General features: G+C 39.7%; 1 non-coding gene across 1 annotated transcript; it reads left to right on the forward strand.

The window, feature by feature from the left end:
* Window positions 1-23,669: 23,669 nt before the first annotated feature.
* LOC111921149 (small nucleolar RNA R71) lies at window positions 23,670-23,776 on the forward strand. The gene has a single exon (XR_002860079.1). It is a non-coding gene; the product is annotated as a small nucleolar RNA R71 (small nucleolar RNA).
* The last annotated feature ends 48,313 nt before the right edge of the window (window positions 23,777-72,089 follow it).

The following is a 72,089-nucleotide window of genomic DNA, read 5'->3' on the forward strand; positions in this document are numbered from 1 at the left end:
CATCATGCATGCCTTTGTTAAGGTCCGATTTCTAGCACATGCATGGAGTGAATGAGCATCCAAGATGTACTAGAAATGGTTTAAATGCTTTTGATCATGTAAGAACACAAAAGAAATGGAGAAGAATATGTAATACTTGTTTTTGAAGTCACATGAACATATGTGCATCATTTTCACTCCTTGCATGGGTTTGATCCAGGATTTTCACCATTTCAAACACATGCATTGTGTTATGGTGAGAATCTACAAACTACAAGGGAAAAATAATTATTTCTAGCCATGGAAAGGCATAGAATCCGAAAAGAAGAGAAAACTAAGAAGAAGGAGTAAAAATTATGAAACTATGAGAGAAGATGTTGTTGTTTACCTTGGTTTTGACTTTGAGAGAAGTAAGAACACTTCAAGGTCTTCTAAATCTCGAAATTTGGAAGAGGAATGAGAGAAATTTCGTGAGTTAGAGAGAGAGAGAGAGGAAGAGAGTTTATGTGTTAGGAGTGTGGAGTGTGAGAGAGTGAAGAGAGAAGAGGTAGAGTGTAGGAAATGAGTTAATGATTGAAGTTTTTGGGAAGAGGGAGCATGGGGGAGGGGAGATGGCCGGTTTTTTAGTGGATTAGGAGCCCTCTCTCTCCAAAAATTCAAATTAATAATTTCCCTCTTCATTATGATTAATGCATGTTAATTTATATTTGTATTTCATTGGTATAATCCATAATGTGATTAATAAAATTTGATATTTGGAAGTTGATAGCCAAACATTATAAAGTTTTTAAGCTTTAAGATTTATAAATTTGGATTTTGGGCTCTTTGGGGTTTTTGGAATATTGTTTGATGTTCATCATCATAATGAAGTATAATTAGAATATTTTAATTTATTTTTAGGGTTTTATACCCTTTTTCAATTATAACAAAGCTTGAAAGTTTCATTCAAATTATCGCATTGGCATTTCCTATTGTAGTTAAGCAACTTACTAGAATCGTAAGTGTCAAGTATATTAGTCCTAGATCTTAGTTGGATCCTAGTTTATGCAAGATTTTGACCTAGTCTATACTACTAGGCCATGGCATGATGTGCATGAATGGTTTTTTTAAAGATGCATGAGTCCAAGAATGACCTGAATTTGACAGTTGTCACATATAGTATGTTCTAGTGTATTGCATGTTCTCTCTGTACTAGTGTAATGTATGCTATCTTTGTTTCTCATCATAGTATGTTCTCTTGTATAATGTAGTGTATTGCATTTTCTCTTAATTTCCTATCATAGTATGTTCTCTTGTATAGTGTAGTGTATTGTATGTTATCTTAGTTTCTCATCATAGTATGTTTGTATTGACTCATGAATGAACTGACTCTTTTTTTGTTTCACTGTACTAGAAATAGTAATTAGTGACTTTCTAAACTATACCTATTAAAGTTTAATAGGAAAGTTATTTGTATAAATGAACATGTTTGTACACCTTTGCTACCCAAAGGTATTGAACTGAATGTAGATCATTAAAATCCATATACATACACATAATATATAACTAAGATTCAAACAACCGTCGGACAAACAACCGAATACCCTACGTCCGCAACCAAACAAGGAACAGGAAATAAGGCGAGTTATCAATCCTAAGTCCTTTAAATCCTACTTATATAACTATATTTATATAGATATGACTTTGAAAATATAAGTTTGAAAGACTTTAATAAGGAGTTTTGCATATAAAAGAATTTGTAAAACGATTTGAAGTAGTTTGTTTGATAACACAGTTTGAAGTATAGTAAATTTGTTTGTTTGATAGTTATTAATCACAAGTGATTGACATAATAACTATAATGTTTCTACTTGTATTCCCCCATAAAAGCATTTAAAATCATTTAAAAGATAAGTTAAGTGGTATGAACTCACTTGTACTGACTGACACGATGAAAATATCGGTTTGTAGGATGGTAAGAGTCAAGTGAGGACTTAAGCACAATGGATCCTAATAAGCATATAATGACACATATATGTACATAATTAGTGTATAGACAACTAATTATGAAAGGAAATACACCCTAGGACATAGAAAACGCTTAGATTCAAGTGCTAGAAGTACCAAGGGTCGCATATAATGGGTGTATGGCCACACATAGGAGTGTAAGGCCAGAATGGTGTGTTTCAGGTGTGTGTACGGCTAGAGTGTATGTACCAAGTGGGTCTGTGGCCGCACACTCATGGTGAATCATGCCATTGAGTTACTAAAAGTTTTATTAAGCATCTAGGAAGTGTGTCTTGACCAATGCTTAGCCTTAATGGAAGTTTAATATCATTTTGGAACTTAAAAAGGGTGTGTACGGCCACACAAGGAGTGTACGGCCTTACCCCCATGTTGATCATGTAAATATTGTCAAAAGCATATTCTAAGTCTCTAACTTGCATCACCTAAGTGTTATTGATCAAGTGCTACCATAGAACATGATTTTGAAGCCAAATAACACTAAACTAGGGGGTGTACGGCCACATCGGGTTTCTACGGCTGTACACTCCCTAATGATCATGGTTTTGACGTTTTCTAAGGAGTAAAGCTAGTATGTAACAAATATAAGGAGTGGTACTTACAATAGAGAAGCCTTTAAGGGTGTTTGAGGTCCAAAAACTTAGTAGGTGTTCTTGGAGAAAAATTGAGGATCTAAGCAAAAGGAGTAATTTCAAGGATAAAATGATAGATCCTTACTAGATAGTTTAATGAATCATCAAATCAAAGAAAGAAACAGTTACAACTTGAAGATCTAGAAGAAAAATCGGATTATACTTGAGAGAGAAGTTGATTTCTTGGCTTAGGAGTGTTAAAAGAAGTAAATGAAGGCTATGAGTCTCATTTATACATGAGAGTGTACGGTTGGGATGGGTACACGGCCGTACACCCATGTGTGCGGCCGCACACACCTCATGAACGGGTGTTTGGCTCAATTGAAAGGTGTTAAACTCAAGTACACTCATCCCTAGCCTTATATCTTGGTTATACTAGGCTTAGAACTTTCAATTGGACTCTAAACAATGCTAGAAGATAGCACAAATGAGTCTCACTTTGATAGATTTTCATAAGTCTAAAAGATATAAATTTCGGATTGTCACACATCAAACAAGCACACTTATGATTTCCGCTGATTGTTTTCTGGGATCGTATTCTGATATTTTGTTATTTCAGATGATTTGGATTTTGTAGCAACCCGAAATTTCATATCACCTCTTGTAACTCAAATTCTAATCCAATTCGATCAACCAAACGCCTTTTCCAAATCCATTTCCAATTTCGCCATTTAATTAAGTCATTAACTTGTATTGATCTAAAATGACTTAATGGGTGTCTTAATGCCATTTGAAATCATTCTAACACCCCATAATAGTCATCGGAATAATTCTAGAATCGACCATATCGGGTTACGACAACTTGGTCGGGTGCGACCAAAAGCCCCGCCTAACGCCGGTATTGGGTAGAATTCCGCCGTGTCTAATTCCAAAACACTATTTAAAGGACTCAAAGCTTCCATTTGAAGCTTTTGGCCATCTTTCCTTAATCACTCTCCAACCTCTCTCCTCATCCATAATCAAAGGTCCAAAAACAAAGATTTAAGGCTCCAAATCAAAGAGGTAACATCCCTAACTTGTTATCTAACCTCTTTAGCCTTCAAATTGATGTTTAAATTGAGAATTAGGACCTAGAACATGTGTTTATGGCCAAGGATCAAGCTTGGGCCGTAAACACTTGAAAATGGGGTTTTAAGCCAATTAACCCTACCAAATCATTGTTGGGACTTAGATATGACCTTGAGATTTACAAATCGGGACTTGAAACATTTAAAATATGAATTTTGAGGGACAAAAGAGAGTTTACAGCCAAGGCATGTGCTTGGGCCGTAAACTCCTCAAACATGGGGAGTAAACACCTTTATACATGTTAGAATGCCTTGAAACTTAATCAATAGCCTTGGAATAAATCGTAGAACAATCTAAAATTAGTGTGGAGGCCTTAAACATAACAAAACACCACATTTAGGAGTTTACGGCCATAGCACATACTCTTAGGCCGTAAACTCATAAAAGTGTGTCATTTGATGCCTTTAAACCATCCCCAAAGCTTGGAAAATTAACTAGAATCACATGTGATTGCTCTAAGTGCCTCAAATTAATTTTCTCTTGACCATAGCAGAGTTTACGGACGTAAAATCCAAGTTCATAGCCGTGAACTCCCTTTTAAATGGTGTAAATCCAAACAAATTAATCCAAGGCATTTTAGAAGATCATTACAACATTCCCTTGTCCATTTAAGCCATTTTAGCACCCAAAACTACCCAAACATGAGTTCACGGCCGTGAACTCATGTGTGTGTGTGATATATGCCCGTAAACTCCCTAATATGTTTACTCTTGGGGAGTAAACTCAAATCCCAAGTCCATAGTGTCATTACACGTCCGAAGATGTCACCGGGTCACTCCAAATGCTCGTTGAGGTGTTTAACCTCGTTGGAGTGTAATGTTCCATATTATCAGTGATTGTAAATGTAATTAGTTATATATGGACATTATTACATTTTACATAGGGACATCGTGTGTAATCAAGCCCCGAACCAACGTCTAGTGTCCGAAACCATCGCATTTCCGAGTCTGGTGAGTTCATACCCCTACCCTTTTTCACTGTTTTTCACTATTTTCAGGTGGGGGGGGGGGGGGGAACACAAGCAAAGTACAAGGGTTTCTTGTACTCAAAAACTTCTTTCGTGTGTGTATTTCACATTTTATATGATTTTAATACTGATTTATACGACTGATAACCATTCGAACATGCAGATCACGTAAACGTTTATTTGTGAAATGAGTTTTATAAACTGTTATATTTTATATATTTCACAAAATGGTTTTCCATATTTTATCAGTTAAAAGCATGACATTAGAACATATGAACAATATAATTTGTACACTGTTTGTCCTCGGTAACACTCCACAGAGATACGCGAGTGGAGGACTATTATATTATTACTAGTAAATTTGTTATTCCTGTATGATTGGATACACGTCCTCGGCGAACACTCCACAGAGATACGCGAGTGGAGGACTACACCTATAACCAGAATCTCTGGGATTTAGAGAGCGTGACATGAGTGTATAGATATATATGGGGATCACTACCCCACACCTGGCTGCTAGCTACAACTGAACCGAAATGGTTCAAGGGTGCGAAAGTCATAAGGTTGTGGACTAATTATTGCCACAGTTTCAGTCTATAGTATGGTTATGGAACTCGCAATTAGGATAACATAGATTTACTTATAGTAATAATGAACAACTTTATAAACTTCACAAGATATTCAGGTCTCGGAATACATCTTTTACATTGATAACCAACATTCAGGAAAGTATGGGACTTTCCTGGGAAACCTTGTACATAACCAGGTCTAACCAGAATACATCTTTTACATCTTTTACAAACAGGTAACCAACATTCAGGAAAGCATGGGGATTTCCTGGGGAAAACAATTACATAACTAGATAAGTGTAACAAACTGGATAACCTTACATCTTTGAAAAATGGTAACATACAATCAGGAAGGTATGGGACTTTCCTGGGGATCCATTGGTACATAACCAGAACAGTATAACAAAACAGATAACTTAAATGTACATTTTCACAATGGTAAACATGTTTTCAGTGTACAACTTTACTTTACATAATGTGAAACAACAACCAACCTTTTTAAGAAAATGTGAGATTTTCTTGGCGTGTGTTACATTTTCAGAAACAGTAAGGAAACATGAACATTTTCACAAAATAAAAACCACTTATGAACTCACCAGCGTTATGCGGATTTTCAAACCACTTGTGTTCTCAGGTCAACGTTAGAACAGGTACCGAAGATCCTTTTGCCCGGAGTCGGAGTGCTCAGAAGACCCGTTTCATTTTGTTCATATATATATACTATGTATCACAACTGTACAACTTTACTTTTGAAACAATTGTAAAACTTTTTATATGTAATGTAATGGTTGTTCTACGTTACTTACTATGTACATTGGATTTGATACTCAACGTGGAGTCAACCCCGGAAATGTTTCCGCCTACGGTTTTCAGGGTGTGACAGATTGGTATCAGAGCCCTTGTTTATAGTGAATAAAGTATACCAAATCTTACATGGTATAAAACTATAAGCACTAAAGGGCCTAAGTGCTCTGAAATAAAAGTGTCTTCAAACTATAAGTATTTTCAAAAAGTATATAAGTATACCGAGCCGTCGAGATCCGTAGCTACAAGTAGAACAAAACATAAGTAAATGGGTGTTGTGTACTGCGGTTAAACCTGGGCAGTTATGTAGTCGTGTCTAGGATCAATATAGCCTGGCCAACTATATTCATTCGAGACACGGCCAACATGTGCTTGGGAGTGACTGTCGTATGCGGCATGCCTAAAACTTACCCTAATACCACAAACATCGCGCCAGCGTAGTAACGAATTATGAAATACTATGGGAGTATTTCTCGAGCCAATTCTTTGTAGAAATCCTCGTTCGCGTATAGATCCTTGATCAATCCATTAGCGATAATTTACCTGCTTAGATAACTCTTTTCTGCTTTATCGCTTATTTGAAATAAATATCTGTCATATCTCTCGATTCAATTCAGAGGACTTATCATCCTCTCTTTCATGATTTTATTAGATCAAGATGCCTCCCAGAAAGAGACCCAACTCAAAGACCAACAACCCTCCGCCACCACCTCCTCCTGAAATTGATCCCGTGTTATTCCAAACAGCTGTTACCGCCACGGTGGCAGCTGTTATGTCCCAATTAAACACCCGAGGTTCGGGAGGTGGTACTCAAGATCAAGAAAGTAATCAGGAACACCGAAAGGAGGGTTCCTACAAGGACTTCATGAATGGGAAGCCTTCATCCTTCGATGGCACTGGTGGTGTCATTTCATTGTCCTGATGGTTTGAGAAAATTAAATCCATCTTCGAAATTTGTGCCTGTGCTGAGTCCGATAAAGTCAAATTTGCAGCCTATACCTTCAGTGATAAAGCCTTGACTTGGTGGAATGGCCAAGTCAAATCCTTGACCCTACCCGTAGCCAATGCCATGGGCTGGGACGCCATGAAAGAACTCCTCCTTGCTGAATACTGTCCCCGTGGTGAAATGCAGAAGCTAGAGTACGAGCTCTGGAACCTGAAAATGAAAGGTTCCGACATTGCTGCATACATTTCCCGATTTGATGATCTGGCACTCCTTTGCCCTAGTTTGGTCACTCCTGAAAGCAAAAAGATCGAGAGGTTTATTTGGGGGCTAACTAATCCAACAAAAGGTCATGTCTTAGCTGCTCGCCCGGACACATATGATAGTGCTAAGACTTTAGCCCAAGCCATAATCGACCATAGTGATGATGTCGAGGAAACCACTACTGCTCCTGAGTCGACTAAAAGCAGTGGTGAGAAGAGAAAGTTCTGGAATAAGAAGAAGGGTCAATCTTCCCAAGGACCCTCCAAAAGACAGCAAACAGTAGCAGTCCATGCTGCTACTACCCCCGTTGCTGCTGCTTCTGTTGTGGGATCCACAGCTCCAACTCCTACGAGTCGGTATGCTGCTAATCTCCCTCTTTGTGACAAGTGCAAGTATCACCACAACCCTGGCCCCTGTCGAGAACTTTCCTGTACAAATTGTGGTATGAAGGGGCATATAGTCTGATTCTGCAAAGCTCCGGCCCAATCGGCCAGTCAATCTTCTAGAGCAGGCGTTGGTCAAGCCTGTTACAACTATGGTGAAGCTGGGCACTTTAAAAGGAACTGCCCTAAGATGTCTACTGCTGATAACACCGGAAGGGTCCTCGCCATGGGACGGGAGGAAGCGGTCACCGATCCCACTGTTGTCTCGGGTACGTTTCTTCTCGACAACTCATATGCTAATATTCTTTTCGACTCGGGTGCTGAGAGGAGCTTTATTAGTCATGCATTCAAACATAACCTAAAACATAATTCCCAACCTTTAACCGAAACGTTTACCATCGAGATGGCGAATGGTAAGAAAGAAAACACGAGCAAAGTGTTCGTAGGTTGTACCCTTACCCTGAACGACCATTCATTTCCTATCGATCTCATGCTGGTATCCATAAAGAGCTTTGATGTCATCATTGGCATGGATTGGTTGAGTCCCAATCATGCGGATATCCTTTGTTTCGAAAAATCCATCCGTCTCAACCTTCCTTCGGGTCAAACTCTCGTAATCTATGGCGATAAACTCGGTTCCAACCTTCGTATCACTTCCTGCATCAAAGCTCAGAAACTCCTGCGAAAGGAGTGTATTGCATTCTTGGCCCATGTAATCAACGAGAAATAGGAAGTTAAAGACCTTGCGAGCATCCCCGAAGTCTGTAACTTTCCTGATGTGTTTCCCGAAGAGCTTCCAGGAATCCCTCCCGAGCGTAAGGTCGAGTTCCGTATTGACCTAATTCCTGGAGCTACTCCCATATCGAAGTCTTCGTATCGCTTAGCTCCAGCAGAGATGCAGGAGTTATCCAGTCAACTCAATGAGTTGCTCACTAAAGGATTCATTAGACCGAGTTCCTCACCCTAAGGAGCTCTGGTTCTATTTGTCAAGAAGAAAGATGGGTCCTTTCGGATGTATCGATTATCGCGAGCTGAACAAGTTGACTGTCAAAAATCGATATCCTCTTCCGCGAATAGATGACCTCTTCGATCAACTCCGGGGAGCCAGTTACTTCTCCAAGATAGACCTTCGGTCAGGGTACCATCAGCTACGAGTTCATGCAAGTGATGTGTCCAAAACAGCTTTCAGGACTCGATATGGACACTACGAGTTCGTAGTGATGCCCTTTGGTCTAACCAACGCACCGACGGTGTTCATGGACCTGATGAACCGGGTGTGTCGTCCTTATCTGGACAAGTTTGTCATTGTGTTTATTGATGACATACTATTTTATTCCCAAAGCGAAGAAGACCACAAACAACACTTGAGGCTAGTGTTGGAAACCCTGCGATCCGAGAAGTTGTACGCGAAATTTTCCAAATGCGACTTCTAGATTCGGAAGGTAACTTTCTTCGGTCATGTAGTAAGCGAGGAGGGTATTCATGTAGACCTTTCTAAGATAAAGGAGATAGAGAATTGGTCAGCACTGAAGACACCCACAGAAATCCGACAATTTTTGGGTCTCGCTGGCTATTATCAAAGATTCGTCCAGAACTTTTCTAGAATTGCCAAACCCTTAACCACTCTAACACAGAAAGGTGTACCCTTTTGTTGGAGTGATAAGCAAGAAACCGCATTCCAGACGCTGAAGAAAGCCTTGTGCAGCGCGCCTGTTCTGTCCCTACCCGAAGGGACAGAGGACTTCGTTGTCTACTACGATGCGTCTAATCAAGGCTTAGGCTGTGTGCTTATGCAAAGGGAAAAGTAATTACCTATGCTTCTAGACAGTTGAAAGCACACGAGGTCAACTATACCACACACGACTTGGAGTTAGGAGCCGTAGTCTTCGCATTGAAGATTTGGAGACACTACCTCTACGGAACCAAGTGCACGATCTTCACCGACCACAAGAGCCTACAACACATCTTTGACCAGAAAGACTTAAACATGAGGCAAAGGCGATGGGTAGAACTACTCAGTGATTATGAGTGTGAAATCCGTTACCATCCCGGAAAGGCAAATGTGGTAGCAGATGCCCTTAGCCGAAAGGAGAGTGCAGGCCGTAAAGTGAAGAACCAGACGATGACCATCCATTCCAACCTACCCATGCAAATCCGAGAAGCCTAGTTAGAAACCCTCAAACCCGAGAATGTGTCGACCAAAGCCTTGAGAGGAATGGAAAAGAAACTTGAGATCAGAGGTGACGGAGTCCATTGTTTTATGGATCGGATCTGGATTCCCAAGTTCGGAGGATTTAGAGAGATAGTTATGGAGGAAGCGCACTGAACCAGATACTCTGTTCACCCGGGCTCTGACAAGATGTACTTAGATCTCAAGAAACAATACTAGTGGCCAAACATGAAGGCTGAGATAGCTACATTTGTGCGCATGTGTCTGACTTGCGCCAAAGTTAAAGTTGAGCACCAGAAGCCCTCGGGTCTGCTCCAGCAACCCGAGATACCCGAATTGAAAAGGGAGATGATTACCATGGATTTCATCACCAAACTACCCAAGTGTCCGAGTGGGTATGATACCATTTGGGTAATTGTCGATCGTTTGACAAAGTTTGCTCACTTCATTCCGATCAAAGAATCATACAAGATGGAAAGACTCGCGCAGATTTACATCCAAGAGGTAGTCCGACTCCATAGTGTACCTGCATCCATTATCTCAGATCGAGATAGCAGGTTTACCTCCCGATTTTGGCAGTCTCTTCAAAAAGCTCTTGGAACCAAACTAGATATGAGCACGACGTATCATCCTCAGACCGATGGGCAAAGTGAGAGAACAATCCAAACCATGGAGGACATGCTTAGAGCATGTGTCATTGACTTTGGAATGTCATGGGACACACATTTACCTTTGATCGAATTCTCGTACAACAACAGTTACCACACTAGCATTAGGGCTGCCCCGTTTGAAGCCCTATACGGTCGCAAGTGCAGATCCCCTCTGTGCTGGGCCGAGGTGGGGGATACACAATTAGCCAAGAGTCGAGTCCCGGACAGTGCTCTTACTGGTCCTAAAATCATCCGTGAAACCACCGAGAATATCATCCAAATCCGAGAACGACTGAAAGCTTCACTTGATCGCCAAAAGAGTTACGCTGATAACCGTCGGAAACCATTGGAATTCCAGGTTGGAGACCATGTCCTGTTGAAGGTCTCGCCCTGGAAAAGCACTATACGCTTTGGTAAGCGTGGGAAACTTAATCCGAGGTACAATGGACCTTTCGAGATCCTTGCCAGGATCGGTCCGGTAGCCTATAAACTTCGTTTACCTCATGAGCTCAGTAACATCCATCCCATCTTCCATGTTTCAAATCTCAAGAAGTGCCTATCTGATGAAACCCTAGTGATTCCTTTAGACGAGATCGAGATCGATGAAAACCTCAACTTCGTGGAGGAACCGATTAAAATCATGGATCGAGAAGTCAAGCGTACGAAACAAAGTCGCATCCCGTTAGTGAAGGTTCGCTGGAATGCCAAGCGGGGACCGGAGTTCACTTGGGAGCGGGAAGACTCGATGAGACAGAAGTATCCGCAACTCTTTCCAGATCCATGATTTGTATTTTGTCTTGTATCTTGTCTTGAATTTCGGGACGAAATTCCCTCTAAGGAGGGGATAATGTAACAACCCAAAATTTCATATCACCTCTTGTAACTCAAATTCTAATCCAATTCGATCAACTAAACGCCGTTTCCAAATCCATTTCCAATTTCGCCATTTAATTAAGTCATTAACTTGTATTGATCTAAAATGACTTAATGGGTGTCTTAATGCCATTTGAAATCATTCTAACACCCCATAATAGTCATCGGAATAATTCTAGAATCGACCATATCGGGTTACGGCAACTTGGTCGGGTGCGACCAAAAGCCCCGCCTAACACCGATATCGGGTAGAATTCCATCGTGTCCAATTCCCGAACACTATTTAAAGGACTCAAAGCTTCCATTTGAAGCTTTTGGGCATCTTTCCTTAATCACTCTCCAACCTCTCTCCTCATCCATAATCAAAGGTCCAAAACCAAAGATTTAATGCTCCAAATCAAAGAGGTAACATCTCTAACTTGTTATCTAACCTCTTTAGCCTTCAAATTGATGTTTAAATTGAGACTTAGGACCTGGAACATGTGTTTATGGCCAAGGATCAAGCTTGGGCCGTAAACACTTGAAAATGGGGGTTTTAAGCCAATTAACCCTTCCAAATCATTTTTGGGACTTAGATACGACCTGGAGAATTACAAATCGGGACTTGAAACATTTAAAATATGAATTTTGGGGGACAAGAGGGAGTTTATGGCCAAGGCATGTGCTTGGGCCGTAAACTCCTCAAACATGGGGAGTAAACACCTTTATACATGTTAGAATGCCTTGAAACTTAATCAATAGCCTTGGAATAAATCATAGAACCATCTAAAATTAGTGTGGAGGCCTTAAACATAACAAAACCCCACATTTAGGAGTTTACAGCCATAGCACATACTCTTAGGCCGTAAACTCATAAAAGTGTGTCATTTGATGCCTTTAAACCATCCCAAAGCTTGGAAAATTAACTAGAATCACATGTGATTGCTCTAAGTGCCTCAAATCAATTTTCTCTTCACCATAGGAGAGTTTACGGCCGTAAACTTCAAGTTTACAGCCGTGAACTCCCTTTTAAATGGTATAAATCCAAACAAATTAATCCAAGGCATTTTAGAAGTTCATTGCAACATTCCTTTGTCCATTTAAGCCATTTTAGCACCCAAAACAACCCAAACATGAGTTCACTGCCATGAACTCATGTGTGTGGGTGATATATGGCCATAAACTCCCTAATATGTTTACTCTTGGGGAGTAAACTCAAATCCCAAGTCCATAGTGTCATTACACGTCCGAAGATGTCACCCGGGTCACTCCGAACGCTCGTTTTGAGGTGTTTAAGCTCGTTGGAGTGTAATGTTCCATATGATTAGTGATTGTAAATCTAATTAGTTATATATGGACATTATTACATTTTACATAGGGACATCACAAGTAATCAAGCCTCGAACCAACGTCTAGTGTCCGAAATCATCGCATTTCCGAGTCTGGTGAGTTCATACCCCTACCCTTTTTCACTATTTTTCACTGTTTTCAGGGGGGGAACACAAGAAAAGTACAAGGGTTTCTTGTACTCAAAAAATTCTTTTCGTGTGTGTATTTCACATTTTATATGCTTTTAATACTGATTTATACGACAGATAACCATTTGAACATGCAGATGACGTAAGCGTTTATTTGTGAAATGAGTTTTATAAACTGTTATGTTTTATATATTTCACAAATGGTTTTCCATATTTTATCAGTTAAAAGCATGATATTAGAACATATGAACAATATAATTTGTACACTGTTTGTCCTCGGTAACACTCCACAGAGATACGCAAGTGGAGGACTATTATATTATTACTAGTAAATTTGTTATTCCTGTATGATTGGAGACACGTCCTCGGCGAACACTCCACAGAGATACGCGAGTGGAGGACTACACCCGTAACCAGAATCTCTGGGATTTAGAGAGCGTGACGTGAGTGTATAGATCTATATGGGGCTGACTACCCCACACCTGGCTGCTAGCTACAGCTGAACCGAAATGGTTCAAGGGTGACGATAGTCATAAGGTTGTGGACTACTTATTGCCACAGGTTCAGTCTATAGTATGGTTATGGAACTCACAATTAGGATAACAGAGATATACTTATAGTAATAATGAACAGCTTTATATACTTCACAAGATATTCATGTCTCAGAATACATCTTTTACATTGATAACCAACATTCAGGAAAGTATGGGACTTTCCTGGGAAACCTTGTACATAACCAGGTCTAACCAGAATACATCTTTTACAAAAAGGTAACCAACATTTAGGAAAGCATGGGGCTTTCCTGGGGAAAACAATTACATAACTAGATAAGTATAACAAACTGGATAACCTTACATCTTTGACAAATGGTAACATACAATCAGGATGGTGTGGGACTTTCCTGGGGATCCATTGGTACATAACCAGAATAGTATAACAAAACAGATAACTTAAATGTACATTTTCACAATGGTAAACATGTTTTCAGTGTACAACTTTACTTTCCATAATGTGAAACAACAACCAACCTTTTTAAGAAAATGTGAGATTTTCTTGGCGTGTGTTACATTTTCAGAAACAGTAAGGAAACATGAACATTTTCACAAAATAAAAACCACTTATTAACTCACCAGCGTTATGCTGATTTTCAAACCGCTTGTGTTCTCAAGTCAACGTTAGAACAGGTATTGAAGATCCTTTTGCCCGAAGTCGGAGTGCTCAGAAGACTTGTATCATTTTGTTCATATATATATACTATGTATCAGAACTGTACAACTTTACTTTTGAAAAAATTGTAAAACTTTTTATATGTAATGTAATGATTGTTCTACTTTACTTACTATGTACATTGGATTTGATACTCAACGTGGAGTCAACCCCGTAAATGTTTCCGCCCACGGTTTTCGGGGTGTGACAGATTTGTGACATGATATTATGGTTTTATGTATTGACATGATTTTGGGCAATGTTTGATGAGCCATTTTATGTAGTAACTTAATCAAAAGAAATTTTTGGCCTTGAATTTTGGGATGTTACAGCTGCTCTCTCTCTCTCTCCTCTACCTCTAACATTTCTCCGTCGAGGTCGTGGTTGTGGTTCTGGTTGGTCTTGGTACTCCACATCATCATCCCTTAGGATACTCCAATATGACCCCTCATTAGTTACCACACGCATGGACTCTAAGTATCCTATAGTGAGATCATCCCCAAGTTTGCGTATCAAAGTCCAGGTCAAACATGGGATAAGCAGACCATAGGATCTCGCAAGGCGTGTAAAAAAATGACCCCCATTAATGGGGCTACCAGCTCGAGAAATTGCATCCTTGCTGCCCAAATAGTTAGCCAAATGGTACGGGATGTTGCAGAAAACTCATAGTGTAGCAATGGTCCACAGAAAAAAAAATAGGTTAAGGCTAGTAACCTTATCCCCATGTCACTTGTGATTGATGGAAAAACCGATCAAGCGATGGAGAAAAAGGTAAATTGGGGAGCAAATCTGACTCTATTGTGATACCCTAGAATGAAATATCCCATTGGCAATTATCAACCAAAACTTATGTCCCAATGCGCCCGGTAAATACTCTTGTGCTGCCGTTCTCATAAGAAGCTCAAAAGCAAGTATTTGAGTTTCCTACTGCTCAAAAATTCCCATTCTCCTGGCAAACTCGATCAGGCTACATTCCTTATACTGTGACAACCCTATATTTTCCAAAAGCGATGTAACACTCAAAACTCAAATACAACGAAAACTATTTGGAATCAATGAAATTAACCTCAAAACTAAAGTGTTCAAATATCTAAATTGGGATGCATCAAATGTTAGATATCGTGCCAAGGTTTCCAAAAACATAAAGAACATTCGAAACCGGATTATATTGAAGAAATTATAACCACTCAAATATTTACGGCACACCGTTAAAACATTATTTAACGTAAAAAGTGAAATTACAATAAAATGCATTTTAGCCCAAATGTTGTAGAGTTCGTCAAACTGTAAACGTACATAAAAAGATCGCCCAAATTGGACCTCGTATAAAGAAGTTACGAATTTTCTAATTTTCGTAACAGTAGTAGAGGGCTAAAAACTCGAATTGAAGATCGGGCGTTATTTAGCTATCGCAACCTAAACGAAAGTTGAAGGTCTCCACAATAGGAGTAAAATGATAAAAAGACAAACGAAAACCAACGTCGAATAAAGAAGCTATGAATTTTTAATAGACTTTAGCAGTCCCGGCCTATTAAAAACATATCATTAAAAATAAATTCAAAACTAGCCGACATAGTCTAAATGAAAGTTGTAGAGCATAATCTCACCTACGCGTGGATATAAAGAATACGAAAAATGGAGCCCGTACGCGAAAGTTACGGAATTTAGAAGACGGAAGCCAGGATTACGCCCAGCGTAATGTAGGAGTACAGCCAACATACTCAGGTGCAGGGTCAAGTCCCATCGGCTGCAGCTCTACGCCTAGCTAGACTCGAGTCATAAGCCATGACGTAAAGTTACGCCCAGCGTAACCGAAGTACGCCCAGCATAACGCGTACGCCCAGTGTACTCCGGTGGTACGCCCAATGTACTCGCCTTTCCAGCACTATAAATAGAAGGCATGAGCTACGGGTTTTGGCACACCTTCTCAAACTCCCACTTACTCCCACATACTTACAAGCACCAGAAGCTGTCCCGACGCCCTCGGTATCCGCACCCGAGCCCCCGACGAAGATTCTACGCTACCGAGATCCCCAAAGAGCTCGAAGACGCAGCTATCCGTGGTTGAAGTTCTGCTCGACTCTAGCCCCACTCTCCTCAAACCAAACAAGTGAGTTCATGCCCCTACCTTTCAAGTCTTTTCATGTTTTAGGAGGGAAATACAAGTACAATACAAGTAAAAGTATCGTTTTGTAAACATAAATGTTACATCTATCTTATTAATTATCGATACCAACATCTTACTTTACGTATAAAGGGCTAGTATATCATCAAGTTATTTTCACCAAATGGAACATACTTTCTGAAAAACTATAATGGGTATAGTTAGGAAGTTATTCATACACTCTTTCGTATACATCTTGAAAAACGAAATGCTTTCAACAAAAAACGAAGTAAAGTCTTTCTTATTGTAAATCTATTTATACTAAGTGATGTATGCATTTCAAGTCTTGTATTATATACCATAACCTCTTAGAGGGAGAGCGTGATACTTGTGTATATATCTATACGGGATTGACAACCCCGCACCTAAACTGTTATCTACAGTTAGACCGGGAGGTCTGGGGTGTCAAATGTCATAAGACTACAATACCTGAAGAATGTTGTTACAGACAGTCTGTGTCAATAGTATGGTTATAAGACTCACAGGAAAGGATAAAAACAAGTTTGAATTACGAGATTCATATATGCATTCAGTTTCTACATTATTTTGAGCACAAAGTTTATCTTTATCATTCAAGTACAAAAAATACTAACGCACTCCAACTTTGGGAACTTTTCATACTATTTATAGAAAATACTGGATTTTCTGAAAAGTTCGTTCATCGATTTTCTACCAAAAGTACACACTTTTCAATACAAAACACTTATGAACTCACCAACTTAATTGTTGACACTTTTTCGATACCACTTGTATTTCTCAGGGAATCAGTAATACAAGTAACCACCAGCTTTGGAAGAAGGAACGCTAAGGACGTTTATTATTAAACATTTACATCATCATATTGTAATATTCTTTCTGAAAATATGTATAACGCAACAATATACGTTTTTTATCATATATATGATGGTTGTGTTACTTTCTTTACAATATTCAATTGTTGTGATACTACGTGAAGTCATCCACCCCCGAATGTTTCTGGCATTCTGGTTTGGGGGTGTTACATATACTGGCACCCAAGATGGAATACGAGTGCCCTAGGATAAATGGGATCAACTGTTTCAGCTTCAAAATAAATAGAAGCGAAAAATTCCACACAAAGTTCCTGATACACAGGCTTACTGATTGCAAACAAGTTTCTCCACCCATTACAAGTGAAAGAAAAGTTATCCACAAAAAAAATGTTGTGTTAAAAATGGACCCATCCTCTCTATCAATCCAACCTCCTCAAATCTAGCCCAATAAATTCTTGGAGAAATTGCAATCTCCCTGTTGTGCAGCCATCCTAATTTGTTTGTAAAGTTGGTTAAAACTTGAGTTGGCATGCCAACGGGAAGGCGGTATAACATGTGGCGGGCTGACATATGCCCTTGAAATTGTTCATTGGATCCCCTTGAAGCCATTCCCTAAAAAACAAATAAACCAAGAAAAACAAAACAAAAACTACACAAGTTAAACAGTTAACAACAAATAGAAACCAAAGTGCCCAGGTCTCACGTCATGAGCACTAAGGCTCACGTCATTAGTTCGTCACGAACAACGCAAATCGTCAAGTCAATTCATAAATAGGGACAATTACTATATTGGGGTTTCATTCCAATGGGATTCTGAGTAAATTCAACTCACATGCAATCAAGATTTTGAGGGTATTTTGATCTTATTAACTACAAACCATAACCCCTAAACTAACCAAACAAGTCAAAATTAAACATTAAAAGTTGGCTTAGTGTACCTTTTCTTGATGTTAACATGAGCAAAAGAGTGGAATATTGAAAATTTTATATGAAAACGAACTTGAGTTGGGGACCAAGAGCTGCCGACGAGGATGGAATAAGAATTGGTAGGTCAAAAGTCAATCTCATTTCTTTATTAAGTGGTCCTGCGTCTGGCGTCTCACGTCGTGAGCAATAACGCTCATGTCGTGAGTAATGTTTGGCTCAATTATTTGGGTTGTTTAATGGAAATGGGCTACTAAAATAATTATAAATAGGCCTAGAAGATTTATGGATAAATGTATGTCAGTCTAGACTCACATCGTGAGCCATACGTGCTCACGACATGAGGTCGCTATTCTTTGAAAAAAAAATCAGTTGACAACACTTAATTATTAGACCATTAAATGTTAGGGACCCCCACACTCGATTTTTCCATTCAGAGGATTTTTAGATGAAGTAATCAAAATTGGCTAAAAACAAAAAAAAATGGAAACACTAAAAAGAAAAGAAAATGCAAACCAAACTCAGGTTGCCTCCCGAAAACCACTTCTTTTTGAAGGAGTCGTGAGCTGGACTCCGTGCTTCCTACGTTGAGCTGTTAGTGGAGTCCACCACCTACACCTTTTGTTCTTTCCATCGCCTCTTGTACACTTGAACTCGTCTAATGTACGCCTTCTTTAAATTCTCTTTTTAAGCTTTTACTTCATTTACATCGAGCTTGCGTTTGAACCCTTTAGTCTTTAATTTTTCATTATTCTTATTAAGCTCCATAGGAATATTTTCTTCCTTCACCACTGGAATCGTCTCCTTGGCAGTAGCCTCGTCTTCATCACTTGACAAATCATCACTTTCCTCACTCATCAAAGTTGTTGGCTTGTGTAGGTAATGACTTCAACGAAGAACGGGACGGATGCTCTAGGTTTGGTGTGTTTGACTTGATGAATTGTGTTGATTTCTTCCTCCATGATCTTTTCTAATTCTTCATGTTCACTATCTTTATCAATAGTAAACACCTCTCCTTGAACATCATCTCCTTGAAACCCATCTTGTACTCCAAAATCTTCCTTATCATCACCAACCCTCAATGTAAGCTTGTATTCACGAACATCAACTAAAGCGCTAGCAGTATTTAGCAAAGGGCGACCAAGAATGATTGGGACATTTACATCCTCCTTCATATCCACAATCACAAAGTCAACTGGGAAAACAAATTTCCCAATTTTAACAAGGATGTCTTCTATGATTCCCCTTGGGTGCTTCACCGAGCGATTGTCTATGTGAATGGTCATCTTTGTAGCCTTCATTTTCTGAATATTCAACTTTTGATAGAATGAATATGGCATCAAATTTATGCTACCCCGGAATCGGCTAAAGAATAAGTCTTCAAATTGTTACCAAACTCAGATGCAAGAGTGAGACGTCCAGGATCTCCCATTTTCTTAGGTATCTCTCCTAATAAAGCTTTTGAGCTTTGTTCAATAAGAATGAACTTAGAATTTTTCTTCAACTACTGACGAGTGTCTACAAGATCTTGTAGGAACTTTGTGTATTCTGGAACATTTGAAAGTGAATCAATAAAAGGGGTATAATAGGAATACCCTTTATTTGCTGAATAACCTCCAGATGTTACCTTTACAGTTCACTGATATGTGCTCGAGATGGAAACGTCAAAGGCGGTCGGTAAGCCGGAACGGATTCTGAATTTTTCTGTTCAAACCGAGCCCACGTCGTGAGCATGGCGGGCTCACAACGTGAGTGTAGTGTTTTGTCAACAATTTTGTTTTCGAGCTTCGACTTCATTGGCTTCGCCCCGGATGGCTTTGGCTCCTACTCTAGTGCTTCTAAGAACTCAGAGATGGCCTCTTCTTCAGTATCAATCATCATAACATGTGATTGAGCATTCTTCTCGGGAAATTGTGAGGATAATTTGTTGCTCACCAACGTAGTGAGTTGACCAACTTTGACTTCTACATTATGGATTGATGCTTGATGATTTCTTAATGAGGCTTGCTGGTCAATCATAATTTTGTGTTGTTCTTTCATCATGTTCATGTGTTCCTTTAGCAGTGCATTAGTATCATCATGCCTTTTCTCGGATGCCACCATAAATCGGGTCAAAATATTTTCCAAGTCTACTTTGTTCTCGGCTGGTGGTTCCTCTTTTAGGTAGATGTCTTGGCATGTCTTCTTATATTTCTATTCCTTTTGTTTCTTATACTCATCGTATGGCAGCCACTCATTCTTTGGTTTCCTTTAGTCTTCATCATGCTTATCAACACTCGACTAGCAAACTTGATCCTTTTTGTTCCCATATTCATCCAAATGTCAATCCTTAGTCAAGTGTGGTCCACTGCATCTCTCACATCCAACCCTTATTGCATGAATTGATTGGTCCATACGGGTCAATCTCTGATCCGTAGTATTGAGCATCACCATCATAGTAGCCATCTCTTCATAATGTGTACCCCCAATGCCTTTTGCTCCATCTTGTCTTGGGTGATGGTACTCACGATGTGACAACCCGATATTTAGAGACAATGTAATGTAAAACCAGTTAAATTTAGGTCAAAATATAACTTTCCTAAAATCTTATTTGGGTTAAATAAATTAGTAGGAATCGTAACAAGGTTTTCATACATATAAGGAACACTAAAATCCGAGTTATAACGAAGAAGTTATAACCATTCTAAAATTCCTGACAAAACTGACAACACCGATTAAACGAAAAACGCAAAGTTTCAATACAATAGCTTTTAGCCTTAAGTATCTTAATGAAAGTTCTAGAAAACAGTAAACCGTAAACATACATAAAAAGAACGTCCAAATTTGACTTCATATGAGGAAATTATGATTTTTCCAAGATCCAGATATAGCAGTAGACAGCTAAAAACTCGAATGAGAGATTGAGAGACTTTTCGCCAAAACAACCTAAATCAGAATCGAAGGACTCAACAATAGTAGTGCAACGATGAAAAGTCTGACGAAAACGGACATCGGATGAGGAAGTTATGGATTTTTAACGGAATTTTCGTGTCCCGGCCCGTTAAAAATATATAATTAAAAATAAATTCAGAATTTGGTGATGAAGTCTAAACAAGATTTGTAGATCATATTTTCAGCTACGCATGCATATAAACAACGTTGAAAACAAAGCTCGTACACGAAAGTTACGGATTTTACAAGTTCGAGGCCCGAAATCCGAGGCTGTCAGGCTTGCCACGACGTGGTACAGTTTTGCCGCGACCCGACAAGTGACTGAGGGCGTCCAATGAATGGAAGAGGATAAGTTTGACTCCCCACGACGTGGCCATCCCTTGACACGACGTGGCACACCAGAAATACCCCTATAAATAGATTTCAAGGGCTCCGGGTTTCATTGCTCAGTTCCCTTCTTTCTCGCACCGAAACTCTGCGTTTAAGCCCCCGAGACCCTCCCAAAGCCCCGATTTTCACCTTCAAGTCCCGAAGGAAGGTTTTGTGTTCCCAAGATTCCCGAAATTCCCGAGAATCCCGAGATTTTCCTACGTTTTCAACTCTTCCTGTCGAAGTTCTGCTCGATTCCTCTCTCGAATACTTCAAATCAAACACTTCAATCAAGTGAGTTCATACCCCTATAAAATACACTTTCAAATGCTTTATAAATACCTTTTATTCACTTTTAAGGGGAGGAATACAAGTAAACACACGGTTATCCCCGTGTGAAAGACATAAATCTTTGTTATACTTTTTGGTTATGAAATCAATTACATGTGATTTGTAACTAACATACAATTGGACTTACTACACTTTTAGCCGTTTCACCAAACAGAGTATTTCAAATAGCTTTCTCAAACGTTTTTTCATGTTAAAACACTTTTAGAAATTCTCTTACAAACCATATGTTTCCTTTTTGAATCTGTTATAGTTGTGCTTCAAACAAAGGTTTTCTTACACTTAAACTGTCTTGTCAACTGTTTTCGAATCGTTTTATAAACTGACATCAAGTCATAAATTCTTATTTATTAAAATTTTCAAAGGTTTTACAAAACTTCTTTTATACTTATTGTTAAATGATTGCTATATATGTATAGTTAAATAAGAAAGGTTTAAAAGACTTAGAACGGCTAGCTCGCCTTATTTATTTTTCTGTTTTCGTTTGGATGTGGCCTTAGGGTATCAGTTATTAGTACGAATGTCGTCTAAATATTAGTTATATAGATCATGTATAGCTATATAGACATAAAAGTTCCATCAGTTAGTTCACTTCCGACACTCTTGGGTAGCAAGGGTGTATAAACCTACTTGGACACTCATCAATTACATTCCAGTAAACTATTATAGGAATAGTTTAGGGGATACAAAACATTAGTCCTATTACAAGGCATCACGCAAGAGTCAGTTCATTCAGGAGTCTATACCAACATTTTATTTACAAGTATGCATTCTTCATAATAAGGATAATCTTTTCATACAAAAGATATTTCATTATATTACTTGTGAACTTGGTGTTAGCAAACATGTGAGACAATAGCTTTGTTAGTACCAAAACGAAAGTCCCCATCTGTAACCAGATTCTCCTGGTGGGAGAGCGAATTTGTGTATAGATCTATACGGGTTTGACGAACCCGCACCTAAACTGTAAGCTCCAGTTAGGCCGGCAGGTCTGGGGTGACAAATGTCGACATTAGTACTACGTCTAGTATGGTTATGAGAAACTTACCAACAGCGGAAACAACAACTCTTGTACATAGTAATATACATTTAAGTCAATCATGCTCAGGGGGTAATAACTATACCATGGGATATTATTAGCATGTTCACAATTCGGGATAAACACCATTTTAACCAGTTTTACTTAAACAAAAGAATCACAGGGAGTATTAAAAACATATTCGATATAGATAAACTATTTACCTTATTACCTTTATATTGTGACTCATACACACAAACGACGAGGTAGACTATAACTTTTATAATAATAGTTAAACATGGGAAAAACCGTCACATTTATAGTGATGTGTACTTTCTAAACGGTCAGGTCTTGGTAGAAGACTACTTTCAAACATTTAGGTCTTCGTAGAAGACTACTTTTTAAATGGTCAGGTCTTGGTAGAAGACTACTTTCAAACATTTAGGTCATGGTAGAAGACTACTTTCTAAACGGTCAGGTCTTGGTAGAACACTAGTTTCAAAACATTTAGGTCATGGTAGAAGACTACTTTCTAAACGGTCAGGTCTTGGTAGAAGACTACTTTCAAAACGGTCAGGTCTTGGTAGAAGACTACTTTTTATACTAGTAGGAAATATGGGATTTTCTAGGAGTTTTCAAAACATATACAAACAATTACATTGAAAAATTTCAAACGTTATCATCCAACTTATACGAACAATGACATTAAATACTTATGAATTCACTAGCTTTATTGCTGACACTCGCTTTCAAAATAACTTGTATTCTCAGGTCACCAGTAGACAGGTACGATGACCAGGTTTTGCCAAGACGAAGCAGTCAAGACTCGTGTTTTATTTTTAGTATTCATTATGTTGTTTTATACTATGAAAGATAACACTTGTAAACAAAATTATTCTATTAATGAAATGGATGATGTTGCTGCTTGTTTACTACTTTACATTGTTGTGATACATACATGACGTCCGCCACTCCAAAACGTTTCCGCCATTCTCGGTTTTGGGGTGTGACACACGAGAGTGTTTTGCGAAATATTCAACTAACTGCTTGACTTCCCTTGTATTTTTCTTTGTTAGTGGCCCTTGAGAATCAAGGAGTTGCCTTGTCATAACATTGACCTCATCATAGAAAATAGACATTTGTTGTTGAACATTAAGATCATGTTGAGGATAATTCCTTAACAATCCTTTGTAACACTCTCATGCCTCGTATAGTGACTCCCCTGGTTGTTGCTCAGAGTTGGCCATTGCCTTCTTGAGTTTAGCTATCTTTGATGGTAGGCAAAATTGGTCCATAAATTGTTTGCACATTTGAGCCCAAGTAATGATTGTACCAGGTGAAATTGCTTTTAATCAATCCTTAGCAGCTCCCTTAAAAGTAACGGAAAGCATCCTTAGCAAGATGGTATCTATATTAACATTTGGGACATTGAAATAATCTGCAATGTCATTGACCTCATCTAGATGCTTAAAAGCATCCTCATGATCTTTTCCATAAAATGGAACATCCTTAAGTGCATTAAGGATGTGTCTGTCACTCCCCGAAACCGAAGGTAGAAACGTTCCCGGGCGGAGGTGACTTCATGTTAAGCATCACAACCATTGTTGTAACAACTCAAATTTTTCAAACAAATTTTTCAATTTTAAAACATAATTATTTTCATTAAAAACAAGGCATAAATAGTCAATCATTCAGTCAATACAATTATTCAAAATCCCAAGATCATAAAAACCATCTTCAGTGTGTATCGATCATGCCGGCGCCTTCCCACGGTCCTCGCTAGTACCTGAAATACATGCACAACAACTGTAAGCATAAATGCTTAGTGAGTTCCCCAATATACAACTTACGCACATACGCCTTCCGGCCCGGACCTTTCGGTCCACATAACATTGCCTTCCGGCCCGACCTTCCGGTCCATGTGTCTCTGGGGACTTCCGTCCCTGCTGGGTAAACCTTCCGGCCTTACCCACGCCGACCTTCCGGTCCATCACACATCATATCGCCTTCCGGCCCATAACATATTCGCCTTCCGGCCCATAACTTACATAGCACATATAACATATAACATACCACATATAGCATACATATCACGTATCATATCCGACCTTCCGGTCACACAGTCAAACCCTTTCGGGTACAGTATAGTGAGAAGACTCACCTCGCAAATGCTGAAAACTAGCAACTCCTGAAATCACTCGTGCACAAACCAACGAGCTACAACCCTCCTATAACATTACATAACTCATTAGCACTCATATCATCTAAGTGTGACTATCCCTAAGAAGTCAGACTTAGGTCAACTCTGGTCAACGGTCAACGGTCAACTCGACTGGACTCGGCGAGTACCATGGCGACTCGGCGAGTCTAGTCGTCCTCACAGATTCCTGAATATTCCCTTTCTACTCGTCGAGTATCCCTCTTGACTCGACGAGGTCCTCGTGGAAGAATCGCGGGGCCACCCCGACTCCACTCGCCGAGTCTGATGAACAACTCGGCGAGTCCCAGCAAATCTTCAAGCTACTCGCCGAGTCTGAAGAACAACTCGGCGAGTCCATGCCATGCAGTCGAGTAACTGCTTCCTGAGATAGGTCTCGTCCCGAAGTACACATGCATGGGACCTTCTGGACCTCTAAAGGTCCTAATACAAGACTATAATCGTGGGATAACAAGGCATTACTTCACCAAATCACTAAATGGGTTCTATAAACCCTAATTTCATAAATACATCAAAATAAGAGATTTGGTCCGAGTGATACCTGAAAACGCACTCTCTGTGTCCCCCAATTCTCAGGACTCAATCCTCCTTGATATTCCCCTAGCCAAATCCCTCTTCTTCTTGTCCAACCAATTCTTCCAAGTTCCAAAGCCTTCTCCCTTGCTCTAGGCGTCCACAGCGATTAGGGTTCCTCTCAATTGACCAAAAGACTGAAAATGACGGCCTAAGAGGCGTTAAATACGATCCAAACTGAACGGTTAGGGTTTCTGCTGAACAGCGTCGACTCGCCGAGTCCAATCTGGACTCGTCGAGTCCAGTCGCGGACCCGCGACCCAGTCCGCGATCCTACTCGGCGAGTCTAGGCTCCAACTCGCCGAGTCCCCTCTTAAATCACCCCAAAAACATAATTTTAATAATACCTGAGATTCCGGGCTGTTACAATTCTCCCCCACTTGGATTAGACTTCGTCCTCGAAGTCTCATTCTGCAAATAGTTCCGGATGCTGCTCCCGCATTTCGCGCTCCGGTTCCCAAGTCATTTCTGATCCCTTACGGTGTTGCCATTGAACCAACACCAGAGGTACTTCCTTGTTCCTTAGAACCTTGATCTTCCGATCCCTGATAGCCACTGGTCTCTCCGCGTAATTCAGGCTCGCATCCACCTGAATATCCTCCAATGGAACCACTGCCGACTCATCGGCTATGCACTTCCTCAACTGCGACACATGAAAAGTGTCATGGATCTGACCCAACTCCGCTGGCAATTCCAACCGGTAGGCTACCCGACCTATCCTTGCAATCACACGAAATGGCCCAATATACCGGGGCCCCAACTTGCCTCTCTTCCTGAATCGAATCACTCCTTTCCAAGGAGAGACCTTCAGGAGAACGAAGTCGCCGACTTGAAATTCAAGCTCGGATCGGCGCCTGTCTGCATAACTCTTTTGTCGGCTCTGGGCAGTCAATAATCTTTGTCTCACTTGATGAATCTGCTCTGTCGTCTGGAGTATGATCTCCGTGCTGCCCATCACTCTCTGTCCCACCTCTCCCCAGCAAATGGGAGTCCGACACCTCCTACCATACAACAGTTCGAAAGGCGGCATACCAATGCTCGAATGATGGCTGTTGTTGTAGGAAAACTCTGCCAATGGCAAATACGCATCCCAACTACCCCCGAAGTCTAACACACACGCTCGGAGCATGTCCTCCAGTGTCTGAATTGTCCGCTCGCTCTGACCGTCTGTCTGGGGATGGTATGCGGTACTAAAATGCAATTTAGTACCCAGCTCCTCATGAAATTTCTTCCAGAATCTGGAAGTAAAGCGCACATCACGGTCTGACACAATCGAGATCGGCACCCCGTGCCGAGATACCACCTCCCTCACGTATATCTCCGCCAATTTCTCCGCCGAAGAACTCTCACTGATGGCAAGAAAGTGTGCACTCTTTGTCAACCTATCCACGATCACCCAAATTGCGTCAACTCCCCTAGCAGTCCTCGGTAATTTGGTGATAAAATCCATAGTAATCTGTTCCCACTTCCACTCGGGGATCTCCAGTGGCTGTAACTTGCCATGCGGTCTCTGGTGCTCAGCCTTAACCCTTCGGCAGGTCAAGCACCTCTCAACGAACCATGCCACGTCCCTCTTCATACAGGGCCACCAATATTCCTTCTTTAAATCCAAATACATCTTTGTAGCACCAGGATGGATCGAGAATTTCGATCTATGAGCCTCTTCCATCAAAGTAGTACGCGTACCGCCCACGAACGGTACCCAAATCCGACCCTGAAACGTCATAAGGCCTCGACTATCCTTGACAAACTCTGAGATTAACCCCACAACCCGCTCTTTCTTCTGCATTTCTGGTCGTGCGGCCTCCGCCTGGGCCCCACGAATGGCGTCCAATACTGGAGTCATCACCGTCAGTCTCAAGCATACGTCTCGCAATTGAGTGCTCTCCGCCCTGCGACTCAATGCATCGGCTACCACATTAGCCTTGCCTGGGTGGTACAGGATCTCACAATCATAATCCTTGACCACATCCAACCACCTCCTCTGACGCATATTTAGGTTGGGTTGATCCATCAAGTACTTCAAACTCTTATGGTCCGTGTATATCGTACATCGAACCCCATACAAGTAGTGACGCCAAATCTTGAGAGCGAACACCACTGCCCCCAACTCTAAATCATGCGTGGGATATCTCGCCTCATGAGGCTTCAGCTGCCTCGACGCATAAGCTATCACATGACCCCTCTGCATCAACACTGCACCCAATCCCGAAATCGATGCGTCGCAATATACCACGAAATCTTCCATCCCTTCTGGAAGAGCTAATACCGGGGCTTCGCACAATCTTTGGCGAAGTGTCTCAAAGGAGGTCTGCTGCTCGGGCCCCCATGAGAATGCAACACCCTTCCGGGTCAATCTGGTGAGTGGCACTGCGATCTTGGAGAAATCCTTGATAAATCTCCGATAATACCCTGCCAACCCAAGGAAGCTCCTGATCTCCGAGGGTGACTTCGGCACCTCCCAACTCATCACCGCCTCAACCTTGGCCGGATCGACTAATATCCCTTTCTGATTAACCACATGTCCTAGAAACTGGACCTCCCGCAACCAGAAGTCACATTTGGAGAACTTTGCATAAAGCTTCTCCGACCTCAATACCTCAAGGACCTCCCTCAAATGCTCCTCATGCTGCTCTCTCGATCTCGAATACACCAGAATGTCGTCGATAAATACGATCACCGACCGATCCAACATCGGCCTGCATACCCTGTTCATGAGATCCATGAACACAGCCGGGGCATTGGTGAGTCCAAAAGGCATCACCACAAACTCATAATGCCCATATCGCGTCCTAAACGCTGTCTTCTGGACATCTTCATCCCGTACTCTCACCTGGTGGTAACCCGACCTCAGATCGATCTTGGAAAACCAAGATGCTCCCTGCAACTGATCGAATAAATCATCGATCCTCGGCAATGGGTAACGGTTCTTGACCGTTAGCTTGTTCAACTCCCGGTAATCAATGCACATCCGGTGTGAACCATCCTTCTTTTTGACGAACAGAATAGGTGCTCCCCATGGCGAGCTGCTCGGCCGAATGAATCCCTTTCCCAGCAACTCCTGGAGTTGCGAGGACAACTCTTACATCTCTGGAGGTGCAAGACGATAGGGCACTTTGGCAATAGGCGCTGCCCCCGGAACCAGATCGATACTAAACTCTACTTGCCTCACAGGCGGTACTCCCGGCAACTCCTCGGGAAAGACATCTGAAAACTCGCGCACCACCGGAACTTCCTCAACTGACTTCAGTTTCTCAGAAACCTCCCGCGTATCCATCACATACGCCACGAAACCCTTACAGCCCTGTCGTAGACACTGCCTCGCCCTAGCGGCCGAACAAAAAGCTGACCCCGAACGGGTACCCTCGCCGTATACCGAAAGAACTCCCCCTCTAGGGTCTCGTATAGTCACCAACTGACGCTCACAGTCGATGACAGCGCCGAACCGGCTCAGCCAGTCCATGCCCACGATGACACAGACATCCCCCATCGCGATAGGAATCAGATCAATCGGGAATCCAACCCCGAAAATCTCTAGTATACATCCCCGAAGAACCTCCGTAGCACAAATCACCTTCTCGTCAGCTATAGAGACTCTCAAAGGTCGACTCAACGACTCACGACTAACGCCAATATGCTGACTAAAGGCCAAGGACACAAAGGACCTACTCGCACCCGAGTCAAATAACACTAAGGCAGGCACAGAGTTCACAAGGAAAGTACCTACGCGCATAATAACATAAGCATAACATATCGACATTAAAATAATTACATGAATTACAACATACCTGCCACAACATCGGGCGCAGCGCGGACCTCTTCCGCTGTCAGCTGAAAGGCTCTTCCCCGAGCCCTCGGGGCCTCGGCCTTCACCGGTCGAGTCGCAGTAACTCCGGCAGCAGGTGCAGATCCCTGAAGCAGCTGAGGGCACTCGGCCTTCCTATGGCCAGTCTGGTTGCAATGAAAGCAAACCGAAAATCCCTTGGGGCACTCCCTAGCAATGTGCCCCTCCTTGCCACACTTGTAGCAAGCACCAGATCGACATACTCCATCATGACTCTTGCCGCACTTCCCGCAAGTGCGACCCTTCGAACCTCCTGTCCTCGAATCAGCGGACTTGCTCCGCTTGGCTGCCGGCTGGAACTGAGCCGGTCGCCGATCCACCCGCTGAGACTCGGCCTCCTCCATAGCCTGGGTCTCCAACTCGATCTCGCGCTTCCTGGCATTCGCCTGAAGCTCAGCAAAAGTATGGTAAGTGGAGTTCGACACAAACTCCCGAATATCCCTCCTCAAGACACCCAAGTATCGGCTCATCCGAGCCTGCTCTGAGGACACCAGCTCAGGGCAAAACATCGCCCTCTCATGAAACTTCCGTGTAATCACCGCAACAGAATCGGTACCCTGCTTGAGGGTTAAGAACTCCTGCACCAATCGTTCCCTCTCCACTGGGGGAACGTACTCATCCCTGAACATGGCAGTAAACCCCTCCCATGTCACCGCTGTAGTCTCTGCCAAGGTGAAATTCGCTGTCACGAACTTCCACCAGTCCTTCGCTCCCAGACGGAGCTGGTTCAAAGCGAACCGTACCCTCAGGTGCTCCGGGCATGAACAAGTATAGAAGCACCCCTCTATGTCTGCGATCCACCTCATCGCAGCAATCGGATCCTGCGTCCCATCAAACTCTGGTGGCTTCGTGTTGCTGAACTCTCGGAACAGCAATGAATCACCCCCCTGTGGCCTAGCAGCGGCCACAGCTGCGGTAGCTGCAGCGGTTGCAGCCTCAGTCAATGCGGCGTACCGCTCGTCGAACGTCTCCATCAGGGTGGTCTTGATAGACCCAAACATCTCCGGGATCTCAGCCCGGATCGCCGCCGCCACCTCCTCGTGGATCATCTGACGTATATCCTCGTCACTCACACCGCTCGTACTTGCCCCGTGCCGCGGTCTAACCATGATATCTCTGAAATACAACATAAAACTATCAGAGATTCTACCGAGCATAATTGTACTCGATACGCGACCCTACTCAGTCCCAGATATCCAGGGATTCTTACTTGGGCCTCCCACTGACCCGGTGTCCTCGGTAGTACGGGCCCAATACTACCGACCACACCGCATCAATGTTCATCCCAAGTCCTCCTCCCCAAACTCCAGATAGTGAGTACTCTACTTCTGATACGCTCTATCTACCCGCATACTAGCAAAGCATCTCATATAAGCAACTTCCCTAGACTAAGGCATCACAAATCAGGCCACTCTAGTCCTATCATGAATACCTAGTCTTCTAGCATGCATAACAATTCATATCATATAATATTGTAAGGTATTTTGGGGATCTTTACCGTTCGGGCGCTGACTGATCGTACACACTGCTTCTTTCTTGCTTACCACAAAACCATTTACAAAAGTTTATGCCTTTATTTGAAAAGTTTCCTCAAATCCTCGGTTTGAGTTCAGTTACCCCCGAAGGTGCACCCGAATCCCTCAAACCAAGGCTCTGATACCAATTGTAACAACTCAAATTTTTCAAACAAATTTTTCAATTTTAAAACATAATTATTTTCATTAAAAACAAGGCATAAATAGTCAATCATTCAGTCAATACAATTATTCAAAATCCCAAGATCATAAAAACCATCTTCAGTGTGTATCGATCATGCCGGCGCCTTCCCACGGTCCTCGCTAGTACCTGAAATACATGCACAACAACTGTAAGCATAAATGCTTAGTGAGTTCCCCAATATACAACTTACGCACATACGCCTTCCGGCCCGGACCTTTCGGTCCACATAACATTGCCTTCCGGCCCGACCTTCCGGTCCATGTGTCTCTGGGGACTTCCGTCCCTGCTGGGTAAACCTTCCGGCCTTACCCACGCCGACCTTCCGGTCCATCACACATCATATCGCCTTCCGGCCCATAACATATTCGCCTTCCGGCCCATAACTTACATAGCACATATAACATATAACATACCACATATAGCATACATATCACGTATCATATCCGACCTTCCGGTCACACAGTCAAACCCTTTCGGGTACAGTATAGTGAGAAGACTCACCTCGCAAATGCTGAAAACTAGCAACTCCTGAAATCACTCGTGCACAAACCAACGAGCTACAACCCTCCTATAACATTACATAACTCATTAGCACTCATATCATCTAAGTGTGACTATCCCTAAGAAGTCAGACTTAGGTCAACTCTGGTCAACGGTCAACGGTCAACTCGATTGGACTCGGCGAGTACCATGGCGACTCGGCGAGTCTAGTCGTCCTCACAGATTCCTGAATATTCCCTTTCTACTCGTCGAGTATCCCTCTTGACTCGACGAGGTCCTCGTGGAAGAATCGCGGGGCCACCCCGACTCCACTCGCCGAGTCTGATGAACAACTCGGCGAGTCCCAGCAAATCTTCAAGCTACTCGCCGAGTCTGAAGAACAACTCGGCGAGTCCATGCCATGCAGTCGAGTAACTGCTTCCTGAGATAGGTCTCGTCCTGAAGTACACATGCATGGGACCTTCTGGACCTCTAAAGGTCCTAATACAAGACTATAATCGTGGGATAACAAGGCATTACTTCACCAAATCACTAAATGGGTTCTATAAACCCTAATTTCATAAATACATCAAAATAACAGATTTGGTCCGAGTGATACCTGAAAACGCACTCTCTGTGTCCCCCAATTCTCAGGACTCAATCCTCCTTGATATTCCCCTAGCCAAATCCCTCTTCTTCTTGTCCAACCAATTCTTCCAAGTTCCAAAGCCTTCTCCCTTGCTCTAGGCGTCCACAGCGATTAGGGTTCCTCTCAATTGACCAAAAGACTGAAAATGACGGCCTAAGAGGCGTTAAATACGATCCAAACTGAACGGTTAGGGTTTCTGCTGAACAGCGTCGACTCGCCGAGTCCAATCTGGACTCGTCGAGTCCAGTCGCGGACCCGCGACCCAGTCCGCGATCCTACTCGGCGAGTCTAGGCTCCAACTCGCCGAGTCCCCTCTTAAATCACCCCAAAAACATAATTTTAATAATACCTGAGATTCCGGGCTGTTACAATTGTACATAGTAAGTAAAGTAATACAAGTTTTGCAGATACATAAGTTTAAACAAAAGTAAGATGTGACTTCCATACGCTTCGTCTTCTGCAAAACAACGCGGGATACCTGTCTAAGGAGAACCTGAGAATACAAGCAGTTTAAAAATCACCATAAAGCTGGTGAGTTCATAAGCGGTTTTGTTTTATGAAAACGAACAAGTTTCCTTTCGCTTTTCTGAAAAGTTTACGAATCAAAGAAAATCCCATATTTTCTTATATGTAAAGTTTAGTTATCCATTAGTTACACGGTCTAGTTAAGAATAGTTCAGTTGTCCCAGGAAAACTCATATTTTGCTTAAAATTTTGTGATTGGTTATCGAATCTGAATGTTATGTACAACTGTCTACTCTACTTAATGTGTGTGCGTGAAGTTTCCAGAAAGTCGGTTATTCTTGAAAAATTACATTAGTTTTAACACGTATATAAAACTAATAAGTAAATAGAAAAGTTTGCATAATCTCGATTGCGAGTTCCATAACCATACTACAAACTAGATAAGGCTCGGAACGGGGCGAATATCTTTTTATGACTTTTGTCACCCTTGAACCTTTCGGTTCGGCTGTAGCTAGCATCCAAGTGTGGGGTAGTTAATCCCGTACAGATCTATACACACAAGTCACGCTCTCCCTCCAGGAGATTCTGGTTACAGGGGTAGTCCTACACTCTCGTATCTAGGGGGAGTATTACCAAGGACGTGTCTCCAGTCATAAGATTTATGAATTTTAATAATTGTCATTTACTCTTGAATCTAGGGGGAGTAACACTAAAGACATTTAGAAGTAATATTAATACGGAAAAACTCTATTTACTTGTCCTTCACTCTCGAATCTAAGGGGAGTGTTATCAAGGACAGTTCTAAACTTCTAAGTTTTAATGTTATTAGTCCTTCACTCACGTATCTAGGGGGAGTGTTACCAAGGACAGTTCTAATATTCTAAGTTTACTGTTATTAGTCCTTCACTCTCGTATCTAAGGGGAGTGTTATCAAGGACGTTTTTAAAGTTATAAGGTTCATACTTTTAATAGTAATAATGTGAACAATCATATGTGAAATGTAAAATATAACACTATATAATAAGATTTGAACTCGGTTTGAAAACTAACTCTGCAAGTCAAACAGTTGGTTAATCTGGTTTCGATTGTTAAAAGTATATGGATTATGAAAACATTTCAAATGATATAATAAATTTAAGTACAAGATATCCTTGTACTTTTGCTTGTATTCCCCCCTGAAAACATTGAAAACACTGAAAAAGGGTAGGGGTATGAACTCACCAGACGGGAAAACGTGTCGGTTTGGATGCTAAACGTCAATTTGGGGTTGAGAATGCGCAAGGTTCGTATGTAATATGAAATTATACATAAATGTATCTAATTAGACTTTAAATCACTAATTAGATACGATTATACACTCCAAGACGCGAAAACACTTCAAATCAAGTGTTCAGAGTGACCCGGGTGGCATCTAAGTGTGTGTATGGCTTGAATATGGAGTTTGCTCTTCAAGAGTAAACTCCTAATGGACACTTCGGCCCAATGACCAATTCCCCATGAGTTTACGAACATAAACTCATGGTGGGGGTGTTGTTGGGTGCTAAATGGTCTTACAACTCTTGTGGGGTAATGCCAGGCTTGGTTCTAAGGCTATGGAAGTGAGTAAACCAACATATGGACCCTTACAAGGAGTTTACGGCGGTAAACTAAGATTTGACGGCCGTAAGCTCCCTCACACACCTTCCTTTGATATTTTGATGGTCCTAGATTAATCACACGTGACTCAAACTCATTTTACAAGCCATGGGATGAATTTAGGGCATCATTTGACTAAGATATAGGAGTTTATGGCCCAGGAACCTATCCTTGGGGGGGTTTACAGCTGTAAGCTCCTATGGGGGTGGTTTTGATCAAGTTTAAGGTCCCTAACTCATTTGTAGTTGTTTCTAGACTTTATTCCAATGCTTATGAGGTGTTTAATTGGCATCTTAACACCTTAAAATGTGTTTACTACACATGAAATGGTGTTTCGGCCCAAGCATGTTCTTGAGCAGTAAAATCATATTTATCCCCTAAATGATAAGTTCAAGGTGTTCCAAGTCCATTCCAATAAGTCCTAAGGCCAGTTCCAAGCTCCATAAGTTATTTGGTAGGGTTTTTTAGGCTCCAAAATCCATTTTATATGAGTTCACGACCTAGGACTTTTCTAGGGCTGTAAACTCATGTTAATGGTCCTATTTCATCGATTAAACACGAATTTGAAGGCTAAAGATGTTGTACTATGAGCTGGGACTGTTACCTTGATGATTTGGAGCTTTAATTTGATGATTTTGGACCTAGAGCTTGGATTGGAGGAGAGAGAGTAGAGAGAGAATGGAAAAGGCTTCAAATGAGGTTTACTCAGCTTTATATATGGTTCGAGTTTGGGACATGATGGAATTTGTCACACCCCGAAAACCAATGGCGGAAACGTTCCCGGGGTTGACTCCACGTTGAGTATCAAATCCAATGTACATAGTAATCACAGTAAACAACCATTACATTACATATATATGAAAGTTTACATTTGGTTCAAAAGTAAATTGTACAAAAGTTATACATATATCATATGAATAAAAGAGACGAGTCTTCCATGCACTCCGTCTTCACCAAAAGATATCACTGGGTACCTGTCTAACTTGGACCTGAGAATACAAGCAGTTTGAAAATCAGCATAAAGTTGGTGAGTTCATAAGCGGTTTTGTTTTGTGAAAATATATCGGTTTCCTTTAGTTTTCTGAAAAGGTTTGATATCCAAGAAAATCCCATATTTTCTTATGTAAAGTAGTTAAGTTATCTTTCGTTACAGTTCTGTTACAAGTTATAAGTTAACCCTAGGAAAATCCCATATTTTCCTAAATGCAAGATTGATTGAATAACACAGAGTATAGTTTAATATACAAAACTATAATTTAGACGAACTGTAGGTAGAAAGTATTTTGAAAACCTTGGGACTAACATCCCGAACCAATTATAAGATAATTCGATAAAGACCACGGGATCACTATGCCGAAAATAGATGTAACATAGCTTGATAAAAACCATGGGATCACTATCTCGAAACTAGATATATGATAGATTGTTAAAATCATGGGATTATCATCCCGTATAAGATTTAGTTTCAAAACCATGGGATTACCATCCCGAACGAGATATAGACACAAGATCATGGGATTATCATCCCGAACGAGATATAGACACAAGATCATGGGATTACCATCCCGAACGAGATATAGACATAAAACTATGGGATTACCATCCCGAACGAGATATAGATACAAGACCATGGGATTATCATCCCGAACAAGATTTAGATTCTAAAAAAATCCTAGCTGTGAATAAGTTTATATTAATACGTATTGTGAGTCGGGTAACCATACTGATACGACAACGAGACCTCCTTGACGTTAGTCAGACGTGGGACGATATACATAATTTGTCACCCCAGGCGTGCCCGCCTAACTGTAGCTAGCAGTTAAGGTGTGGGATTGTCAGTCCCGAATAGATCTATTCACAAATTCCTCGCTCTCCCTCCAGGAGACTCTGGTTACACTTCTGGAGAGGATTTACTTGATCATCCATAAAGGGTAGTGACTATCTCACAAGCTAGTATTAAACTATTCACAGGATTCTCATACGATACCAGGCATACAAAGATTTTAAGACATGATACAGTGAAAATAGTTACATACAAGAAACTATCTAGCAATACATTCAAATGATACGGAGATAAACTTAATCAGACATAGTTTATCAAATAATTTTATACAGATATCAGTACATGATATAAAGAGAAATATAGAACCCCAAATTATTCCCATAATAATTTGATTAGTTTGGTTATTTTCTTAACTTAAATCCATTTAGTTAAAATTGATAAATCATTCCTTATGCTCAACATAATACATAAGGAGTAATAGAGTTTACAATTTTGCCAGATATTATTCGAAATACATCAATGTTATAATTTGAAAACAGTTATAGTTTGCTTGTATTCCCCCCTGAAAATATTGAAAAACACGGAAAAAGGCGTAGGGGTATGAACTCACCGGACGAGAAATGTGTCGATTTGAACGCTAAGAGTTGATCTGGGGCTTGTAATTACACGAGGTTCCTAATTATAATGTAAAGATACACATTTGTATCTAATTAGGACTTTGTTTATTTATATGTTAGGGACACTTGCTTCAAGTCGCGAAAACACTCCGATACAAGTGTTTGGAGAGACCCGGGTGGCGTTTAAGGATGTGAAATGACACTAGGGACTAGGGACTTGGGACTTGGGACATGAGTTTACTCCCCATGAGTAAACTAATATAAGAGTTTTTGGTCTAAAACACCCATTCCCCATGAGTTTACAGCCGTGAACTCATGGTGGGGGTGGTTTATGGTGCTAAATGACTTCAAACACTTAGGGGATAATTTCTAGACTTGGTTTAAGGACTTGAAATGATTACAAAACATCAAATAGACCCTCTTATGGGAGTTTACGGCCTAGCATGGCTTCCTAGCCGTAAACTCCTATTTTCTCATGAAAATAGTGTTAAATGGTGCTAGAACAAATCACATGTGATTAATAGAATTATTTGAAGATCTAACATGAGTTTGTATGTGACATTTGAGGGGTTTATGGAGTTTACAGCCCATGAGACCCCCTCATGGCCGTAAACTCTTCTATAGGGTGATACAAAGTGTTTTAAGGCCTAAAACTTGCATGGAAGGACTTCTAAAATTCATCTAAAGGCTTTAGGGGTGTTTAGTTAGCATTCTAACACCATGAATCAAGGAGTTTAGGTCCCAAGAACAAGTCTTGGCCGTAAACTCATAGAACTCCCTCAAATAATGTTTTTAAGGTCCTTAAACTATTTTTGGTTGGTCATATGATTTATTCCAAGGCTTTTGGTGGTGTTGGATGGCTTTCTAACACCTTAGAATTGAATTTATGCCATGTTTTGAGGAGTTTACGGCCCAAGCACATGCCTTGGCCGTAAACTCACCTAAATCCCCCAAAAATCATGTTTCAAGTGTCCAAATGCTAAAACCAATGTTCTATAATTCATATCTAAGCCATACTAGTGATTTGGAAGGGTTTAAGGTCAAGAAAACCCCTTAAATATGAGTTTACGGCCCAAGCTTGTGCCTTGGCCGTAAACTCCTTCAAAGTCTTCAAAATTCATTTTTTAAATGTTCTAAGTCCATATCTTGAAGTCCCTTAGTCATATCTAAAGTCCAAATGAGTTTAGGAAGGAGTTTAAGGGCTTAAAACCCTTCAAATTGGTGTTTACGGCCTAGGCAGCCTCCTGGGCCATAAACTCATATATGTTGTCCCATTTCATGATTAAATGTCAAATTTGGAAGCCAAATATGCTATAGATTAAGGCTAGGAAGGTACCTTAGGGATTTGAGGCCTTAAAATTGAGTTTTGGACCCTTAATCTTTGGATTTAGGAGAGAGGTTAGAGAGAGAGTAGAGAGAGAAGGAAAAAGCTTCAAATGAAAGGTTAAACACGTTTATATAGTTCCTAAAACTTGGACATTGTGGAATTCTACCCGATACCGGCCTTAAACGAAGCTTTAGGTCGCACCCGATTGAGTTTCCGTCACCCGACGAGGATATTTCTAAAAGTTATGGAATAAATGTTTTGGGCTAAATTCATGAGTTCCTAAATGATTTGGACCCTCAATGAATGATAATAAACATATAATTTTAGTTAACTAAACCCAAAAACGATATCGGGACATTTCGATCTCCGACGAGTTATACGGGTAGAATGGGTTTTCGGCGATGAACAACTTCGGGTTGTTACATTATCCCCCCGTTAGAGGGAATTTCATCCCGAAATTCAAAGAATAAGATACAGGTCATGGATTGAAATGAAACACGAATGGATTTGTTGCTTCGGATCTTCACTTTCTCAAGTGGAATCAGGTCTCTACTGGGCGTTCTAACGAATTCTCATTATCGGGACATGCCTTGGTTTCGTACTTTGACTCTCTCTCAATCTACGATATCAATCTGTTTTCTCATGGAAGTTCCAACCCTGGACGACTTCGGTTTCTTCAAGGAATCACTAGGGTTTCGTTGGGCAGACACTTCTAAGGATTCGAGACGTGATGGTATAGATAGATGTTACCAAGCTCTAAGGGCATCCAAAAGTTGAAGGTTGCAGAATCGATCTCTACGAAGATCTCGAAAGGTCTGATGTGAGACTAAACTAGACGCTCGAAAGAAACTCCCGGGAATCCTTTGGGATAGACATTTAGAGGGAAGAGCTGCTAACTTCCCATTTCTCAATAATCACAGAAACGAGGGATGCGTGGTAATTCACATTGGGATAACTTTTGAGTTCTAAGGCATAGAATGATACGAAAGTTTGATGCCGAAGATCACGAGAACAGGGTCGAGGAAAATCTAGACGAGCGACCCTTTCGAAAGTAAAGATAACAACATGAATGAGATTCGGTCATTTCTTGTTAAACATAACATCAAAGTATTTTCATAGAAAGTTTTCCCCTTTTTAATTGAGTGAAAGTCCTTCGGACTGAGGATTTAGTCTATAGGTACAAAGTTAATGCTCTCTATCTCACTGGTTAGCCATCCCGACGGTACACATTTCGATTGCATATGAAGAATTGAGTTTAGAAAATGTTCAAATAGATAGATAACAGGGTTCCCTTTTTGTACCAAAATCAAAAAGAGTTGCAGGTATAAGAATTATCAAAGAGAAGTATACCTGCGGCGGCAGAGGGATCAGTGATTGTAGCTGTCTTGGGGCAATTCCTTTTGAAGTGCCCAGCTTCACCACAATTGTAACAGGCCGGACTGATTCCCGCTCTGGATGATTGATTCGTTGGCTTGGCTGGTTTTCTGCAGGTTCGAGCAAGATGGCCCTTATTGCCATAGTTGTCGCAGATCCTTTCGCGACATGGACCAGGAATGCGGTGGTGGTAGTTACACTTACCACACCAAGGAAGGGTACCAGTGTATCCACTGGCGGGAGTTTGGGTTGTGGAACCGACAACTGAAACAGCAACAGGGGCAGTAGCAGCATGGACTGCTACCGTTTGCTGTTTCTTAGAAGACCCTTGCGTACTCTGGGCCTTCCGCTTGTTCCAGGATTTCTTTTTACTTCCGCCTCCACTAGTGACTGGCTCGGGGGTAGTAGCTTCCTCATCAGAGTTGTCTTCGTGATCTATCAGGATTTTTGCAAGACATTTGGCACTGTCATATGTGTCTGGTTTCGCAGCCAAGACATTCCCTTTTGTTGGCTGGGTCAACCCCCAGATGAATCTCTCTATCATTTTACCTTCCGGGGTAACCATTCCCGGACAAAGTAACGCTAGATCGTCGAAACTTGAGGTATAAGCAGCTATGTCGGAACCCTTCATCTTAAGGTTCCAAAGTTCGTGTTCTAGCTTCTGAAGTTCGCCCCGAGGGCAATACTCTGCAAGAAGAAGCTCCTTCATAGCTTCCCAGCCCATAACATTGGCTACAGGTAAAGTTAAAGATTTGACTCGGCCGTTCCACCAAGTCAGGGCTTTGTCTAGGAAGGTGCAGGCAGCAAACTTGACTCTATCAGACTCCAAACAGCCACATATTTCAATGATTGATTCGATTCTCTCGAACCATCGGGTTAAAGCAATGACACCCCCTGTGCCATCGAAGAATGTCAGTTTTGCGTTCATGAAGTCTTTATAGGAACCCCCTTTTTGGTGTCCTTGGCTATCATCTAGGTTTTGGGTTTCACCTCCCAAACCCCTAGACTTCAGTTGAGGTAAGAGAGCTGATATAGTAGCAGTAATGGTTGCCTGAAGTGTTTCCAAATCGATTTGAATAGGAGGTCGTGGCGGAGGAGGATTGCTGTTGTTCTGTGAGCTGGGTCTCTTTCTTGGAGGCATCTTGATCTAAAAAGATCAGGAAAGAGAGGATCGTAAGTCCTCTGAATTGAATCAAGAGATATGGGACAAGAGATATCTCATCAAGGCAAATATAGCATCATACTAAACGATAAAGCAGAAAGGAGTTATCAAGATAGAACATTTTATCGCTAGAGGAATAATCAAGGAATAACGTGTATACGAGGATTTCTACAAAGGATCAGCTCGAGAAATACTCCCATAGTATTTCACGGTTCGCTGCAGCGACGATTTGTTGTTTGGGATATTGGGTAAGTTTTAGGTATCCCGCATACCACAGTCACTCCCGAGCACATGTTGGTCGTGTCTCGAATGAATATAGTTGGCCAGGCTATATTGACCCTAGACACGACTACATAACTGCCCAAGTTTAACCGTAGCGTACAACACCCATTTACTTATGTTTTGTTCTACTTATTGTTACGGATTTCGATGGCTCGGCATACTTAAATACTTTTGAAAATACTTATATTTTGTAGGATACTTTTAGTTCAGAGCACTTAGGCCCCTTAATGTTTATAGTATTATACCATGTAAGGTTTGGTATACTTTGTTCACTATAAACAAGGGCTCTGATACCAATCTGTCACACCCCGAAAACCAATGGCGGAAACGTTCCCGGGGTTGACTCCATGTTGAGTATCAAATCCAATGTACATAGTAATCACAGTAAACAACCATTACATTACATATATATGAAAGTTTACATTTGGTTCAAAAGTAAATTGTACAAAAGTTATACATATATCATATGAATAAAAGAGACGAGTCTTCCATGCACTCCGTCTTCACCAAAAGATATCACTGGGTACCTGTCTAACTTGGACCTGAGAATACAAGCAGTTTGAAAATCAGCATAAAGCTAGTGAGTTCATAAGCGGTTTTGTTTTGTGAAAATATATCGGTTTCCTTTAGTTTTCTGAAAAGGTTTGATATCCAAGAAAATCCCATATTTTCTTATGTAAAGTAGTTAAGTTATCTTTCGTTACAGTTATGTTACAAGTTATAAGTTAACCCCAGGAAAATCCCATATTTTCCTAAATGCAAGATTGATTGAATAACACAGAGTATAGTTTAACATACAAAACTATAATTTAGACGAACTGTAGATAGAAAGTATTTTGAAAACCTTGGGACTAACATCCCGAACCAATTATAAGATAATTCGATAAAGACCATGGGATCACTATCCCGAAAATAGATGTAAGATAGCTTGATAAAAACCATGGGATCACTATCCCGAAACTAGATATATGATAGATTGATAAAATCATGGGATTATCATCCCGTATAAGATTTAGTTTCAAAACCATGGGATTACCATCCCGAACGAGATATAGACACAAGATCATGGGATTATCATCCCGAACGAGATATAGACACAAGATCATGGGATCATCATCCCGAACGAGATATAGACATAAAACCATGGGATTACCATCCCGAACGAGATATAGATACAAGACCATGGGATTATCATCCTGAACAAGATTTAGATTCTAAACAAATCCTAGCTGTGAATAAGTTAATATTAATATGTATTGTGAGTCGGGTAACCATATTGATACGACAACGAGACCTCCTTGGCGTTAGTCAGACGTCGGACGATATACATAATTTGTCACCCCAGGCATGCCCGCCTAACTGTAGCTAGCAGTTAAGGTGTGGGATTGTCAGTCCCGAATAGATCTATTCACAAATTCCTCGCTCTCCCTCTAGGAGACTCTGGTTACACTTTTGGAGAGGATTTACTTGATCATCCATAAAGTGTAGTGACTATCTCAGAAGCTAGTATTAAACTATTCACAGGATTCTCATACGATACCAGGCATACAAAGATTTTAAGACATGATACAGTGAAAATAGTTACATACAAGAAACTACCTGGCAATACATTCAAATGATACGGAGATAAACTGAATCAGACATAGTTTATCAAATAACTTTATACAGATATCAGTACATGATATAAAGAGAAATATAGAACCCCAAATTATTCCCATAATAATTTGACTAGTTTGGTTATTTTCTTAACTAAAATCCATTTAGTTGAAATTGATAAATCATTCCTTATGCTCAACATAATACATAAGGAGTAAAAGAGTTTATAAGTTTACCAGATATTATTCGAAATACATCAATGTTATAATTTGAAAACAGTTATAGTTTGCTTGTATTCCCCCCTAAAAACATTGAAAAACACGGAAAAAGGCATAGAGGTATGAACTCACCGGACGAGAAATGTGTCGATTTGAACGCTAAGAGTTGATCCGGGGCTTGTAATTACACGAGGTTCCTAATTATAATGTAAAGATACACATTTGTATCTAATTAGGACTTAGTTTATTTATATGTTAGGGACACTTGCTTCAAGTCGCGAAAACACTCCGATACAAGTGTTTGGAGGGACCCGGGTGGCGTTTAAGGACGTGAAATGACACTAGGGACTTGGGACTTGAGTTTACTCCCCATGAGTAAACTAATATAAGAGTTTTTGGTCTAAAACACCCATTCCCCATGAGTTTACGGCCGTAAACTCATGGTGGGGGTGGTTTATGGTGCTAAATGACTTCAAACACTTAGGGGATAATTTGGTTTAAGGACTTGAAATGATTATAAAACATCAAATAGACCCTCTTATGGGAGTTTACGGCCTAGCATGGCTTCCTGGCCGTAAACTCCTATTTTCTCATGAAAATAGTGTTAAATGGTGCTAGAACAAATCACATGTGATTAATAGAATTATTTCAAGATCTAACATGAGTTTGTATGTGACATTTGAGGGGTTTATGGAGTTTACGGCCCATGAGACCCCCTCATGGCCGTAAATTCTTCTATAGGGTGATACAAAGTGTTTTAAGGCCTAAAACTTGCATGGAAGGACTTCTACAATTCATCTAAAGGCTTTAGGGGTGTTTAGTTAGCATTCTAAAACCATGAATCAAGGAGTTTAAGGCCCAAGAACAAGTCTTGGCCGTAAACTCACAGAAATCCCTCAAATAATGTGTTTAAGGTCCTTAAACTATTTTTGGTTGGTCCTATGATTTATTCCAAGGCTTTTGGTGGTGTTGGATGGCTTTCTAACACCTTAGAATTGAATTTATGCCATGTTTTGAGGAGTTTACGGCCCAAGCACATGCCTTGGCCGTAAACTCACCTAAATCCCCCAAAAATCATGTTTCAAGTGTCCAAATGCTAAAACCAATGTTCTATAATTCATATCTAAGCCATACTAGTGATTTGGAAGGGTTTAAGGTCAAGAAAACCCCTTAAATATGAGTTTACGGCCCAAGCTTGTGCCTTGGCCATAAACTCCTTCAAAGTCTTCAAAATTCATGTTTTAAATGTTCTAAGTCCATATCTTGAAGTCCCTTAGTCATATCTAAAGTCCAAATGAGTTTAGGAAGGAGTTTAAGGGCTTAAAACCCTTCAAATTGGTGTTTACGGCCTAGGCAGCCTCCTGGGCTGTAAACTCATATATGTTGTCCCATTTCATGATTAAATGTCAAATTTGGAAACCAAATATGCTATAGATTAAGGCTAGGAAGGTACCTTAGGGATTTGAGGCCTTAAAATTGAGTTTTGGACCCTTAATCTTTGGATTTAGGAGAGAGGTTAGAGAGAGAGTAGAGAGAGAAGGAAAAAGCTTCAAATGAAAGGTTAAAGACATTTATATAGTTCCTAAAACTTGGACACGGTGGAATTCTACCCGATACCGGCCTTAAACGAAGCTTTAGGTCACACCCGATTGAGTTTCCATCACCCGACGAGGATATTTCGAAAACTTATGGAATAAATGTTTTGGGCTAAATTCATGAGTTCCTAAATGATTTGGACCCTCATTGAATGAAAATAAACATATAATTTTAGTTAACTAAACCCAAAAACGATATCGGGACATTTCGATCTCCGACGAGTTATACGGGTAGAATGGGTTTTTGGCGATGAACAACTTCGGGTTGTTACATAATTCTACCCGATACTGACGTTAGACGAGGCTTTTGGTCGCACCCGATTAAGTTGTTGAAACCCGATATGGTCGAAACTAAAATTTTTCTAATTACTAGTTTGGGGTGTTTTCTTGTGTAACTAACATGTTTGGACACTCTTTAAGTCATAATAAAAGTATCAACTTTAATGACTTAATTTAAAAATGCAACAGAAACAACTCGAAAAAGGACGAATTCTATTGGCGGAACGGGTTACGACGATGGAACAAACTTCGGGTTATCACATTATCCCCTCATTAGAGGGAATTTCGTCCTGAAATTCAAACTTTAGATACGACTCATGAATTTGGAAAGAGATACAGACACTTTTGTTTCATCGGATTGTCGCGCTCTCAAGTGAATTTGGGTCCTTGCATGGCATTCGAGGGAACCCTTCAATTTTCGGGATACGACTTGTTTCGTACGTTTGATCTCTCGGTCTATGATCTCGATTTGTTCAAGAGGAATTACTAGGGTTTCATCGGACAGGCACTTCTAAACATTCGGGACGTGGAAGACAAGATGGATGCTACTAAGTTCTGAAGGTACTCAGAGTTTGATGGCTACGGGATCGATCCTAACGAGGATCTTGAAAGGTCCAATGTACCTCGAGTTAAGTTTCTCATGCTTTCCAAAGTGTATCATTTCTTTCCAGGGCTAGACCATTAACAGGACACAGTCTCCAACCTGGAATTTCAGAGGTTTTTGTCGTATATCGGCGTAACTCTTCTGTCGATCTCGTGAAGCTTTCAATCGTTGTCAAATATGAATGACCTTTTCGGTGGTTTCGCAGATGACTTCAGGACCAGTGAGGGCACTACCAGGGAATCGACTCTTGGCTAGCTGTGTGTCCCCTTCCTCAGCCTAATACGAGGGAATCTGTACTTTTGACCATAGAGGGTTTGGAACAGTGCAGTCTTGATACTGGTGCGATATCTGTTATTATATGAGGGCTCGATCAAAAGTAAATGGCTGTTCCAAGTCGTTCTGCAATCGATGACACATGCTCTTAGCATGTCTTCCATGGTCTGGATAATTCTTTCACTCTGTCCATTTGTCTGAGGATGATAACTTGTACTTCAATGCTTGGAATGTTGTATCACGCTTTTTACTCCAACAAAAAGGGTACACCTTTTTGTGTCAGAGTGGTTAAGGGTTTGGCAATTTTGAAAGAATTTTCTGAATGAGTTTGCGATAATAGCCGGCGAAACCCAAGAATTGATATGTTTTCTGTGGGTATTCTTGGTGCCGACCAATTCACTATTGCTTTGATCTTGGAGGATCCGCGTGTATGTCTTCTTCGCTTACTACGTGACTAAATGAAGTGGTTATAACGAAGGGCATCACTAAGATCTCGTAGTGATCATGTCGAGCCCTGAATGCCATCTTGGAAACATCATTCTCGTGAACTAGAGGTTGACTGGGTAACTCTTGCATTTCTGCTGGAGCTAAGCGATACGGAGGTTTGGCTACGGGGGTAGCTCTAGGAATTAGATCGATGCGAAACTCAACTTGACGTTCGGAAGGAATTCTCGGGAGCTCTTCGGGAAAGACATCAGGAAAGTTGCAGACTTTGGGGATGCTCTCAAGGTCTTTAACTTCCTGTTTCCCGCTGATTGCATGGGCTAGGAATGCATAGCACTCCTTTCACAGAATTTTTAGAGCTTTGATATAGGAAATGATGCGAAAGTTGGAATTAAGTTTACCGTCATAGCTCATGGGAGTCGGGTCAGCAGGACGATTGAGACAAATAGCTTTTTCATAACATAGTATATCAGCACGACCGGGACTTAATCGATACATGCCAATGATAACATCAAAGCACTTTATTGAATTGACATTAGGTCAATGAGGAAAGAATGATTACTCAAGTTAAGGGTACAACTTAGGAATAAGTCGCTAGCGCACTCATTCTCACCACTAGCCATCTCGACGGTAAATGTTTTTGTTACTAGACGAGGACTATGTTTACGAATATATTTTAATGAATGACTAATAAAAATTCTTTGACACTAGATTCAAAAAGGATGGGAGTATGAGAATTGTCAAGAAGATACGTACCCGCGATGATAGTGGGATCAGTGGCTGCCTCTTCCGGCTTTATAGCCAGAGCCATCCCGGCGTTGTTGGCGTTGTTGGTGGTTGCTGCTTTTGGTCAGTTCAGCATGTTTGGTACTTGATCCGGGAGCTTGATCGGTTTGTTGAACTGGTGTTCTGCAGTTTCGAGCAAGGTGGCCCTTCTTGCCACAGCAGATGCAGATCCTCTCTCGGCATGGGCCAGGAATACAATGGTGATAACTGCACCTGTTGCACCAAGGTAGGTTACCAACATATCCAGTGATAGGTGCTTGAGCTATAGACGCAGCAACAGAAGTAGTGGCAGCTTGAACTGCCACAGTTTCATGCTTCTTGGAGGGTCCTTGTGAACTCTGACCCATTTGCTTTTTCCAGATAACCTGCTTACTCTTATCACATTCATTCTGGTGCTCCTGGTCATCTTCATGGTTTTGGGGATGCACCTTACTTCCTGGTCCACTGGATCTGCTAGGGTTCAAAAGCGTCATTTCAGCCGTCACTGCAGCAGTAACAGCTTTTTAAAATAAGACGAGGTCGAGCGGAGGAGAGTATAGCGGCGGAGAGTTGTTGTTCCTTGAGCTGGGTCCTTTATCTGGAGACATTTTGATCTAAAATGTTTAGGAAAAAGAGGATGGTAGGTCCTCTGAATTAAATCAAGAGATATGAAACAAGGGATACCTCTTTATGACAGACATAGAATTCTATAAAGCGATAAAGCAGGAATGGATTATCAAGACAGATAAACTGTCGCTAAAGGAATGATCAAGGAGCAACGCTTGAATGAGGATTTCTACAACGGATTGGTTCGAGAAATACTCCCATAGTATTTTATGCTTCGCTGTGACGATGGCTCGTTGTTTGGGTATTGGGTAAGTTTTGAGCATGCTGAACTCCACAGTTACTCCCAAGCACATGTTGGCCGTGTCTCGAATGAATATAGTTGATCAGGCTATATTGACCCTAGACATGACTACATAACTTCCAAGGTTTAACCGCAGCGTACAACACCCATTTACTTTAGTTTTGCTCTACTTGTAGTTACGAATCTCTACGGTTAGGTATACTTGTATACTTTTGAAAATACTTATATTTTAGAGTATACATTTAGTTCAAAGCACTTAGGCCCCTTAGTGTTTATAGTCTTAGACCATATAAGGTTTGGTATACATAGTTCGCTATAAACAAGGGCTCTGATACCAATCTGTGACACCCCGAAACCGAAGGCGGAAACGTTCCGGGGTGGAGGTGACTTCATGTTAAGTATCACAATCAATGTACATAGTAAGCGAAGTAAACACAAAACATTACATTACATAGATTCATCACATTTGTTTGAAAGTAAAGTAATACAAGTTTTGTAGATACATAAGTTTAAACAAAAGTAAGACGTGACTTCCATACGCTCCGTCTTCTGCAAAAGAACGCGGGATACCTGTCTAAGGAGAACCTGAGAATAGAAGCAGTTCAAAAATCAGCATAAAGCTGGTGAGTTCATAAGCGGTTTTGTTTTATGAAAATGAACAAGTTTCCTTTCGCTTTTCTGAAAAAGTTACAAATCAAAGAAAATCCCATATTTTCTTATATGTAAAGTTTAGTTATCCATTAGTTACACGGTCTAGTTAAGAATAGTTCAGTTGTCCCAGGAAAACTCATATTTTGCTTAAAATTTTGTGGTTGGTTATCGAATCTGAATGTTATGTACAACTATCTACTCTACTTAATGTGTGTGCGTGAAGTTTCCTGAAAGTCAGTTATTCTTGAAAAAGTAGATTAGTTTTAACATGTATATAAAACTAATAAGTAAATAGAAAAGTTTCCATAATCTCGATTGCGAGTTCCATAACCATACTACAGACTAGATAAGGCTCGTAACGGGTCCAGTATCTTTTTATGACTTTTGTCACCCTTGAATCTTTCGGTTCAGCTATAGCTAGCAGCCAGGTGCGGGGTAGTCAATCCAATATAGATCTATACATTCAACTCACGCTCTCCCTCCAGGAGATTCTGGTTACAGGGGTAGTCCTACACTCTCGTATCTAGGGGGAGTATTACCAAGGACGTGTCTCCAATCATAAGATTTATGAATTTTAATAATTGTCATTTACTCTCGAATCTACGGGGGAGTAACACTAAAGACATTTAGAAGTAATATTAATACGGAAAAACTCTACTTACTTGTCCTTCACTCTGGAATCTAAGCGGAGTGTTATCATGGACGGTTCTAAAGTTCTAAGTTTTAATGTTATTAGTCCTTCACTCTCGTATCTAGGGGGATTGTTACCAAGGACGGTTCTAATATTTTAAGTTTACTGTTATTAGTCCTTCACTCTCGTATCTAAGGGGAGTGTTATCAAGGAAGTTTTTAAAGTTATAAGGTTCATACTTTTAACAGTAATAATGTGAACAATCATATGTGAAATATAAAATATAACACTATATAATAAGATTTGAACTCGGTTTGAAAACTAACTCTGCAAGTCAAACAGTTTGCTAATATGGTTTCGATTGTTAAAAGTATACGGATTATGAAAACATTTCAAATGATATAATAAATTTAAGTGCAAGATATCCTTATACTTTTGCTTGTATTCCCCCCTGAAAACATTGAAAACACAGAAAAAGGGTAGGGGTATGAACTCACCAGATGGGAAAACGTGTCGGTTTGGATCCTTAATGTCGATTTGGAGCTTGAGAATGTGCAAGGTTCCTATGTCATATGAAATGATACACAAATGTATCTAATTAGACTTTAAATCACTAATTAGATACGATTATACATTCCAAGACGCGAAAACACTTCAAATCAATGTTCGGAGTGACCCGGGTGGCATCTAAGTGTGTACATGGCTTGAATATGGAGTTTGCTCTTCAAGAGTAAACTCCGAATGGAGTTTTCGGCACAATGACCAACTCCCCATGATTTGACAGCTGTATACTCATGGTGGGGGTGTTCTTGGGTGCTAAATGGTCTTACAACTCTTGTGGGGTAATGCTAGGCTTGGTTCTAAGGCTATGGAAGTGAGTAAACCAACATATGTACCATTACAAGGAGTTTATTGCGGTAAACTAAGAGTTTACGGCCGTATGCTCCCTCACACACCTTCCTTTGATGTTTTGTTGGTCCTAAATTAATCACATGTAATTCAAACTCATTTTACAAGCCATGGAATGAATTTAGGGCATCATTTGACTAAGATATAGGAGTTTACGGCCCAAGAACCTATCCTTGGGGGGTTTACGACTGTAAGCTCCTATGGGGGTGGTTTTCGTCAAGTTTAAGGTCCCTAACTCGTTTGTAGTTGCTTCTAGACTTTATTCCAAGGCTTATGAGGTGTTTAAGTGGCATTTTAACACCTTAAAATGTGTTTACTGCCCATGAAATGGTGTTTATGTCCCAAGCATGTTATTGGGCAGTAAACTCATATTTATCCCCTAAATGATGTGTTCAAGGTGTTCAAAGTCCATTCCAATAAGTCCTAAGGCCATTTCCAAGCTCCATAAGTGATTTGGGATGGTTTTTTTGGGCTCCAAAACCCATTTTATATGAGTTCACGACCTAGAACTGTTCTAGGGTCGTAAAGTCATGTTAATGGTCCTATTTCATAGATTAAACACGAATTTGAAGGCTAAAGATGTTGTACTATGAGCTAGGATTGTTACCTTGATGATTTGGAGCTTTAATTTGATGATTTTGGACCTAGAGCTTGGATTGGAGGAGAGAGAGTAGAGAAAGAGTGGAAAAGGCTTCAAATGAGGCTTACTCAGCTTTATATATGGTTCGGGTTTGGGACACGATGGAATTCTACCCGATACTGACGTTAGACGAGGCTTTTGGTCGCACCCGATTAAGTTGTCGTAACCCGATATGGTCGAAACTAAATTTTTTCTAATTACTAGTTTGGGGTGTTTTCTTGTGTAACTAACGTGTTTGGACACTCGTTAAGTCATAATAAAAGTCTCAAATTTAATGACTTAATTAAAAAATGCAACGGAAACAACTCAAAAGAGGACGTATTCTATTGACGGAACGGGTTATGGCGATGGAACAAACTTCGGGTTGTCACAGTGTCCCTTCAACTTGAATGTAGCAGTGGTAGGAATTGCGGTTTGTACTAACCCTGGGCCAACATCATCTTGAATTCGATTCTTTTAAGCTCCTATAGACATTTCTTCAATATTTTCCATCTCGTTTCTTGGCTCGTTCTCAGGTTCACTCGTATATAGTCCAAATTCGGTCTCAGAGTCGTACTCGGATTCGGTTGGGATAGGTATTTAATCTAACTTTCAACCTTGATCTTATTCTTTGAAGATGAACTCAACTCTTCCGGTTTCTTTCCTGACTTCTTTGAGAACACTGACTTTAATTCTTGTAAAGGTGTCTTCTTTGGTGTTTGATCTGCTTTCACGTTCTTATCCTTCTTTTTGTGAAGGGCCGATTGAAAGGTCCAATTAATGGTTTGTTCTAGGCTTTCGATGTAATAGATACTTTTGTGATATACTATTTAGGTAGTGTAATGGTAGTTTACGACTATGTTACGAGTTTATGGCCGTAAGCCTGTTTACGGTCGTAAACCCAAAGTTGGCCCAAGTCCATTATATATACATGCTACCTAGGTCATTTAATGGTTGTTGATGCCACATAGTTCACGGTCGAAATAGACAAGTTGTCCCAGACGTCTTTCAATTAATAGAAGCGTGTGCAAGGTTGTTCTGATTTCTGTTTCTACTTCATTCTTATTATTATTGATTGTTTTGTTTGTTTGATCACTGGTAAGATCTGTTTTAGGACCTTACAATTGGTATCAGAACAAAACCAGTGTCAAAGCATCTTACAATCGAGTTTTTGGCCAAATTCTTCACTGCTTGCGATTGAAGTTGGTGTTTTATGCAAAGGGAATCAAGTTTAATCCAAAAATTGTGTTTTCTTGAAGTTTTGGAGTTTACTGCCTAGAGTTTACGGCAGCAAACTCAGTTTACGGCCGCAAGCTCAAGAAATTTCTTGGGCCGTAAACTTCGTTCTTAGCCCGCAAATCAAGTATCTTCAATAACTGCAAACATAGATTCATAAACCGTATACAGAAACCGTAAACTCTCGACCGCAAACTCACGACCGTAAACTCTCAACCATAAACCGAGTTTACGGCCCTAAACACCCCCTTGACCGTAAACACTTGTTTTGACCGGAAACTCAATTTTTTTAAGGAAATAATTTAATTTTTATTTAAATTAACATTCAATGGATTCACAAAGTCAAACACATCACCATGAGCTGGACTCTATCATGGGCACAACTACTCGCATTCCAAGACTCTTGTCTGCAGATGGTTTTCAAGAGTGGAAATACTGAATAGAGAAGTACATTAAAATGAAAGACTTCAAAATTTGGAGAAGCATCATGAAGAATCCCTTTAGAATAACCACAACTGTTGCAGGGCAAGTATTTGACAAGGCGATTGAGAATTACAATGATGAAGATTTTGAGAAGGTTGAGGAGCAAGAACGAGCTTTGGCCACTCTGTCCAGGGCCCTGTCTCCGAATATAGCTCAATGTTTTAGGGAGTATACGTCAACAATTGCTTTGTGGGAAGCCCTAATTGAGGTATATGAAGGTAACAAAGATATGAAGGAGACTCGCCAGGACATGCTAAGCCAAAATTTCAACATGTTCAATTACGTTCCTGGTGAGACCCTGGAGGCCCAACTTCAACGATTCACAACTCTCACCACTGAGATGACCATAGCTGGAATCTTCTTGACAAAGTCTGAAATAAACAAGAAGCTACTAAATGCTCTTCCAAAGTCATGGGACATGAATGTAGCTGTTATCAAGAAGACCAAAGACCTAAATCGCCTTACTCGTGCTGAAATGATGGTGATCATCAAGGCTTGTGATATTGATGATAAACAGTGGGAGATAAACCATGTGAACTCATATTCAGCTACAAATCTTGGAATTTCATCTAACAATGCTCTTTCATCTCTCACTTTTCCCTCTACAGGTCAACCTTATGCTGCTCAGCAAGTTCAGACTTAATCCTTTTCCACTTCATCAGCTACTTCACTTCCTGCTACGTCATCCATGCCTCTTCCTCAACACCTATCATTTGCTACTTCTCACATTGCTTCCTCCTCTATTGGGGCTTCTACGTCAAGTGCTAAGGAGTGTGATGAAAATCTTGCTCTCGCCACAGGACTTGTTAACTACTATAATGCTCTTGTAGCTGGTGATCTTCCTCCACAATTGTCGTTTGTTGATTTGGATCAGATTCATCTAGAAGACATGGAAGAAATGGATATTATGTGGCAAATTGCCATGGCAGTATTCAGGGCGAAGAAGTTTGCTAAGATGACCGGGAAGAACAACTTGGGTATGAGTGCCGATAAGAAGGTAGGGTTCAACAAAGGAAAGCTTTGTTGTTTCAATTGTCACGAGCTAGGTCATTTTGCTCGTGAGTGCCCGATGTCGGACCAAAGACTAAACAACGACAGTACAATGGTTGCGACGGGAAACAATCGGGGAGGTGCTTAGGTCAATAGCGAGAAGGCTATGGTTGCTCAATCATTTTACTGGGAGGACCAAATGCAAGCCTTGAATATTTCAAAACCTGAAAATACTCACCTAGCCCAAGTCAAAGATGAAGCTTCTGTGGAGAGTATTTTTGCTGAAGAAAAGATGATGGAGCTTCAGTTTGCGTTGATGGTATCTTCTACTTCTGAACCGAAGAAAACTGAGGTAAGTCTACCTTCATGCTCTAAAACTTGTATTGATTATGTTAATATTCTTCATGAAGAAATAGAAACATTGGGTAGAGAAGTAGAGGACCTTAGATATGAGGGTTATCAACTTAGAAAAGGACAAAAACTCCTTAAGGCCCAGTTAGAAACTAAAATAAAGGAATTTAGAAGACTTCACGAAGACTACAGTAATAAATGTGAGAATTATGACTACATAAAGAGACGGAACACTGAATTAATTACTGAACTTGACACATTAAAGAGCAAATTTGAAATTGCTGACTTTGATTTTAGAAAATTTGATGTATCAAGTGAAGTAGTTGCCAACATGATAGACCACTGCATGCAATTTAAACATAATCAGTCAAAGGGTCTAGCTAGGGTATGATAAAGTGCCTCCTCCTTTCAACGATTCATATCAGTTTCAACCTTTGTCCAAGGAGGAGATTGCCAATGAACCATTTATGGTTTATGACAAGCCATCTGGTTTTGTTTCGGTAGGATTTATTAATGTTGAAAGTACTAAGATTTCTACTTCTCCTGCAGATCAATCTTTAAATCAGTCAAAGCACGAAGATGAAGGATCTGTTTCTGAAAATACAACTGAGTCTGAACTTGAAGTTTTAGTTTTAAATAAACACTTTAATTTTTCTGATGTTGAAAGTGACAATGTTTTTTGTGATTTTTCTACACCTTCTGATACTGGTTTTAATGTTTTTAAAGTGTTTGATGAGATGGTTGAAAATTCTGATGTTTGTGATGATATTAATAAAAAAACCATCAGTTTTAGAAGTTTTTCCATCTGATACACCCTCACTTATCTCACAACCTACTTCTTGTTCATGTTCTTGGGAGAAAAGCAAGGGTGTCAGTATGGAAAACAAATCTGTAAAGAGCAGTACAAGTTTTAACAATAACAAATAGATTTGTTTCAATTGTGGTATTGGTGGTCACATAGCCATTAATTCTCCTAATAGAATGTTTGTACATTATATGTCACCAAGAGGAGAGAACGAATTTAGAGGAAGGTCTTTAACTATAAAATCCTCTAAAACTCGTTCTCGGAATGATGATAGGAAGGATGATCGTAGTAGAAAACGTGGAGTTTTTAAAAATCCAAGATTGGTTTCGTCAAGGAGCAGCTCTGGGTCTTCAACCAGATCTCTAAGAAAACCCAGATGCTCAAGGCAAACTGATAAATATCCAATTTCAAAACCATTGGTGACTTTTAGAAAACCTAAGTATCAATGCCTACCCAAAATAAGTTCCAATCCATCATCAGTATCCTCTGGAAAATTAGTACTTAATGATAAATCTAAAATGGCAACAGGTCAATCCAGGAAAGTGATGACATGGGCTCCCAAATCTAAAGGATCCCGCACATTTTGCAGTGACAGTTGCAGGGGAATGTCGTCATACCTTGGTTCGTCGACAGCGGCTGCTCCCGGCATATGACAAGAGATATCTCCCAACTGAACAACATTAAATCTTTTAATGGTGGATCTGTTTCCTTTGCGGGTGGAGAAGGTGGCAAGATCACTCAGAGAGGAACCGTTACAAATGGAGTGTTATGTTTTGAGAATGTCAACTTTTCTCCCGAATTAAAGCATAGTTTGTTGAGTCTGTCTCAGATATGCGACAAAGGCTATTCTACTTATTTCACTGACAAGGAATGTATGATTCTCAAGCTAGGCATTGTCATCCCAGTAGAGTGGATTCTTGTCAAATCTAAAAGGGATAGAAATGCTTACATTATTGATATGAATAGCAATCTTCCAGAACAAGTTATGTGCCTCTTTTTAAAGATCTCAGAACAAAATGGAATGTCGTGGTACCAAAGACTCGGTCATGCTAATGCCAAAAACCTAAATTGTCTTGCTAAGAAAAAGATGGTTCGTGGTTTACCTGTCAGAGATTTCATAACATTTGAAAAGTGTTTGTTGTGTGCACAGGGTAAACATCACAGAAAACCACACCCGCCAAAGCAGGTTAACTCAATCAGTCAGCCGCTCCAATTATTACATATGGACTTGTTTGGTCCAGTCAACATCCTTAGCATCAACAGAAGTTCATACTGTCTGGTTGTGATAGATAATTTCTCTCGTTTTACATGGGTCTTCTTTTTATCCAACAAAGTTGGGGTTGCTGAACTGATAAAGAAGTTCATAGTGCTAATTGAGAATCAACCCAACCATCGGGTGAAGGCGCTTTGTACCGACCATAGAACAGAGTTCTACAACTCCATTCTAGATCATTTTTGCGCAGAAAAGGGGATTATGCGTCAATACAGCTCCGCTCACACACCTCAATAAAATGGTGTTGCTGAAAGGAGAAATAGAACCATAAAGGATGCTGCAAGGACGATGTTGTGTGACTCCAAGCTACCAGTTTTCTTTTGGATCGAGGCGATCAACACTGCTTGCTACGTTCAAAATCATCTGTTGATCAACAAAGTTTAGATGAAGACTCTGTATGAGATTTTATATGGTCACAAGCCATCAGTTAGTCATTTTCACGTATTTGGCTTTCCTTGCACCCTTCTTCACGTAGAGTCCAACCCGAAGTTTAATGCCAAAGCCGATGATTGTTACTTCGTAGGGTATGTTGCACGCACCGCATATAAGGTCTACAATAAGAAGACGAAGTAGATTGTGGAATCCTATGACGTGCGCTGGTTAGAGGAGAACAAAATGGATGCTCGAGTGAGCCCGGATTGGTTATTTGATTAAACATCGCTTGTCAAGTCCATAAATGTGTCTTCGGATAGCTCATATGGGTCGTTCTCTGGTTCGAAGAATGTTTTTGAAGACGATGATGAAGAATTTGTCTACAGACCCCCAACGGTACCTATTCACCATTTGAGGGGGACTCCTCTGCTTCGTCGGAGGGGGAGTCATCTGTACCACCTGATAGTCCAAAATCTCCAGTTCAGAATGATACTCCTGATGCAGAGGCTACACCACTCACTCCTGTTGAAAGGGAGTTCATGTCTAGAGATGCTTACGCTATCACTTCAACTTTTATGGAACTACTCTTTCCTGAAGACATTTCTAATGAGTTTGTAGCAGAGTCATCTGGTGTGGAGCAATCAGCAAATGAAGGAGGTGTCAATATTCACAATCTTCTCATCTCGCTTAATGATATCAGTCAGGAGATACCCTCAATAATTCATCGCGATCATCCGATCGAGAACATCATTGGTCAGTTGGTCGATGACGTTAAAACCAGAAATCAGAGTGGAGATGTCAATACATGTCTCTATTCTTGATTTATCTCTCAAATAGAGCCCAAGAATGTTGAAATGGCTCTGAATGAGCCCAGCTGGGTAGATGCTATGCATGAAGAGTTGAATTAGTTTGAAAAACTCAGGGTTTGGAAATTGGTTGAGTTACCAGAGGGCAAAAAGTCTCTTCACACACGCTGGGTCTATCGAAACAAGCAGGATGATTCGGGGGTTATAGTGCGAAATAAATCTAGATTGGTGGTTCGTGGTTTTCTACAAGTCGAGGCTCTTCATTATACTGAGGTTTCTGCTCTAGTGGCTCGCTTGGAGGCCATTCGTATTTTCCTTGCATATGCCTCTTACATGAACATCACAGTTTATCAAATGGACGTCAAGATTGCCTTCTTGTATAGCAAGGTGAAGGAAGAAGTCTATGTTGATCAGCCCCATGGTTTGTTAACTCGAAGTTTCCTAATCATGTCTACAAGTTGGACATCGCATTGTATTGGTTACATCAAGCTCCTCGAGTGTGGTATGCGACTCTAACAAAGCACTTGCTCGAGCATGGATACTCTCGTGGCACTATCGATCAAACTCTGTTTATCAAGCATGTTGGTAATGATCAGATTCTACTTCAAATCTACGTTCACGACATTATCTTCAGGTCTACCAGTCTGCAACTATGCAAGGAGTTTGAAGGTGTTATAAAAAGCGGTTCGAGATGAGTTCGTTGGAAGAAATGACCATGTTTTGCGGCTTCAGATCAAACAAAATTCAACCGGAATCCTGCTACATCAAGCCAAGTATGTGGTGGATACTCTTGAGAAGTTCAGGTTTCAAGAGGCTAAGCCTGCATCGACGCTGATGGCTCAAAGACCTCTTCTAACTCCAGATGCTAATGGCGAATCCGTAGATTAGACACACTACAGATCGATGATCGGATCGTTGATGTATCTTACTGCAAGCTGACCAGATATCATGTTTTCAATTTGTCAATGTGCACGTTATCAAGCTAATCCTAAATTTTCATATCTTATTACTGTCAAAAGAATTTTTCGGTATATTAAAGGCAGCCCAAAATTGGGTCTTTGGTATCTGAAAAATTCTAAATTTGATTTATATGCTTTTGCTGACAGTAATTATGGAGATTGTGAGCTTGATAGGAAGTTTACTTCAGGAGGGTGTCAATATCTTGGAGATCGGCTGGTGTCATGGCAGTGCATGTAGCAACACACTGTCTCAACTTCAACAACTGAAGCGGAATACGTTGCTGCATCTGCCTGTTACTCTCAAGTCATCTGGATCCAACATTAGTTGTTGTATTTTGGTTTGAATTATCTAGAAACCGCAATCTACTGTGATAATGAGGCTGCGATTCAAATTGCTAAAAATCTTGTCCAACACTCAAAAACCAAGCACATTGATATCAAAATTCATTTTATCAGAGACTGTTGAGAACATTCACTTATCCGGCTGGAACAGGTTCCCATTACTAATAATGTGGCGGATCTGTTCACCAAGCCTTTTAGCAAAGCTTGATTCGATGATCTTGTGGGATTTTTGAAAATGATTTGTTTTGAAGAATAATTTTATTTTTTTTCTTTTTACTTAGTTTAAGTTTTTTATTTTAATTTTATTTTTAATTATTATATTTTTTTATCTTTTGTTAGCTTAGTTTAAATTAGCGCATTTTCGTGACTTCATTCTCACCCATGCACAAATTTAGGGGGAGAAATAAACAAAAATTTAAAAAATTCAAAAATCCAAAACCAATAAAAATCAGAAAATCATAAATATGTTGCTGATTATCTTGTTTGTAGGTGATGTGGTGGGAAGTGATATTATCATGTAATAACGGGCAATCTGAATCTGCGTAACCTACCAAAATTGAATTGTCTACGCTTTGTGCTCGATGCGTCGGTAGGCACGAAAGATTTTAAATGGACTTGACTAGGAAGAGTTGAACTTAAGGAATTCAAGGACTTGACAAATACTGAACTAGATAGATCCGTTTAGCCTGACAATACAACGCTCGGATAGGTTGAGCAGGGAGATATACATGGGAATCTACCGGTCACACTACAAGAACCCGTATCAAGAACTGTGGATTCAATTTTCCTCGATGTGCGGATTCTATCCTTAATTCCGGTATTGATGGGGTGACTGGGGAATTCCGATAAATTAGGTATGTAGAAGGTTATTTTCTTTCTTTCTGTCTGTTAGCCATATGTTGCTTCCTCTGTGTGATCGAGAGATCCGACCTGGACTGCAACATATGCAATTCTATTTCTCTGCATCTTCATTCTATGCAATTCTTTCTATCTGTTAGCCATATATTGTCTCCTCTGCGTGACTCACAATCCGACCTGGTACACAATATGTGCATCCTTCTTTTCCTCAATCCCTCTAAAATTCAGTTAGTCATATGTTTCATCCTCTACATGATTGTAAGAGATCTGACCTAGGTGTATAACATATGCATTCTAAATCTATCATCTCTCTTAATAATTGTCTACTCACCCTGTGTAAGGAGTATTCTGGAAATTCTTGATTACTGGAGCATATCAGGAAGCGGGAAACATGTTCTTGTACAATTAAAATTGAACACATACAGATTATCTGTAGATCTCGCTGCTCAATTTAGGTGGACAACAGTATCCCTGGTCGTCGTCAGCTAAATGGTCCCTAGGAAATATATCTAAGAATATAGGATCAAAATGTCTTGTCATTCTTAGACTATTCTAAATTGTCATAAATTTTTCGTGTTTAAGTGGACCACAATATCTACGATCGATCAGACATAGACATGAAGAAAAAGGAATCGATAAGTAGACTAAGGTTGTCTAACAACATTGATCCATAAGCCACAAAAATTATATTCAATGTTCGTTTAGATAAAGTTTAGTTTATTTTGTCTTAAATTTTGTTTTTTATTTTATTTTATTTTATTTTATTTTATTTTATTTTATTTTATTTTATTTTATTTTGTAATTATCAAAATTTTAAATTTTAAATTTTGGAAATTATTTTTTTTTTGTTTTAATTTTAGTTTTATTTTTATTTTATCATTAATTCTATTTTTGTGTATGTCAAAATTTTAGATATATTTAATTTTATTTTTTTTGTTAGTTTAATTTTATTTCTATTTTTTAGTCTTATTTTAATTTTTAAAGTCCTCAACGTATTATTTTTGAAATTTTTTTAATATATTGGACTATGTCTTACACAGTGTGGACAGCAGGTAAAAGGTCAAAGATATATAAATGAGTTTATAGCCGGAAACCCCTCACCATTCTGATTCTGGCCGCAAACTCCTCCCACTCTCTCTGAACTTCAAAAAAAAATTGTTTTGTTTTCGTGAAATTGCTCCATTCATCTCGTAGGTATGAGGATTCCGACTAAGGATATGCAATTGCATCTTGAAATCGTTGAGTTTTGAAGCCAAAATCGACGAAAAACTAACTGTCGGAGTTTACCGCCCAAGCTTACGGCCAAGAGTTTACATCCGTAAACTTAGTTTACTGCCATTAGCTTACGGCCATGGGTTTATAGCTGCAAACTCCAGTTTGATTGCAAATCGTGTGTTGACTGTTAAATTGATTTTGGTCAAAATAATTTATTACTTTGGGATTAACTTGAAATTGATTTAAGTAAATTAAACTAAAAAAAAAACATTCATTGCTCAAATGTCTTTCGTTTCTTATATGGTATGTTTTAGTGTAGATCAAATGGCAGCTTTAAAGTTCGCAGACATGCACACACTGGCAATGGTACTGGCAGATCCTTCGGTGGTACATGTAGAATTTAAGTCAATGATTCATTGACTGAGGGAATGTTGTGTGGCCTCCGCCATCACCATGAATGCCGTCGTTTATCAGAAAATTATCAGAGAGTTCTGGCAGACTGCCAAAATGAGAAGAGACGATGATGGAGCAGTGACAGTAGATGTAGTCGTAAAAGGATGCAAGATTATGATTGATGAACAGTTCGTAATAGAGACATTGTTGATCAATGACTTGCCCAGCTTTCCCACTGAAATTGGTATTGAAGACGCTCAAAAGATTTTAAAAAAGATGGGCTATGAAGGTGATTCTCCTCCTACAGTGAAAATACTTATGCCGCCCTATTGGAGTTTTTTAGCCCACGTGTTCATGACTTGCATCTCCCGCAGAAGGTCTGGTGTGGATGAAATATCCCTGAGAAACATTGGAGCTATTCTTTCTCTTGCTGTGGGGATTGTCTTCAACTTTTCTAGGTTTATCCTGGACGAGTTTGTAGTCAACATCAATGCCATCACTCGGGATACCTTCCTGATGTATCCTAGATTCATCCAGCTCTTCATCAACAAACAATTTCCTGACATGGTAAAGGAGGGAGAAACACTTGATATGAAGTCCTTGGGCCCTCACATTATTGGGCTCATTAAACAGAATCGCAAAGGGAAAGTTATCTCTCAAGAACTGCATCCATTGGTTAAATTCAGACGATTTGCTGAGCCGAATGAAGCGACCGAGTCCCACGGATCTTCTAATAAGAAATCTTCGGAGTCTAGTTCGTCAGAAATGGTGATCTCGGAAGAAGATGTGATCACGGTATTAGATCAAGTAGGGGAAGAGACAATTGCTCCTAATGTATTTGTAGATGAGGAGCATGACGTGCGATCAATCCAAGTTGAAGTTAATTACAATGAAGGGTCTTCTACAAACGCAACTGAGTCTAATCAGTATGAAGACCTTGATCTTACAGGTTTTGGTAGAGATGAGATTCCAACCAACTTTGGAAGTAATGATGACTTTCTGTCGAATGTCAACCTCAACTCTTTGATTGATAATATCAGTGATGTTGCTCACACAACAATGGAGATAAGGGACCCAGAAGACATTCTCGAGTCGACAAGCATGTCTACAGATGAAGTGGTTGATTCTACTGCTCCGATGGTGACAGTGTCAGGGATTCCTCCCCTTGACGTTGCCTCACCTACTATTGAACCACTTCAGGGTGATGAAGCCTCCATCTAAAAGAAGATGACATGAATCCTAGGTTTGGGCCTTTGAATTTTGACTTGTCTCATGACATGCCGATTACGCCAACTACTACACCTGCCATCGTATCAACAGAACCGTTTCATGGAGGTCCTAGCACCACTTTTTAAGTTGGTGGCTCTTCAGCTCCACCAGGATTCTCTCCTCCTAGGATAGGTCTTGATGATGCCTCTGTGCGATTGGCTATGCATCTCACTCAGAATAAAAATGTAGATCCTTGTTATCGTGGCAAAGGAATTTCTTTCGAAGAAGGTCACTAAGGAGCAGCCAAACCGTCAGTTGATGAGCTTCAAAAGAAGATCAGTGTCTTGGATTAGAAAAATATTGAACTTGATATTCAAGTCAATGAGTTATTGATTGAGAATACCAAACTCAAATCTTAAGTGTGTAATATTTAGGAGGATTGAGCGATAAAGACAAAGCAAATCTCTGATTTTCAATACCATTTTAATCTCCTTACCTGCAGTTACTTTGATTTGAAGAAGAAGCTTGAAGGAGATCTTGGTGACAAATACCAAACATCTGCACGCGAGTACAGGATCAATCAACATACTCAAGCTTTGCCTGTTGCCATGCCAACCGTTCAGACTTCACGGGTCGTTAATCGTTTTGAAGAAGAGCTCGCTCATGCTCCACACGTTGCGGAAATTGTACGGGATAGACAAGAAAAAGCGACTGAAAAAGAACAACTCTTGTTTAAGAGGAGTTCTGACAAAAATGCCCCTGTAGATCAACCGACAATCACCGTTACGGATCTTGGGGCTGTACGCCTTAGAGACACATATGGTGATAGGTCTGGGATTATTTCTTGGGGACTTCATGATACATAAACATGTGGTTAGTGTGGAGAAAGAGTGGCAACACGGAGCTCTACAAAGATTGTCCTGATTTCAATTCGTGTACTAGAGTGGATCTATCAGAGCTATCCAAATCTCCCTTTTCAACTCCCTCAGACAATCAACAGGCAACTCAGTTCAAACATTTTCTAGAAGACCGGGTGAAAAAGGGTTTTCCTTCGATGAGGACTGCTAAGTCTATTATAAAGCATTATCCTGATGTCATAGATCCCAAGACTGGTAATCCTCTTCAGATGGTGATGTGGCCTGCAACCAATCAGGTCAAACAAATCCCTGTGCATCAAAGTTACCCAGATGGATCTCTAAGCTCCATGGAGTACTGGGTTTTTGACGAGACTACATCATCTGCTGTTATAAAGCTTAAAAGTGGATGCGTCCGTCTTTATGATCGAAGGGATTTGTTCCAGTTTAAAAAGTGGGATACTCATCATCTGAGTCTTCATCAAATTATAGTTCCTGAGGAGATTTTTGAGCCAGACGCAAAGGAAAACACATCCATGGTTGATCATCAATAAACGTATGTGGAACGGGGCAATAGGGCAAGCAGATGTGATGGTGGTTGACGAAGATTAACTTCAAGCTAGCACCAAACCAAGGGGAGATTGAAGGGTCCAATTAATGGTTTGATCTAGGCTTTCGATGTAATAGGTTCTTTTGTGTCGATATGCTATTTTGATAGTGTTAATGGTAGTTTACGGCCGTGTTATGAGTTTACGGTCGTAAGCCTCTTTATGGCCGTAAACCCAAACTCGGCCCAAGTCCATTATATATGGATGCTAGCTAGGTCATTTAATGGTTGTTGATTCCACAGAGTTCACGGTCGACATAGACAAGTTGTACCAGACGTCTTTCAATTACTAGAAGCTTGTGCAAGCGTGCTCTGATGTCTGTTTCTACTTCATTCTTATTATTATTGATTGCTTTGTTTGTTTGATCACTGGTAAGAACCGTTTCAGGACCTTACACCGACTCTTGATCTTCAAGTGGTTGGACCAAAGGTGTGTTGGAACCTCTGGTCATGAACTCTTGCAAAAAAAGCAAAAAAAAAAACGTAAAACTGAACAAAAACTAAAAAATACTAAGAAAAAAAAACGAGAAACTACTGAATTTACATCGTGAGCTTAAGGCTCACGTCAGGTACTGAAACTAAACTAAAGCTGGAAAATTATCTTTTTGCAGGTTTTACCCCACAAAAAAGATCGATCAATCTAAAGCAAATAAATAAACAATCAAATAAGCCGTTCCCCGGCAACGGCGCCAAAAACTTGATGCGTGCAAGTAGCTACACCTAATTTTATATTTATAACCTAACTAACTTAACTAACTAAATTGCACCTAGGCAGTGTACCTAGTCAAATTATAGAACAGTCAGGTAAGTCGGGTGTCGATCACAGAGAACGCTTATGACTAATTAGTTTATCTACCGCTAAATTAACCTAATTATTAACAAAGAAATGAAATTTATCTAATTTTGCATATTTAGATGAACTTAACTCTTTAACACAAATTCAATCAATACTAAAAATACTCCCGTTTAGTTCGAATCCACTTCTTCTTTCTAGTTAGCGAACAATTATGAATTATCAAAGTTGGTTATCAGATTTATATTATATTAGTAATTTAGGTCTAAATTTACCAATAATTAGCTTATTCATGTAAAACTATACATGGTCACACAATCCAACACAGAACTAGTTATGATTATGAATAAGCTATGTAAGATTTATTAGGCAAACATAATTATGGTCATAACATATGCTCTCTAACACAGCTAAATTTAATTAGTTCAATTGATTTCCTAAGATTTGGTCGATCCTAGCTCTACAATTTCATGTTCACTAAATCACTAGGTGTCAAGTTCATGTAAGTTAATTATCACTAAGCTACACAGAACATGAATTCAAGTAACTAAAGAATCAAATATTAGCATCCTAGGAATTAATAATCAGACACAAGCTTAATACCAACTAATCAAATCCATAATAAATTAGCTAAACCATAAGTCAAAGTTTCATCTGGCTAAATAGGAGTAACTAAATTCAGCTGCTCATACACAAAATCAAACTAGAAGAAATCAAAATAACAGACATGATTAATGTACCAAACGAAAGAACGAATTATGAACTTCCTTCTCCTTTGGTGTTAAAACCTTATTCGAAACCTTCTTTTCCTCTAAAAATCGTCTCCTAGAACCGTCCATGTAGCCAAAAGTTCTTTCAAGTCGTAATGGACAAGGCTTTATATAATTTCCGATTTTTCCAATCTCACGTCATGAGCCAATAAGCCTTACGTCATGAGTGCGAGATTAATGTATTCGAAAAGGACTCTTCTTTCATCCGGTGCATATCTTCTAGATAACTCCACTCACGTCGTGAGCCAATAACTACTCACGTCGCGAGTACATGTTTTGCTGAATTTTTTTATTCTTCTTTCCTTCAAGCCCACAAAGTTCCTTGTTTAGTCAACTTTAGCCCATCTCTTCGAAAATGTTTCTATTTGGCTGCAAAATATAATTTAAGCTTATAAGTACCAATATTATATGCAAAAAACCAAATTATTAGTAAAAATGTAAATAAATATTGCCTAAAAACATGTATAAATATCACAATATCAGACCGATCCTACGTTTAAGTGATTACACTATTCGGAGGGTCGTTATGCTGCCAAAATTTCTCTTTTAATGTATTGTACACCTTCTTAGAGGTCAATCCTCTGAAAGTTATGTTCTAGGACTCTATTTTTCATTGAAATAGATATGTATCTCATTTTATTGGATGTTGTTATCTGATTTGTATTTTCTTTTCATTTTATTTGGTGTAGTATAATTTTAATTAAAAATACAAAACAACCCTCAATAACAACTAGACTCAATACATATATGAATAAGATGTTCCGTTACAATAGTGTCCGAATCATAAGTCTTATCAAAAACTTATCGTCATTCCACTTGTGCCAGAAAGATGCCGCCAGGAAGATATAATAGACGTTTCAACAACACCACAATGCCACCACCACCACCACCTCCAGAAATGGACTATGTAATGTTTTAGGCTGCAGTGTCAGCTTTTGTAAGTACTGCTATGGCCCAGATCACCCACAATGGTACAAATGGAAATGAAAATGGAAACAGGAATGGGATGGTCAGTTCCAACCAAGGGGAAAACCAGGGACGTCAACTAGTGTGCACCTATAAAGACTTTACATACAACAAGCCCAAGCCCTTCAATGGAAGCGGAGGTGTTATTTCTTTAAGACAGTGCTTTGAGAAGATGGAGTCATATTTGAAATCTATCACTGCCTAGAGTAGAGTAAAGTCAAATTTGCAGCTTGTACTTTCTCTAATAGAGCCCTTTCATGGTGGAATAGCCATGTCAAGGCCCTAAGACTCCCAGTGGCGAACTAGATGACATGGGAGGTTCTCAAGCTTTTGATGCTTGTAGACTATATCCCAAGGGGCGAGGTACAGAAGCTAGAACAGGAACTTTGGAATCTCACTATGAATAACACATACATCGAAGCCTACACTGCCATAGTCAACAACCTGGAAATTCTATGACTTGGAAAGATCACTCATGAGAGCAAGAAAGTAGAACATTTCATATGGTGGCTATCTCCTCAACTTCGTTGACCAAGGAATACCAAAAGGCATAATGATTCCTGCCCTCGAACATAAAAAGGGAAATTATAACGAGAGGATGTTTGGAAACAAGACGAAGGGGCAACCAACTCAGGAACCGGCGAAAAAAGAACATATTGTGGCGGTTCATGCTGCTACCGCCCCTACCACAACAGAACCCACCAGGCCATATGCGGGTAGCCTCCCAAAGTGTGATAAGGGTAGCATTCACCACAAAGATGCCTGTCAGGAGATGCACTGTAGAAACTACAACAAGAAGGGGCACACTAACCAATACTGTAGAGCAGCCACACAACAGACCATCCAACCCACTAACGTTGGGGTGAGCCAAGCATGTTATGGTTGCGGGGAGACGGACCACTACAAGAGGAACTGTCCAAAGGCCAACAATAGAAATACTAAGGGAATGGGAAGATTCCTAGCAATAGGACACGAGCAGGCGATGAAAAATCCTGTAGTGGTCACCGATACATTCCTCCTCAATAACATTTATCCATGCATACTATTTGATAGTGGAGCGAAGAGAAGCTTTGTGAGTCATAAGTTTAAACATTTACTCAAACAAAACCCTCAAACACTAAATGAAACATTCACCATAGAAATGGCCAACGGAAAAACCGAAACAACAAATGATGTATTCATAGGATGCACACTAACTTTGAATAACCACTCCTTTCAAATCGACTTAATGTCGGTTACCATAAGGAATTTTGATGTTATCATCGGCATGGACATGCTAAGTCCTCGCCGTTCCGATATTATGTGTTACGAGAAGGTCGTTCACATTCACCTACCAGGTGACGAAACCTTGGTGATATATGTTGGATTAGGAGAAATATGATTAATTATGATTTATTAATATATTATAAGAATAATATATTAATTGAGAAACCATATTATTTAAGTAGTATTGATAAAAAATTAATTTCGAATTAAATTGGTGATCAAAAGAGAATGATTAAATTAACGGGGACTAATTACATAAATATGTAATATTTATAGTTTGGGCTCATGGACCTTATTGGTATATGGTGGATGAAATCTCTATGAGAGTCCATAAATATTTAGTCCAAGGCATGTCCATTAAGGAGTCCATATGTTGCTTAGGGCCTAAGCAAGAGAATTAGGGTTTCCAAGTTGATAACCTTAGAAGCCTTTACTATAAAAGGAACCCTAAAGGCTCCAAAAAAATGTCCGAATGATTTCTTGGAGAGTCCTAGACGTTTTTTGAAGGCTATTCCTCTCTCTCATATTCCTCTTTGTTACTAGTGGTGTTTGTGACTCCATTAGAGGTGCAACACTTGGGCCACTAAGCTGTCAGGAGTCAAGGACTTTGTGGATTGTTCTTTTTAATGCTACATAACAAGTAAGGTAACATTCCAAACCCTTATTTACGTATCAATTTCATTCTTAGACATGTTAGATTAGGGTTTATGCTTTGGAAGATTGTTTGCATGTATAACTTGACGAAAACCTAGATCCAAAGGATTAGGGTTGCATGTACACCATAGGAATGTTGTAGTGCTCAAAATCATCAGTGGTATCAGAGCCTAGGTCGTTTTTTCTTTTATATGTGATGCTAGTGTGAATTGTTCCAAGCTGGGTAATTTTCGTTTTTGCATTCTGTCTAATCACCACGAGGTGGTGGGCCATCACGAGGTGGTAAAAGTCACCACGACGTGAACTCGGTTCTGATGGCAGATTTTTTGGATTTTTGGCTAAATTTAGGTTAGGATAATTACCATAAGTTATTTTACTAATTAAAAATTCGATTTTTTAATATAGTAATGGATATCCTAATCAAATTGGAAGATTATGGTCAAAATTTAAGATAGTTACTAGATTATATTATAATGTTAGGGGAAATGACATTGTAGCACATTAAAGTTTCATCATTTATATGATTTGGTCACTAAAGTTATTTATTTGCGCAATAAACCAATAAATATTTTACCTATCAATTAAGCCATTTTTCCTGATTTTAAAAGGTTTACTAGTCATTTCAATTATATGTCATTCGATATTTACTTTTAAAGGGAAAAATATTCCACCTTATCTCTGCCATTTCTAATAAACTTATATGTTTGGTCCTTTGATGACCCACCACCGTACACCAATTCTTTCACACCGACTATCGTCATCTCTTTCTTCTTCGTGAGTCGCTAAGCGTCAAACACTTCCCATCTCCATCGTTGGTAACTCAATCCACAGGAAGTTCATTTGTCTCATTAGCAATCAGTTCTGAAATTTTTTTAGGAATTAGAAAAGATAATCAGGGAATATAGTTTTGGTGGGGATGTAAACTCCTTATCGGATTCAATCATGTCTGGGATTCAAGAAGATAATATTGCTCTCTATTGTTGGTTGCAAACGCTTTTTCTCCATATAACATCAATAATACATTACAGTTATGAGTCTAGATTTATGCACTCCCTAATCTTGTGGCCTAAAGAACTTCACTTTCAACACGAGTCTTCTTCACGAAGTAGACTTAACGGTTTTAATATTTTTTTTATCCATGTGGATTCATCTACTCAAATTGCTTTTCACCTCGAGTTCATCTACTCAAAACAACGATAGAGTCTGCACTTCATGTTCTCCTCATCTAAATACTTCTTGTTGGGAAATTTGTAACCTAAAGCCTCAACAACATTAAGATTCACGTTACATACATTACTCAAAACTGATAATCATAATCGGTTCATCCATTTTTGGATTCTTGTTAATTTTAATCCACTTATGTATACTTATCTATTTCCTCCTCGAAAAGGGTAAACAAAAGAAGAAAATTTCAGGAGAAAATGAAACCAACACACTAATATCATGCCACTGTAGGTCTTCGTCGCACCATGTCCAAGTCTCGCTCAAGTTTTCCGACTTGTAAAGCTCAAAGATACCAAACAACCATCTTTAGGTGGCTTCTCACCGTTGAACTGACCGCTTCGGTTAAAAATTGCGATGGAAGCTGTAAAAGCTCTTGCATTTCTCTACACTTAAATCAACCCTCTGCTCATCGTGATATGCAAAGTTCAAGTATTCTCATAGATTCGTATTGGGGTTGTGTAGCTAGGTTCATTGGAACAAGATGATTGAAAACATGAAGACTGCTTCACTATGGGAGGCTTGGAACACATAAATTATTAGGAATTCGTTAAATCTAAAAAAAATGAGAGGAGTTGTGAGTAAATAGTTACTATAGCAGACTTGGATTTGGAGGTTAGACAGTAAGAGATCGGTGGCGGTTCTTTGGTGGGGAGAATTTCCGATGAACATAATCGGAAGAAAGAAGAAACATGTATAGTTCTTTTGGCAAGAGACAAAGATAATAGAGAGATAGGGGTAACACATTCGCAAGAAGATAGAGATGGAGATGAACTAGAAGCTTCCCATACGCATCACACACATCACAATACCAAAGAATAAAGAAAAATTAGTACTAATGCCACATCAGATTATGTTTCTGGGTAACCTATTAAATACTCGTAAAATAACTTAATTGATAGGTCAAATATGAATTTAATGGTTTATTGCGTAGAAAAATAACTTTAGTGACCAAATCGGAAAAACGATAAAATTTTAACGTGCTACAGTGTCATTTTCCCATAAACTAATTATTTGTAAATTTTGAATTGTATTAACTTGCCAAATTAAAATAGATTAGGTCAAATTTAGATAATGGTAAAATTATATGATTATTTTAATTATTTTAAATTTGATCTAGAAATTTTTGACAAGTTTCAAAACTTACCCTCAGGTTTTGGAATTTAAAATTAGATAAAAAAGTTTTAATTTTGAAAAGTAAAATTCTAAAGCCCTTGATATTTTGAATAGTTCAAATTTCACCCTTATGGTTTTGTTAACTTAATTAAGTATTTAATTAAAACAGAATTAATAAACCCAAAATGACATGGTTTAAATTTAATTAAATTAAGAGTCTAATTTGTTAATAGATTAAACCATCTAGTATTTTAAATGTATAAAATACACCCTTATACTATATAAAATTAAAAGTTTAATATATTATATATGTATAAGTAAAATTCAGTCTTACCGTTAGTAGGCATCATTCATGAAGCTGGTTTATAAGGGGTGTTTAAGGTAGCGGCTTGCAAAATGACCGACATTCGTTGTCCACTCTTACCCACCGCACACTTGACCAGTGGAGGGTCGTTATCCGAAAAGGTAGGATAGGACCCAACCTTCCATATAAGTATAATGAAATACGAAGTAACTAAATGCCTTTTCTAAATTCCCAAATCTTAGTTACTTTAGGAAATATGTGAATTTGGTGCTAATCCATGAAATTGCACATTGCACCTTGTTGGTCGTTAGTGAAGCGTGTGTGGTTAAGCGGCACACTAATATGGGACCAATGAAGGATAGCAATGGGTAGATCATAGATTATCATAGATCAATGAAGTGTGTGTTGTTCGTTGGCACATTGATTAGGTGATATACGTCATCAAGAGTACCAAGCTAATTTGCATGGTTATTCACACCTTGTTTGTGATCCTCGGTATCCCAGTCACAAGCTTGAAGGGCATAATCAAGATTAAACATGCCATTTAAAGGTTCAGCGAATCTTAAAAGATCTGGGAGTGTTAATTCATTTAAAACCTAATTTTCAATTTTCGTTTTTCATGCTGGAAATTAGTAAATCGTCATTTACCTACTTTCAAATATTTTGGAATTGGATTACGGCATCCTTCTTCCTAATTACAGAATATTGTGTTGGATCCTAACCTTGGTATTTCATTTGGGTGTTATATCAAGTATTAATATCAGCTAACTTGAACTTTTCTCCTGTTTTGTAGACGTGAAATGACTATGGTCTTCCCGAATCCGTTGGAAAATGTTTTCAACATGAAGATGATGTTCCACGAATAGATTATGGGAATGGAAATTATGCTTCACTTACTCCACCTCCTTCAATAATTCCCCCCGACCCATATGTTCGAAGACTTGAAAAGTTCAAGGTCACTCAAGCCCTATTTGTAAACAAACATGAAGATGGAAAGCTTGTATATGCTCATGTCTTGGACATAAAGTTGCATATTGATAGGTTGGGAAGGGAGTGTTGGGTGTCGATATCTCAAGGAAGAGGGTTGTTTAGTTGGTTCTTTCATCTCTTCCTGACTCATAGAGTGAGTTCATTAGAGAGTACTAGATGATGGACCACGATGTGACCCTCATTGATCTTATCTATTTGCTTATTGCTGCTGAATCAACAATGACTTGGCACACTAGTCAAGCAAATTTTACAGGTTGATCAACCTCCCAAAACTTCCATGGACATTAACAATGGCAACATTGAAAGTCCAGAAAAGTCTTCTCTTCCCAATGGAAAAGGATCGGCCAAGGTCAAATCGTTTTACTGAATGGTAAAGAGAAAGGTTGTCCCATGTGTTGTTCCAAAAGAGTCCATTTGTTTCTAATGCAAAGAGAATGGGCCTTAGTTATGAAGCTGCCATACTTACCTGAAAGAATGTAAGGATGGTAGAGTCAAGACGTATGACTCAATTTCAGGTAAAATCTACTATCTAGCTCTATTAAGTTCTTATTTATACATTCTTAATACATGATGTGATGAGATTGCATTTTGATGATTTGTAGGATCGAAGAAAAGAAAGGAAGCTTAAAGGATGAGCTGAATAAAGTCTGGAATAGGTGGATTTCGATCACATGGTTCGATGATCGAACTTTTGAGCTGCTTCTTAGGAGTTATGATAGATTGCTTAGAAATATTAAGTAACATAGTTTTCATTTGTAATTACGTTGTAAGGACAAAATTTTCCACGGCTTATCAATAAAATAAAATTTTCTTTGTCTTATATATATATATATATATATATATATATATATATATATATATATATATATATATATATCCTTGCAACGACTTTTATGAAAATTGATGTTTGTATGTTTCTATTGCTAGCAATATTGAAAATTGGTGTGATTCTTAGTTTTGTTATATGTGGCAATGTCGAAATTTTACCAATTAATAAATGATTCGCATCACCAAGTTTCAATTGGATAGAAACTTGGAATCATGCGACTTGTATTGTCTGATGAACGAGAACCTTCGCATTTGGGAAATTAAGACTAATTCCTTGTTCACACAAGTATGTGAGTCAAGTGAAGAACTAAAGGATTTAGTGTGCATTGTTGTG

Source organism: Lactuca sativa, chromosome 1 (assembly GCF_002870075.4).
Source record: "Lactuca sativa cultivar Salinas chromosome 1, Lsat_Salinas_v11, whole genome shotgun sequence".
NCBI classification, from domain to species: domain Eukaryota; kingdom Viridiplantae; phylum Streptophyta; class Magnoliopsida; order Asterales; family Asteraceae; genus Lactuca; species Lactuca sativa.